The sequence below is a fragment of the Miscanthus floridulus genome, unplaced genomic scaffold, assembly GCF_019320115.1.
Source record: "Miscanthus floridulus cultivar M001 unplaced genomic scaffold, ASM1932011v1 fs_256_1_2, whole genome shotgun sequence".
NCBI lineage: Eukaryota > Viridiplantae > Streptophyta > Magnoliopsida > Poales > Poaceae > Miscanthus > Miscanthus floridulus.
Window position 1 is genome coordinate 71,856 of NW_027096464.1, and position 72,089 is coordinate 143,944.

The 72,089-nt window shown below is 42.3% G+C and overlaps 3 protein-coding genes across 9 annotated transcripts; all 3 read left to right on the forward strand.

The window, feature by feature from the left end:
• The first annotated feature begins 27,611 nt into the window (after positions 1 to 27,611).
• Positions 27,612 to 31,699, forward strand: LOC136531005 (probable trehalose-phosphate phosphatase 2). Its single transcript, XM_066523707.1, has 11 exons — positions 27,612 to 27,759; positions 29,183 to 29,650; positions 29,728 to 29,868; positions 29,955 to 30,026; positions 30,101 to 30,226; positions 30,312 to 30,368; positions 30,447 to 30,548; positions 30,658 to 30,735; positions 30,832 to 30,972; positions 31,048 to 31,140; positions 31,288 to 31,699. Exons 2-11 carry the CDS (start codon positions 29,438 to 29,440, stop codon positions 31,336 to 31,338), a joined length of 1,074 nt encoding a protein of 357 aa, XP_066379804.1. The 5' UTR covers positions 27,612 to 27,759; positions 29,183 to 29,437; the 3' UTR covers positions 31,339 to 31,699.
• A 1,086-nt stretch (positions 31,700 to 32,785) lies between these two features.
• Positions 32,786 to 39,595, forward strand: LOC136531006 (small ribosomal subunit protein mS47-like). Of its 7 annotated transcripts, XR_010777942.1 has the most exons (15): positions 32,786 to 32,980; positions 33,077 to 33,157; positions 33,670 to 33,738; positions 33,812 to 33,875; positions 34,917 to 34,996; positions 35,087 to 35,170; positions 35,556 to 35,640; positions 35,763 to 35,848; positions 35,951 to 36,072; positions 37,753 to 37,813; positions 38,157 to 38,255; positions 38,330 to 38,431; positions 38,606 to 38,708; positions 38,963 to 39,004; positions 39,117 to 39,209. XR_010777942.1 is itself a non-coding variant. In XM_066523708.1 (14 exons), the coding sequence occupies exons 1-14, from the start codon at positions 32,855 to 32,857 to the stop codon at positions 39,234 to 39,236; spliced, it is 1,221 nt and encodes a 406-aa protein (XP_066379805.1). In that variant the 5' UTR covers positions 32,786 to 32,854; the 3' UTR covers positions 39,237 to 39,595. The 7 variants fall into 7 exon arrangements, 2 of the variants coding, with proteins under 2 accessions (XP_066379805.1, XP_066379807.1); XR_010777939.1 differs by having other exon boundaries at positions 38,527 to 39,004; positions 39,117 to 39,223; XR_010777941.1 differs by having other exon boundaries at positions 38,606 to 39,004; positions 39,117 to 39,223.
• Positions 39,596 to 54,817: 15,222 nt separating this feature from the next.
• On the forward strand, positions 54,818 to 55,609 carry LOC136531010 (14 kDa proline-rich protein DC2.15-like). Its single transcript, XM_066523713.1, has one exon. The coding sequence runs from the start codon at positions 54,902 to 54,904 to the stop codon at positions 55,283 to 55,285; it is 384 nt and encodes a 127-aa protein (XP_066379810.1). The 5' UTR covers positions 54,818 to 54,901; the 3' UTR covers positions 55,286 to 55,609.
• Positions 55,610 to 72,089: the final 16,480 nt, after the last annotated feature.

The window sequence follows — 72,089 nt, forward strand, 5'->3', positions numbered from 1 at the left end:
GCGGCAACGAGCCTCGCACGCTCATCAAGCAGCCGCGTCAATTCTCTCTTCCCCTTCTGTCAACGGTAATGCTCGGGTCAAGATTTTCTTCCACGTCAGACCCTCCTTGACGGGCCTGTATGCTACAACTACTGGCCCAACAGGCCTGTTTCTCCCCACTCCGCTCACCCATCATGTGCTTCGCCGCGTGAGGCCGCGACTGTGTTTCGCTACGCCTCCTGCCGGCTTTCATCTCCACCGTCGCGACGTGCTCCCTCACGACTGCACAACCGATGCCGCCTCGCCACGTGAGGCCGCACCCACCTGATTGTTGCTGTCGCCTCCACCGCAGGCACAGATCGTCTGGGGCACCGCACACGCCCTATTGCCAGGGGCAGCGTAGCCCTCATCGGGGGCTGCGCAGCCACCCGCCTGCTACCATCCCCCTTCTCCACCATGACCGCACAGCCAGATCCCGCTGTGCAGTGCTCCGCCCGCCCGCCTGCCAGGTTTTGGTGAAAGCGCATGTTGAAAGCGCATGTTTCAAGTGTTTCAGATGGATGTTGCAAAAATAGATTGAGATATTGCATATGTTGCAATGGTTGTATACCTATGTTGCAAATGTCTGTTACCAATGTTTCATCTGTGTTTTAGGGACATATGTTGCAAGTGTGGTTATCTGGATATTACATATGTTTCACACATATATTGCAAGTGTTTTATCTGGATATCGCGTATGTTTGCAATGATTTTCAAGTGTTTTTTCAAGTGTTTCAGAAGCATGTTTTAAGTGTTTCATTTGTCTTCTTTTGTATGTTGCAAGTGTTGCATCGGGATGTTTTAAAAGTACATCGAGTGAGTATAGTGGATCTTCATCTGGTTGGTGTGGATCAGATTTCCGGCGATGTTTCTTGACTCCACGTGGTTAGTGGCGGCGGGCAGACCACACCCTGCAGCAATGGTTAGGCCGGCTTGAGGTAGCTCTTGGGCAGATGCCTCCGGCGCGCGGGCCCGCATGGGGCACGTGAAATGATGTGGAAGCGGACTACAGGTGCGGGCGTCCGGACGCTTTGTCCGTCCAGACATTCGGACGCTAGCAGTGCCCTTCCGTGAAATCTCCGTGCCCCACCTGCTCCTCTTCATGTTTCTCCATTCCATCCAATCTCCATGGCCCACATGCTCCCCTTCATGTTTCTCCATTTCTTTTGTTCTTTTTTTTTGCATTTGTTTATTTTATCTCTGTATACTGCATGTTGATAAATATAACTGTTTTTATATAATATAATATGTTGTGTGAAAGTGTAATATTATGCATGTCTATGAATTGAACATGACTATATATAACATAATATCTTGTGTGAAAATGTAATATTCTAATGTGCTAGTCCTTAAAAATATAAAGTAGCTACATAGTTTACATGACACAATTGATCACAACACCTTATAAGAATTAAATGTTGCAAGTAACCTACTCCCTCCATTATAAATTATAAGTCATTTCAACTTTCTTGAAGAGTCAAAGCATTTCATGTTTGACTAAAATTATAGAGAGAACTACAGAGATTTATGACATCAAATATGTATGCTATGAAAATATAATCAAAAGAAGAATCTAATGATACTTATTTGGTATCATAAATGTTATTATTTTATTATATAAATTTGGTCAAACTTGAGATACTTTGACTCTCCAAGAAAGTTAGAATACTCGTAATTGATATCCAAACATTATGGCAAGGACTAAACTTTAGTCCCTAGATCCAAACACCGTCTTATAATTTGGGATGGAGTATGAAACATTCGAAATGAAAATGTGCACTGAGAGAGTGTTTCATTCGAAGTTACTAATGTTGTCACGTCTTGGAAACAGTGGAATGAAACCTTCCACCGAGACTGGCCTAAAGGGGACAGTTGTGAGTGCTAAGGGGACAGTTGTGAGTGCTCTTTATAAGAGCATTTCAATAGATTACTGATCCATCATCCTCTAAAAATATACTTATATAATAGTAATGTAGATTCTTCTTCCCCTCATCCAACAAATTGCCAAAACCCAATACCCTGTATCCCCTCTTAACACAAACAACTCTCCCTTCTACGAACGTGGTGTGTCGTGGTGCCCCTCTCATTTCTCTCTGTGCGACGCAACCGCTCTCTCCTCCCTTCTATGGACTCCCCCCTCCTTCTATGGATCTGATGTCTCTCCCGATTCCCATGCACTGTCTCTCTCCTCCCTTTTAGGGCCCGTTTGAAACAAAGAAATACAAATTGAATGGAAAAACACATGAATAAGGTAGAGCAAATAGTGAAAAACTATAGGATTTAAAACATAGGAATGAATACTTTGAGCTATTTGGAATAGAGGAAAAAAAGTACAAGAACATGGGTAAGCTTTAGCAAGAGATGGAGAGCAAAGATTCTTTCCCTTGGGTTAGAGTAGATGTTTTATTTCCTTTGTTTTACACTAGTATGGTTTCCTTAGGAACTCAATATTCCCTCATTCCAAACAGTATCAAGTGATTCCTTTTCATTGGAATTTATTTCTTAAAAAAATCCTTTGATCCAAACAAACCCTTATTGACTCTCCCTTCCCTTATACGGACATGGCCTCTCTCCTATTTGTCCCACATGACTCCCTTCCCTTCTTTCGTTTCTCTCACGTGACACCCTCTGTTCTTTGTACGTGGCGTCTCTCCCATTTTACTCACCTCCCTTCTACGGACATGGCGTCCCTCCCATTTCTCTCGTGCGATGCGTCGCCTCTCCCATTTTTCCCTGTGGTCGGCGTCTCTCTGTTTCTGCCCCGTGACGCATTGCCTCTCTCATTTATCTTTCCCAAGGCCACCCACCTGTTTCTCTCTCCCGCCTCTCACACTTCGATCTACTGTTCTCCCTGGCCAAATTTGTCGGCATGGAGCTCCCATGGCTGGATGTGCTGGTATCTAGCACCCCTCTACTGGTATCTAGTGCCCCTCCCTGTCATTGGATCTGACTGGAGCAGAGCTTGGGCCTGGGTGGCGGGTCAGGGTTGCAAGAGTCATTTGCTGCCACAAGCGTAGGGCAGCAGTCATAGGCAGATCTGCATCTTCAAGGTCCACTCCAGTCAATTTGTGTGAGTCTTCGACCTTTGCTCAGGCCGATTCATGCCGGTGAGGGCTTGGTGCTTGGCACATGATGTGAAATGGCGAGCGGCAGCAGGAACCGGGCTCCCTGACCCAAACACACTACTACCATCAGGATTTGTAGGGACAACTGGTAAGGTTTTGTAGGGGTGGTTTTCCCATCCGCCTCTAAGCAACCATGTCTACAAATCATTGATTTGTAGGGGTGGTTCCCAAGCTGCCCCTACAAAAGGATTTGCAAGGGCGGCTGATAACACCAACCGCCTCTATAATTTAGATTTGTAGGGGTGGCTGTGACACCAACTGCCCCTATAGTTTCCATTTGTAGGGGCGGTTCAGTATAAAACCACCCCTATAGTCAAATTTTCAGGGAAAAAATTGAAATTTGAAAATTCAAATCTGACCAGAATATGAATTAGTTCACAAGAACCATAACAATTTAGATTACTTCGTTACAAACCCATAATAATTCACAAGAACCATAATAATTTAAATTACTTCATTACAAATAGATAATAATTTAAATTTGTTCATTACAAATCAGAATAATTTAGATCAGTTCATTATTACAACCAACGGTAATTTAATTTTCTAGAACTTTCCAACGCCGTACCACATATTCGGAGAAGTGCAGATCATTCATTTCATATGCCAAAATGTCACTGATGTAGCGCAATCTATTTACTAGTGCACTCTCCCTTGCTTCACAAGATCGTTCGCAAGGTCTACTGACGACGATCAACATTGGTTGAGAACCTTCCTCCTAGTCACAAGAAATTTTTTCCTAGATTCCCTCTGAAGTGAGAACATGGCCACCATATTCCCATTTATAACAACCCAAGTGATACATGGCCTGGTTTAAAATGGCTTCAAAGCTACAACTTGCGTATGTTATGTCATTCTCCTAAATCTACAAGTATTGGGAAAAATGTGGTTATCAGAATCATGCATATATATAAACCTAACAATTAATCTAGATATAAGTTATGAGACTGACTAGATCATTCAGGTTTTTCTCAGCAAGCTGTGCACTAAATAATCCAATATCGTGGAGGCCCACATTCAAAGCAGCAATCCTCACGGAGGAGTATGTAGGAATATTATACCCAATATTTTGAAGCGCCCTTAAACATGCTTGCACATCATATTTTTGTGCACTAATGTCATGAGGTTGACCGCTGCTCGTCCTATTGATGTATAAAACCATACCTTGTTGGTTACCTGTCCTAGAGAGAATAGAAAAGCCAAGACATGTAAGTCCTAGGTTTCTTCCCATAGAAAACAACATAGCAATGGTCCATTTCCCAGTGGAAGTAAAGAAAATAGCCATCACTCAGGTTCAAACTAACTCACAAAATGAGTAGTAATAGTAGTAGTAGAGGTAGAGGCCTTAGAAACATGTCAATCATCATTTGATCAAGAACTTGGAGCATAAAGGCATCGTAAACACAGTGAGTATATATAAAAACAGTGAGCATATAGAAAAAGATAGTAGGAGCGGCTTGTAATGATGCCAAGTTCCTCACAAGTTCATGATCATCAGCTCATATTCTAGATATTTTTTGGAGTTGAACAATTTCATCATTGGCAAAAGAGAGAGGAGAGGAGAGGAGAGGAGAGTTGGCAAAAAAAAAAAAACAGCTGCTGCTTTCCAAACATAGAGGAGAGGAAAAGGTGTTGAAAAAAAATAGCTACTGCTTCCCAAACATAGAGGATAGGAAATGTTGTCAAGAAAAGCATATATATGCTCACTATGTTTATATATGCTCACTGTTTTTATATATGCAGGCAGTAGCTGCTGCCATATATAACAAAATGAGTAGTAATAGTAGTAGTGGTAGAGGCCTCAGAAACATGTCAATCATCATTTGATCATAAACTTAGAGCATCAAGGTATCATAAACACAGTGAGCATATATAAAAACAATGAGCATATAGAAAAAGACAGTCGGGGCGGCTGGTAATGATGCCAAGTTCCTCACAAATTCATGATCATCAGCTCATATTCCAGATATTTTCTGGAGTTGGACAATTTCATCATAGGCAAAAGAGAGAAGAGAGGAGTAGAAGTAGCAGAAGTAGTAGTATAGAAGAGAGAAGAGAGCAGTACAAGAGAGCATCTGCTGCTTGCCAAAATAAAAAAGAGAGTAGTTACTGCTTGCCAAAATTAAAAAGAGACTGGCTGCTGCTTGCTAAAATAAAAATAGAGCAGCCACAGTAATAGAAGAGAGAAGTAGAAGTAGTAGTATAGGAGAGAGGAGAGAACAGTACAAGTAGTAGGAGCAGTAGAAGAGAGAAGAGAGGAGCTTAAAAAAATAGCAACTATGGTCAACAACAGAGAAGAGAGGAGAGGAGAGGAGAGAAGAGAAAGCCATGGTTAGCACACTGCACTGCATATATATAAACATGATCAGAGAAAAAAACAGCAACTATGGAATAACAGTTATTGATAGTAGCATTACAGTACTTAAATAAATCATTGCTCTTTAACAATTTGTGTAGAGAAAAAATAGCAACTATGGAATAGTAGGTATAAACAACAACTATGCAATGATCTGTTCAAACTATCCTCATTACAACTTGGGCAAGTGGCAACTATTGTTCAGTAGCACAAAATGGGATTTTTTTTTCCAGCAAACTCAACTTTCAATACATGACATGTTATCAAGTAATCTGGGACAAGAGCCTAGGCTCATGTTCAAGCTCATTCATATGATATATACACATACACATACACTGCTATGTTGTTCAAACAAATATAAGGAATCTGGGTGTGGATTTCTTTTTTTAACAGCATATGTAAAGACAGTGAGCATATATAAAGACAATGAGCATATATCTCTGCAGTGAGCATATGTAAAGACAGTGAGCATATCTAAACATAGTGGGCATATCTAAAAACAGTGGGCATATCAAAACACAGTGAGCATATCTAAACATAGTGGGCATATATAAACACATTGGGCTTATATAGAAATAGTGGGCATATATAGAAACAGTTGGCATATATAAAACAGTGGGCATATATAGAAACAGTTGGCATATATAGAAGCAGCATGCAATTTTTATTTTGATCACAATTGCAGGTTTGAGTAATATTTTTAAGTAAATTTGTGATCACAATGGAAGGGTCCAAAAGCTCACATTGGCATTCAATCCAACACACTATGTAGTGGACTTAGGCATATCGTATCACGCTCCAAATAATTTCATGGTTTGGAGCACACATAGGACATAACTAAAACTTGTACAAGCTCAAGCAACAATGCACATAGCGTCGTTTTGGGATCGTTAGGTTGCAACAAACCAAGGCAATGCAATGCACATTGGGTAAACCATCAGGAACAAGTGTTGGAACAGCAAGCAGCGAGCAGCAGCAGTGGTGGATCCGAACCTGTCGGTTGTAGGGGAAGCTGTGGAGGAGCATGAATGCCGGTGGAGGCATGCGGACACCAGAGCGCACGAGCATCGGGGCCATGGGAGGGCAGTGCACGGGCCCGCAGCACAACAAGGTCGGAGATGAGGCGGTGTCGGACCGGGTCTTGGATGTGGACGGCACGGCTGCAAACCCTAACTTGCTTGGTGGCCCTTGGGATGGAGCGGGTGGGCGTAGCTCGAGGTCAGAGATGGGGAGGCGGCGGCGGACCAGGTCTTGGATGTGGACGGCGTCGCTGTAAACCCTAACTTGCTTGGTGGCTCGGGGGATGGAGCGGGTGGGCGGAGCTCGAGGTCAGAGATGGGGAGGTGACGGCGGGTCAGCTGGCCGTGGGCTCTATAACCCTAGCCGCCGTGGAGATAGGGCGCGCAGTGTCGTGGCGGCCTGGGGATGTCGATCTGTGGCCTAGGGTACGGAGAGGGGGCGCCGGCATCAGGAGAAGTCTAGGAGGCAGCGGCGGTGGCGACGGGATGTGGGGGACAAATTTGGCATCCTGACGGCGTCGTGGAGAAGTGAGGGCCCAAGACTTAGAAAAATTTCACCTCGGCGCGCTGCTGCTTATATACCCAACAGATTTGTAGGGGTGGTTTATAATACCAACCGCCCCTACAAATTTATTTGTAGGGACGGTTCCTGATCTTGCTGCCCCTACAAATTTATTTCCATTTATATAAATTATTAAATCTATATATATTATATCTGTATTTTATATATAAAATTATTTGGATTACTCTATATATGTAAATATATATATTAAAACAAATTACTGATATGTATATATATAATTCTATTTTTCTTCTTTAAAAAACATATTTAAAAATTTGAAAAATTGAATTTGAAAATTTCCAATAGAATTTGAGGACACTAAATAACCTCAAATAAAAATGTTGTAAATATCAAAGTTGTATAACTCATCAAATGTACAACTTTTATTTTGGTCATCTTTTCATGTGACTAAGTTTTGACAATTCAAAATTTGAATTTCAAAAAATTATAACTTCAAACCAGATTTTGAAATACCAAATAATTTCAGCTAAAAATGTCATGAATACCAAAGTTGTAGAACTCGTCAAGGACTACAACTTTTATTTTGGTCATCTTTTCGTGTGACAAAGTTTGAGCAATTGAAATTTTGGATTTTAAAAAAATGACAAGTTCAAATCAGATTTTGAAATACCAAATAATTTCAGGTGAAAAAGTGATGAATACCAAGTTGTATAACTCATCAAGATCTACAAATTTTATTTTGGTCATTTCTTCATCCGATATAGTGATAGTAAACATTGTTCACTAATTCATAAATCTATATGAGAGATTTATGAATTAGTGAACAATGTTTACTATCACTTTGTCGGGTGAAGAAATGACTAAAATAAAAGTTATACATCTTGATGAGTTATACAACTTTGGTATTCATCATTTTTTCAGCTAAAATCATTTGGTGTTTCAATCTGGTTTGAACTTGTCAATTTTTAAAATTTCAAATTTGAATTGCTCAAACTTTGTCACTTGGAAAGATTGGCAAAATCAACACAATAACTTGATAGAGCACGATTTTAAAAAATTTAAGTAAAAAAATCATCACATTTGGAGTTAGTATGAGGGAGAAAGACTTAACCAGAGATTAAAAAGAGATGAACAATTGTGATTTCTAGAACAATTGTGATTTCTCTTTTTAATCTCTGGCTAAAACTTGTAACACGTCTTTCTCCCTCGTACTAACTCCAAATGTGATGTTTTTTCCTAAATTTTTCTAAAATCATGCTCTATCATTTTAGTTTGGTCATCTTTTCATGTGACAAAGTTTGAGCATTTCAAAATTTGAATTTAAAAAGATTACAACTTTAAACCAGATTTTGAAACACCAAATGATTTTAGCTGAAAAAGTGATGAATACCAAAGTTGTAGAACTCATCAAGATGTGCAACTTTTATTTTGATCATCTTTTCGTGTGACAAAGTTTGAGCAATTCAAATTTTAAATTTTATAAAATGACAAGTTCAAACTAGATTTTGAAATACCAAATGATTTCAGCTGAAAAAGTGATGAATACTAAAGTTGTACAACTCATCAAGATCTACAACTTTTATTTTGATAATTTCTTAATCCGATAAAGTGATAGTAAACATTGTTCACAAATAGACATATCGCTCATGTAGTTTCACACACATACATAAATGTAGTCTCACACATATACATAAATGTAGTCTCACACACATACATAAATGTAGTCACACACACATACATAAATGTAGTCTCACAGATACACACTTACACAAACACTCCATGTTGAACAACTAGCCCGCAACAACTTTCTCCTTGACACCTTTTCGTTCCTATGGCAATATGTCTTTGAGTAGGTTCTTTTACACAACACTAATCTTCTTAGGGAAGTCTATGAATGGATGCATTTCTGTGTAGTTATTGTACTAATCAACATCGTCCACGCCATCAACTCCGATAATGTGCTGTTTCCCGGAGGCAACCACGTGCTTTGTCTTCTTTTTTGGGGAAGGTTAGTTTGCAGGTTAGGTAAATAGAAAACTTATGCGACACGTGAAGCAAGCACCTAAGGGTCTATCGAGGTCCATGACTATCAACCTGACCTTGTTCACTTGGTGTTGTTTGATCTAACAACATCAAAACATGGCCACCTATATATCCCTTCCATAGTCAAGTTCCCATATATCTTCAATGATGCCAAAGAATTAGATCTTTTGCCCCATTCCATCGAGAGCTTCTATTTGAACGCCGTTGTTTTGGTTCACACATGTACTATCCTTTGCATGGGTATAGTACATGTACCCATTGATCTCATAAGCTTTCCAAGATGTCACTTGTCTCGATGGCCCCGCCGCCAACCTACTAATGGTAATATCATTTGTGGTTTCTCTAGTCGGTATGTTTTGGTACTTCAACCATGTAGTTAATCGTTGCTTGTGCTGTTTCATAACCCACTCATCTGTACGGCCATTTCTCTCCTCATTAATGATAACCAAGTGTTTATCAATGTATGGTTGCATTAGTTCTGTACTCTACAAGACACTGTAATGCGCCTGACTCACTTCTTTGTAATCATAGTCAATGAACACTTTTCTCCCATTGGTGCCCTTCCTAGCCAGCCTACCCTTGTGACGAGAATCAGGTTTACCAATACCTCTCTATACTTTTAGGTACTCTTGATAGCACTCGATGACTTCTTCAGTACTGTAACCCTCTATCATGGAGCCCTCTAGGTATACTCAATTATGCATGTATCGGCTTAGAACCAACATGAACCGCTCGTAGGACCACATTTCATGCAAGTAGCAAGGGCCTAAGGCCTATATCTGATGAACCATGTGAATCATGAGATGTGGCATTATATCAAAAAATGCGGGAGGTAAGCACATCTCTAGTTGGTTCTAGGTCTCCACCACAAAATCATGTAGGTCACTCAGCTCTTTCTTGCCAATCGTCTTCTGTGAGATCTTCGTAAAGAAGTAGCACATGCGGGTGATGGCCATTTTCAAGAACTCTGGCTTTATAGCCCTGATAGCAATGAGTAGGAACACTGTTAGCATCACATGACAATTGTGAGCCTTGAAGTTTTTTATTGACAGGTCTTTCAATGACACTAGCCTATTCACGTTCGATGAAAACCCAGTCAGAACTTTGATCCCCTAAGGAAAGTGCATATCGCCCTCCTCTCTTCTAGGCCAGGTTGAAGCTAGCCGTGGGCAGAGTGTATTTTCTATTACCCTCAGGTACCGGGTGAAGCTCTGCCTTCACATTTAGCTACTCCATGTCTTTCATGATTTCAGACCATCCTTTGTCTTGCTTGTGTTCATCAAGGTAGCAATGAGACTCTCAAAGACATTCTTCTACATGTGTATATCATCAATGTCATGGGGGACCTCCAAGTCCGGCCAATAAGGCAGATACTGAAAGTAGATCGACTGTTTCTTGAAAGGTATGGCGTCGACAGGATATGTGCTTCTATCTTTCTTCGTCCCATCTAGATTCTTCTTTCTGAGGACCACACGCATGTGGTTTTCCTCAAATTATGTCCTATTTCAATCAAAGTGTGTAATTTTTCAAATCAATACGAACATGGTATAATTAGCTCATACCCACTTTTTTTTAAATAATCTCTCATCACACGAAACTAAATTCAAATCATGTAAAAAGAGTTGAGGGTATCTGTCAAATATCCAAGGCCATTGCAATTAACCAAAATACGGACTCTTGGTGAAACTTGAATAAGTTACACACAAATACATACATTAGCATAAAAAGGGTTCTAGATGCATATCAGTATTTTAAATACTTAATGTAACCACATACCTTGGCCTCTAGCAACCAATTCTTACTTTTAGGTGAAGAGAAACCTTTAAGCTTGTGATATACATTTAAACAAGCACAATCTCATCTCATTGATTTTGTATGGATAAGCTCTAGACAAGAGATTGCATTAGTAGTAATGTAACACCCCGGTGTTATGCCTACATTTAGGCACTGCAAATCACGCATATCATGCATCATCAAGCATCCAAATCATACATGCTTAATCATGTGAATAACAATTGAAACATTGCTTTGAAACATCTGAAACATGCGTGAAACCTGAATGTTGCATACACCTGTTTAAGAATTGTTTTGCCCTGAATTTTTCTTGCTAGGTTAGTAAAACATGTTTGGCTACTATTGTAAATCATCTAGCAATGTTTAGTTCAATTTTTGGAGCAATGTTTGTATTCAAATTAATTCAAAATTTGGCTTCAAAAATAAATTCCCAAAATTAGGGTTTTGAGCTAAACGTGGACTTTGATCTTACAATTCAAAATCTAGAAAGAATTTGGCTGTGGTCCTAAAAGCAAAGTTGTAGAGAATTAAATTCTAAGCAACTTTCATTTTTAGTACATTTTCAAAAGAGGTCATTTTCTTGCTCAAAATAATATTTGAAAGATGGCATTTAAAAATTCCTTGAAAATATATTTGGAAAAAGGATTTTTCTCCTTCGCGGGCCGCCGCCTCGCTTCTGGCCCGCCTGCCGAAGCCGGCCCAGCGCGCCAGCGAAGCCCCCGCGCCGCTCCAGCCCACCTCACCTCGGCCCAGCCCAGCGCGCTGGCTCCTTCTCCCGCGCGCCGCGCCCGTCGCCGCGCCACGCCCCGACCGCGTCAGGACGCTCTCGCCGCGTGGCGACCATGCGTCGGCGTCGCCCACCGCGCGGCAGCCACGACCTGCGCCCGCGCCCACGCGCCCGCCTTCAACTGCCACAGCCAGTGCGCTCGCTCACTCCCGCCTGCGCTGCCTTCCCTCTCCTCCAGAGCCGAGAGCCCCAAGCTCTGCCCCTCGCCGCGCCCACGCACCCGCCGGCGCAATTCGCCGCGGCTCCTCCACCTCAGCCGGAAATCGCGCGCCCGCAGCTCTGCCTCGCCCTCCTTCAAGTCGCGCTCACGCTTGCGCCGCATTCCGAGCTCAGGTTGAGCCTCCCCGAGCCTCGCCACCGACGGCCATGGCGCCGCCGTGCTCGGCCGCCATGGAAGTCGACTTCCTTCTCTTCTCCAGCCCCGCCTAGCTACCCTACCGCACTCGCCTTCTTCTAGCGCATCACGTGCGCTCGCCAGCTCGCCCTGCCGTGGCCGGAGATGGCCGCCGGCCTCGTGGCCGAGCCGCGCCGCCGCGCCAGCGCAAGCACCGGCGAGGCACTCTGCCTCAGCCAGCCAGGCCGGCCAGGCCGAGCGGCAGTGGGCTGACGCCCTGCTGGGCCGTCTTCCCCTCCCTTGCGCTCGGGCCGCGCAGGCCGAAAACGGCCGTGGGCCAGCTGATTTCCAACAGGCTGGCCCAGTATCGTTTAAATGAATTGTTTTTCATTTATTCTTTATTATTTGAAATTTGAAATGGTTTGAAAAATGTTTGGGTACTCAAAGTTGCTCCAAATCTGTTGAAATAAATTTGCCTAGGTTCCTTATCATCAGATCTACTTGGGAAAAATTGTGCATGTCATTTTTGAGATACTTTGCTGTAGAATTTTATTTAATCCTGAATATTGCTGATAACTTGAAAAATATGTAGAAAAATCTATAGGCTTCAGAAAAATATGATTCCAAGTTTGTTAATCTTCTTATGTCATGTATTTCCTAGGAAAAATATGTTTCATGCATGTGCTGTGGGAAAATTTTGAGGTGTAGTTCAAGCACCTTTAATAGCTGATTTTTGTTATTTTTGCTAGAGAGCAAACCTTGTATAAAACATGCATGTGATAATTTTTGTACAGTCATTGTATGCTATGAAGAACATAGGAAAAATACTAACTCTGTTGTTTGACACTTTTCACCGTACAAAGTATTTTCATGTACAAAATCATGCCATAGCTTGTTATTTTTGTGTAGGCTAATCCACTCATTCAAATATCATAAAAATCTGTTAGTAAACTACTTAGGGTAGTACTATACTGTAGTAATTTTCTAAGATTTTTCTAAGCAAGAAAAATAGAGGTTGCTATTCAAATCTATTATTAATTAGGTTTTAATTAAGTGTTGCTTTTTGTGGGATTTAAGAAATTAGTAAAGCTTTGGTGTATCTTTGAAGCATTTAATAAAATATGTTGACTTAACATATTAGTAGTAGAAGAGAATGCAGTAGATGACATGTGCTTGTAGTATATTTTCTTGGATGATGTTGACTACCTTGCATTTAAACATATCCATTGCATTCATCTCATTCGATGCACCGTTTGCATAAGCACTTACGTATATTGCATCATACAGGATCGCAAACCGAGAACCCAGTCGTCATACCCGAGGAGCCCGAGGAGCAGCTCGAGGTGCAGCAGCAGGAAGTGCCCGAAGCCGACGAGGAGGACGTTGAGGAACTTCCGGAGTGCCCCGATCACCGTCCGAGCTCCTTCGAGAGAGGCAAGCCCCGGAGCATTTTCTCCCGGTTTGCAATTATTAATTAAATATTTTCCTTTAATTGATGCATTACGTTCAGGAGTTGTTTGCAACCGTTGCTGCATTATACCTTGTTTACCTTTGTTATACTATATCCTTGTTACCCTGGTATCCGCAGTCGAGTCAATGCTTAGCTGGCTTAGACCGGTAGAAGTCGGGTGATTTCCTGTCACCTGCGAGCTATAGGTGGTTACCTGGATCTGCTTGGATGACTATGAAGTCATGGTATAACTAAGTGTTAAATGAAGTTGAGACCGGACGGAGACTTGCAGAGTTTTGGACTGTAGTGTTTCCGTCTGTGTCGATTAAGGACCGACCGTTGTTGGGCCTCGAGTCATGTTGAACGCATGCCTTACATTTAGCTGGCCGGATAAAGTACCTTCCGACCGCGAAGCTGGGAGATTTTTCGGGCCGAGTAGATTGCCCGCAGCGCACTGTGCCAGAGCAGGTGTGGTAGGACACGGGGGCGAGATGATAAGACCAAAGTGCAGTCGGTCGGCCCCCGGGTACATGTGGTTCCTAGCAAACTCGAGATTCCTGGAAAGTTGACTCGGTGATCAATATCTCACTTTAGCGGGTGGGTGAGGTTTGTGTAAGGAATAAATCACCAGCTGGTTAGGAATCGATTCGAATCGCCATCGCTCCTGGATAGTGAGCACTTAACTTGAGTGACTTCATCGTAGTAAATGTTTATGGAACACTTGGACAGTTATAATGAATATGATAGTATGGAAGTTGTTTAATGATCATTGGTTATCATTATCTGCTTAATCACATGTTTACTCTAGTATAGGTGCAAATCTAGTCGACAGGTTCATAATAATTAACTTGGCAATAATGCTTTTAGAAAGGTTCTTGAAATGCTAAAAATGCTCCTTTTGCAAATGAGTCAGCTACCCTACTATAAAGCCCTTCATAATCCTTGGTGTCACTTATTTTCGGTTATGTCGGGTAAGTCTAGCTGAGTACCTTCTCGTACTCAGGGTTTTATTCCCACTTGTTGCAGATGGGTAGATGTATTACGGCTACTGTATCAACTGCCTGTATCCTGCGATGGGTGATGCTTAGGACCATGGGCATGGTCATTCCTTATGCCTCGTCTGATGCTTTTGTTGGAGATGATCATTCGCTGGCACTATATTTGAACTCCGCGTGTGTGTCTGTGGTTTGAACAAATGACTTCCGCTACTTTTATTCGAACTGGTTTTTGTAATAACTATGTTGAAACTCTGATGTATCCGTGATGCAAACTTTTATGTAATATGTGATGGTGACCGCTAAACTTATTACGATCTTGGCTGGAATGGAAGTTGGTTTGAAATCCTTCGCGATTTCACGGACTACCGGGTTATACGGGCTTAAGTTTGCTAAATCGTCTGCTCTGGCGGATGATTTTCTTACTTAATTTCGTATAATTGGTCGGTTCTGTTACAGCTGGCATCAGAGCATGGTTTAGCGTGTTACTGTTCACAAGTGTATTTAAAACAAAAAGGCATTTGGAAAAAGGTGATTTTCAAAATATAAAGTGTGCCAGTGATCATATCCTTTATGCCTAGTTAAGGACTTTAGGTGGCTTAATTAAGTACTGACTGGGGTTCTTGCATCATATTTCTCTTTCGTCGCTCATACGGCGTGCTATTGTATGAGTGCCACTTGTTTGAGTGGTGATGTATGGATCAATTGCCTCTACGCATCGGTAAGTGTGAGCTGTGAGAGCATGATCGGATACACCGCCGATCTAGGGTGAGTGCTTATATGATGCTGGAGTAATTACATGTTCTACGCATGTTTTACAAAGGTATCTTATGTATGGGTCTTCCGTCTGTGGAGGCGATGCCGTCAATAGGACGATGGTTCGGGTAGTTACTACCATTGTACACGTATTTGGGGATTCGTGTAGAGCGTGTAGATAAAACTTTACTACTTTTATGCATTCATTGGGAATTGGGCTGAAATGAATCTTCTGTAGGTACATAACAACGCTATCATGTAGAACGTATTAGCTACGTATTTGAGAGATCATTTGTATGCCACCGAATTCGTCGTTAGAACTTATTTATTTCATAAGTTTGTGAGAACGTACGGCACGTACATACATCATGTTACTTGTGCATTTCATTCATGTCATGCATTCCTCCCCTTATAAATTGATTATCTCCTTTTGATAAAAGTTGTATCACCTAAAATATGTTTCCCCGAGGTAATAAAAGAACTTTTGCTACAGATGGCCCGCACAAAGCAGACCGCCCGTAAGTCCATCGGAGGAAGAGCACCTCGACGTCCGTTGGCCCTGAGGGAGCACCGCACCACGGACACCTTCTTGAGCGAGTTTGGCATGCCGACCTTGCTTTGGAGAGTTCTCCATGATGTGGGGTACCCAGAGGGTCAAGAGCCGGTGTACTCTTGGAATGAGAGCCAGTTAGCAGAGGATGGACTCGCAGTGGTAGAGATCACGGTTCCTGCTCTCGGTGATGCTCCAGATTGGGATGGTTGGCATTTGGAGTTTGAGGGTCGCACTCCAGTTGAGGGTGCAGAGGGAGCAGCCTTCCGTGTCATCAGGGACATTATGAACAGATTTCCCAGTGAGCTTGCAGTAGCTCTAGCTGGCACTTTTCCTAGGGATGATCCTCGTGATGCCATTTGGGTTCAGCCTCAAGGAAGTGCATTGGTCAGAGGTCCAGCCGAAGGACAGGCTAGCGACAACCAGGCAATGAGTGCTATGTTCGCCGCCATCAGAGCGTATGAAGGTCTCGAGAGTACCTACTGGACTTTGACTGGCTTGCGTAGTGAAGATAAGCTCAAAGGGAAGAAGCAGAAGAAGAGACAGGCACGTGCTATAGCTAGTTTGCAGGAGCAGCTGGCTGATATGAACTTACAGCGAGATCAGGCGGTTGAGAGAGGTGATAGAGCTATGCAGCGGGTGCATACATTGACTCAAGCCAACAACAATGCAGACCGCATGATAGGACAGTTGGTTCAGGAAAGGAATGAAGCCTGGAACGCAAGAAACCTTCTACTACAGAGAGTCGATGAGCTAGAGGAATACAACGGCAACCTGCACGAGGAGTTTCACGCGCTCTATAATGGGGTTGGCCCATATGCTCCACCGAACGCCGCTGGCATGGACATCGACGACAACAACGAGGACGAGCCTGTAGTTTCACCTGGAGGCGATGGTGACATCTCCGATCCCGACAATGGCCCCGAGGAGTAGGCTAGTTGCCTTGCGCTAGTATCTAAGTCCTGTCGCAATGACCTTTCTTTTGTTGGCATGTAACCTATTGTATGTTGCTTCGAACGTATGAGACTTGGCATGTGGTTAGAACTTGATTTTCGAGTGCGATATCTGAACGCATAAAAGTCCAGTGTATGTATGCTGGCAAATTGGTTGTATGGACGCGATGTTTGCCGTTGAAGTAATTTGATTAAGTGATGTTGTTTTAATGGGGATGCGATTGTTGTGTCTCTATTTTATTGTATGAATTTATTCTCTCCAGTAAATTCAGTACGGCATAATTTTTCCTTCACTCGCAATTATTATAGCTTCACTCAATCATTACTTGTTGCTGAAATATGCAGATGACAAATACTCGCTGAACCACGTATGAGGCCACTGAGACCGGTGCTAACGGTGCGGGGACTGGTGGTGGTGGTGGAAACCACGGCAACAACAATGAACCTCCCCATGAACCGCATTTGCCACCTCCTCCCCCATTTACCCCCGAGATGTTCCTCGCACAGCTGCTCAGGAGTCAGCGCAACGTGAAACAATCTCAGAAGAACATGGAAGATTTTCTGCGCACCATCGCCAACAACGTTCAACGTGGTAATAATCAAGGTGGTGGCATGGGAGTGAACCAATATAGCAGCTTCAAAGATTTCATGGACACCAGGCCGCCAGTATTCAAGGAAGCAACAGAGCCACTCGATGCTGAGGAATGGATCAACATGATGGAAGATAAATTCCGTGTGTTGAGGATGACTGATGTGTTGAAAACGGAATATGCTGCACTTCAATTGCAAGGACCGGCAGGAATGTGGTGGAAGCACCATCGCACCACCTTCCCTCCAAATGCTCAGATTTCTTGGAGAGAGTTTGCTGAGGCCTTCCGTGGAGTCTATATTCCACCCGGGCTGACCGAAATGAAGTTGGGAGAGTTTCTGGCATTGAACTAGGGCACCAAAACCGTGACGCAATACCTGCATGCCTTCAACAACTTGTGTCGCTATGCTCCCGACATGGTTGACACAGATGCTAAAAGAATAGCCAGTTTTAAGAGGGGTCTCAATCCAAAAATGATGAAGCATGTTGGTACCAACAACCGCGTCAGATTCAACAACTTCATCAGCGACTGCCTGAAGCAGGAGAAGAATAACAACGCCAGCACCGCAGCCAAGACACGTAAGAGAGCCTTTGAAGGTGGTCCGTCCTAAGCTAGAGCACCTATGGGAGGTCGTCCTCCTTATCGCCCATCGGCACCTGGCGCTAGGTTCCGGCCACCTCAGCCGAGAAGTCAGAATTTCTATGGACCTCAGAAGCCGTACAAAATGGCAGTACAGCCCAACAAAGCAGCCGCAACTGCGATACAAGGCAGTTCCAAGGGAGCTGTGGGATCTGCCGGGACAGTGAGAGGACCCTGCTATAACTGTGATCAACCCGGCCATTTCTCGAGGTTTTGTCCATACCCGCCCAAGAAGAAGCAGCAGACTTATAATGCTAGAGTGCATAGTACGACAGTGGATGAAATTCCAGAGGGAGAACCCGTCATTGCTGGTAAGTTTCCTATCAACAAAAACCCTGCAGTTGTTCTATTTGATTCTGGATCATCGCATTCTTTTATGAGTCAAGCATTTGCACAGAAACATGGACAACTATGCACAGAACTAGGTTATGGGTACCGTATAAGTTCAGCAGGGGCTGATGTTTTGACCAACCGGATGGTTCGAGGGGCAACCCTTGAATTAGGTAGCAGGAAGTTCCAAGTGAACTTAATAGTTATGCCTGGATTAGTTTTGGATGTCATTATAGGGATGAATTGGATGAAGGATTGGGGAGCAGTCATAGATACTGGAAGTCGAGTACTTACCCTTAAGGATCCCCTGGGTGAGGGTACTTTCCAAGTACCATTGCCTCGGAGAACAGACCTTATAAGTGTTACATGTGCTACGGCAGTCATTCCTATTCATCAGATTCCGGTAGTGTGTGAATTTCCAGATGTATTCCCGGATGAGCTACCTGGTCTTCCGTCAGATAGGGAGATTGAGTTTGGAATTGAGCTAGTCCCCGGAACAGCTCCGATTTCAAGGAGACCCTATCGAATGCCTCCAGATGAGTTAGCTGAGCTGAAGAAGCAATTAGAAGATTTATCAAAAAAGGGGTTTATACGGCCAAGCAAGTCTGAATGGGGATGTCCCGCCTTGTTTGTGAAAAAGAAGAAAGAGGGCACGTTGAGGATGTGCGTAGATTATAGGCCACTCAATGCTGTGACCATCAAGAATAAATATCCCTTGCCACATATTGATGTTCTGTTTGACCAATTATCCAAGGCCAATGTGTTCTCAAAAATAGATTTGAGATCCGGTTATCATCAGATCAAGATAAGACCACAGGATATACCGAAAACTGCATTTTCCACCAGATACGGGTTGTATGAGTATCTTGTCATGTCCTTTGGTTTGACAAATGCTCCTGCATACTTTATGTTTTTGATGAATACAGTTTTCATGCCAAAATTGGATAAGTTTGTGGTAGTGTTCATCGATGACATTCTGGTGTACTCCGAGAACGAGAAAGATCATGAAGAGCATCTGAGAACTGTCTTGACTAGACTTAGGGATCATCAACTGTATGCTAAGTTTAGCAAATGCGAATTCTGGTTGAAGGAAGTTCCTTTCCTTGGTCACATTCTGTCAGAGAATGGAGTTTCAGTCGATCCAAGTAAGGTGCAAGAAGTTATGAATTGGAAAGCACCGACCACAGTTCATGAGATTAGAAGTTTCTTAGGACTAGCGGGTTATTACCGTCGCTTTATACCAGATTTCTCAAAAATTGCCAAACCGATGACGAGTCTCCTACAGAAGGATCACAAGTTTGTGTGGACAGAGGAGTGTGAAGCAGCTTTCCACACTTTGTGGAAACTGTTGACCACTGCCCCTATTCTAGCACAACCAGATATCGAGAAACCATTTGATGTGTTTTGCGACGCATCGAAGACTGGATTGGGCTGTGTTCTTATGCAAGAAAGGAGAGTCATTGCTTATGCATCACGTCAATTGAGAAAGCACGAGGTCAACTATCCAACACATGATCTTGAACTTGCTGCAGTTGTGCACGCCCTAAAAATTTGGAGACATTATCTACTTGGTAATGTGTGCAACATCTTCACAGATCACAAGAGTCTTAAGTATATCTTTACCCAACCAGAGTTAAACATGAGACAGCGTAGATGGTTGGAATTGATCAAAGATTACAACTTGAATGTGCAATATCATCCTGGAAAAGCCAATGTAGTGGCAGATGCTTTGAGCAGAAAGTCACATTACTTGAATGTGCAGCCATTACTTGAAGATGGGTTTGATCTAATGCATCCTGCTGTGTTACATAGTATTCAGATTAGTTGCTCTTTGGAGAGTAAGATAATAGAAGGCCAGAAAACCAACAAGGGGATATTCCACATCAAAGAGAAAATAAAAGAAAAGCTGTCTCAACACTTTAAAGTGGATGAACAGGGCGTGTTGTGGTTTGACGACCGTCTTGTGGTTCCCAAGGATCGAGAGCTTAGGAATAAACTCATGGATGAAGCTCACCTTTCTAAGCTATCTATCCACCCCGAAAGTAGTAAGATGTATCGAGAACTAAGATCTCGCTATTGGTGGACCAAAATGAAGAAAGAAATTACAGCATATGTTGTCAGATGTGACACATGTTGTCGAGTGAAAGCAATTCACATGAAACCTGCCGGTATGTTGCAACCATTATCAGTCCCTAGTTGGAAGTGGGACGATATCAGCATGGATTTTATCACGGGTTTGCCCACTACTCAAAAAGGGCATGATTCGATTTGGGTAATTGTGGATCGTCTTACCAAGACCGCTCATTTCCTACCTGTCAAAACAACATATCGACCACCTCAATATGCCGAGAAGTATATCGCGGAAATTGTGAGGTTGCATGGTATACCAAAGACCATAGTATCTGATAGAGGCTCACAGTTCATGGCTCACTTTTGGGAACATTTACACAAAGGCTTAGGAACTAGTTTGATTCGCAGTACCGTTTATCATCCTCAGACAGATGGTCAGACTGAACGAGTGAATGCTGTTTTGAAGGATATGTTAAGAGCCTGTGTATTGTCTGCTAAGGGATCATGGGAGTCATGGTTACCGTTGGTTGAGTTTTCTTATAATAATAGTTATCAAGAAAGCATCAAGATGGCCCCATTTGAAGCTTTATATGGCAGAAAATGTAGAACCCCATTAAATTGGGTCGAGCCTGGTGATAGAAGGTATTATGGCATTGACTTTGTAGAAGAAGCCGAGAAGAAAGTTCATATTATTCAGCAGAATATGAAAGCTGCCCAATCACGTCAGAAAAGCTATGCAGACAAAAGAAGGAGACCCCTTGTGTTTGAAGTTGGTGACTATGTTTATCTGAAAGTCACGCCAATGAAGAAGAAAAGATTTGGAATCCGAAGAAAGCTTGCCGCGAGATTCGTAGGACCATACAAGATCTTGGAACAAAGAGGTCCGGTAGCCTACAAGTTAGAGCTACCTGAGACAATGAGTACCGTTTTCCCAGTTTTCCATGTATCACATCTCAAGAAATGTTTGCGTGTTCCGGAGGAAAGAATAGAACCTCGAGGTATTCAACTCAAATCAGATTTGGTGTATCGTGAACAGCCAGTCCGGGTGTTAGACACGAAGGAACGTGCTACTCGGAATAGTGTGGTGAAAACATACAAGATACAGTGGGATCATCATGATGAGGGAGATGCAACTTGGGAAACAGGAGAGTATCTACAAAAAGCTTATGAAGAATTTTATAACAAATGGTTCGTAACCCAAATCTCGGGACGAGATTTTTATAAGGGGGAGGGCTGTAACACCCCGGTGTTATGCCTACATTTAGGCACTGCAAATCACGCATATCATGCATCATCAAGCATCCAAATCATACATGCTTAATCATGTGAATAACAATTGAAACATTGCTTTGAAACATCTGAAACATGCGTGAAACCTGAATGTTGCATACACCTATTTAAGAATTGTTTTGCCCTGAATTTTTCTTGCTAGGTTAGTAAAACATGTTTGGCTACTATTGTAAATCATCTAGCAATGTTTAGTTCAATTTTTGGAGCAATGTTTGTATTCAAATTAATTCAAAATTTAGCTTCAAAAATAAATTCCCAAAATTAGGGTTTTGAGCTAAACGTGGACTTTGATCTTACAATTCAAAATCTAGAAAGAATTTGGCTGTGGTCCTAAAAGCAAAGTTGTAGAGAATTAAATTCTAAGCAACTTTCATTTTTGGTACATTTTCAAAAGAGGTCATTTTCTTGCTCAAAATAATATTTGAAAGATGGCATTTAAAAATTCCTTGAAAATATATTTGGAAAAAGGATTTTTCTCCTTCGCGGGCCGCCGCCTCGCTTCTGGCCCGCCTGCCGAAGCCGGCCCAGCGCGCCAGCGAAGCCCCCGCGCCGCTCCAGCCCACCTCGCCTCGACCCAGCCCAGCGCGCTGGCTCCTTCTCCCGCGCGCCGCGCCCGTCGCCGCGCCACGCCCCGACCGCGTCAGGACGCTCTCGCCGTGTGGCGACCATGCGTCGGCGTCGCCCACCACGCGGCAGCCACGACCTGCGCCCGCGCCCACGCGCCCGCCTTCAACTGCCGCAGCCAGTGCGCTCGCTCACTCCTGCCTACGCTGCCTTCCCTCTCCTCCAGAGCCGAGAGCCCCAAGCTCTGCCCCTCGCCGCGCCCACGCACCCGCCGGCGCAATTCGCCGCGGCTCCTCCACCTCGGCCGGAAATCGCGCGCCCGTAGCTCTGCCTCGCCCTCCTTCAAGTCGCGCTCATGCTTGCGCCGCCTTCTGAGCTCAGGTTGAGCCTCCCCGAGCCTCGCCACCGACGGCCATGGCGCCGCCGTGCTCGGCCGCCATGGAAGTCGACTTCCTTCTCTTCTCCAGCCCTGCCTAGCTACCCTACCGCACTCGCCTTCTTCTAGCGCATCACGTGCGCTCGCCAGCTCGCCCTGCCGTGGCCAGAGATGGCCGCCGGCCTCGTGGCCGAGCCGCGCCGCCGCGCCAGCGCAAGCACCGGCGAGGCACTCTGCCTCAGCCAGCCAGGCCGGCCAGGCCGAGCGGTAGTGGGCTGACGCCCTGCTGGGCCGTCTTCCCCTCCCTTGCGCTCGGGCCGCGCAGGCCGAAAACGGCCGTGGGCCAGCTGATTTCCAGCAGGCTGGCCCAGTATCGTTTAAATGAATTGTTTTTCATTTATTCTTTATTATTTGAAATTTGAAATGGTTTGAAAAATGTTTGGGTACTCAAAGTTGCTCCAAATCTGTTGAAATAAATTTGTCTAGGTTCCTTATCATCAGATCTACTTGGAAAAAATTGTGCATGTCATTTTTGAGATACTTTGCTGTAGAATTTTATTTAATCCTGAATATTGCTGATAACTTGAAAAATATGTAGAAAAATCTATAGGCTTCAGAAAAATATGATTCCAAGTTTGTTAATCTTCTTATGTCATGTATTTCCTAGGAAAAATATGTTTCATGCATGTGCTGTGGGAAAATTTTGAGGTATAGTTCAAGCACCTTTAATAGCTGATTTTTGTTATTTTTGCTAGAGAGCAAACCTTGTATAAAACATGCATGTGATAATTTTTGTACAGTCATTGTATGCTATGAAGAACATAGGAAAAATACTAACTCTGTTGTTTGACACTTTTCACCGTACAAAGTATTTTCATGTACAAAATCATGCCATAGCTTGTTATTTTTGTGTAGGCTAATCCACTCATTCAAATATCATAAAAATCTGTTAGTAAACTACTTAGGGTAGTACTATGCTGTAGTAATTTTCTAAGATTTTTCTAAGCAAGAAAAATAGAGGTTGCTATTCAAATCTATTATTAATTAGGTTTTAATTAAGTGTTGCTTTTTGTGGGATTTAAGAAATTAGTAAAGCTTTGGTGTATCTTTGAAGCATTTAATAAAATATGTTGACTTAACATATTAGTAGTAGAAGAGAATGCAGTAGATGACATGTGCTTGTAGTATATTTTCTTGGATGATGTTGACTACCTTGCATTTAAACATATCCATTGCATTCATCTCATTCGATGCACCGTTTGCATAAGCACTTACGCATATTGCATCATACAGGATCGCAAACCGAGAACCCAGTCGTCATACCCGAGGAGCCCGAGGAGCAGCTCGAGGTGCAGCAGCAGGAAGTGCCCGAAGCCGACGAGGAGGACGTTGAGGAACTTCCGGAGTGCCCCGATCACCGTCTGAGCTCATTCGAGAGAGGCAAGCCCCGGAGCATTTTCTCCCGGTTTGCAATTATTAATTAAATATTTTCCTTTAATTGATGCATTACGTTCAGGAGTTGTTTGCAACCGTTGCTGCATTATACCTTGTTTACCTTTGTTATACTATATCCTTGTTACCCTGGTATCCGCAGTCGAGTCAATGCTTAGCTGGCTTAGACCGGTAGAAGTCGGGTGATTTCCTGTCACCTGCGAGCTATAGGTGGTTACCTGGATCTGCTTGGATGACTATGAAGTCATAGTATAACTAAGTGTTAAATGAAGTTGAGACCGGACGGAGACTTGCAGAGTTTTGGACTGTAGTGTTTCCGTCTGTGTCGATTAAGGACCGACCGTTGTTGGGCCTCGAGTCATGTTGAACGCATGCCTTACATTTAGCTGGCCGGATAAAGTACCTTCCGACCGCGAAGCTGGGAGATTTTTCGGGCCGAGTAGATTGCCCGCAGCGCACTGTGCCGGAGCAGGTGTGGTAGGACACGGGGGCGAGATGATAAGACCAAAGTGCAGTCGGTCGGCCCCCGGGTACATGTGGTTCCTGGCAAACTCGAGATTCCTAGAAAGTTGACTCGGTGATCAATATCTCACTTTAGCGGGTGGGTGAGGTTTGTGTAAGGAATAAATCACCAGCTGGTTAGGAATCGATTCGAATCGCCATCGCTCCTGGATAGTGAGCACTTGACTTGAGTGACTTCATCGTAGTAAATGTTTATGGAACACTTGGACAGTTATAATGAATATGATAGTATGGAAGTTGTTTAATGATCATTGGTTATCATTATCTGCTTAATCACATGTTTACTCTAGTATAGGTGCAAATCTAGTCGACAGGTTCATAATAATTAACTTGGCAATAATGCTTTTAGAAAGGTTCTTGAAATGCTAAAAATGCTCCTTTTGCAAATGAGTCAGCTACCCTACTATAAAGCCCTTCATAATCCTTGGTGTCACTTATTTTCGGTTATGTCGGGTAAGTCTAGCTGAGTACCTTCTCGTACTCAGGGTTTTATTCCCACTTGTTGCAGATGGGTAGATGTATTACGGCTACTGTATCAACTGCCTGTATCCTGCGATGGGTGATGCTTAGGACCATGGGCATGGTCATTCCTTACGTCTCGTCTGATGCTTTTGTTGGAGATGATCATTCGCTGGCACTATATTTGAACTCCGCGTGTGTGTCTGTGGTTTGAACAAATGACTTCCGCTACTTTTATTCGAACTGGTTTTTGTAATAACTATGTTGAAACTCTGATGTATCCGTGATGCAAACTTTTATGTAATATGTGATGGTGACCGCTAAACTTATTACGATCTTGGCTGGAATGGAAGTTGGTTTGAAATCCTTCGCGATTTCACGGACTACCGGGTTATACGGGCTTAAGTTTGCTAAATCGTCTGCTCTGGCGGATGATTTTCTTACTTAATTTCGTATAATTGGTCGGTTCTGTTACAAGTAACACAAGCACTAGTTTCTCATTTTAGCAACCCTTTAAATGTTGATGACAATTAGGCGACCAAAATAGACAAATATTATAACATGGATTAAATCTCTCTTAAAACCTCATACATACTCTTTTGAGTGCAATGAAAATGTGAATGTTCATGGCTGGTCAATTAAGTCCAAAGGTTATATTTAAGCCATATAATATGGTGAGTGGCTAGATGAATATAACTTAATTAGAGAAATACTACATCACAGGGTTTTGGACTAATGACTTTCATATGTCAATTAGCACACTCTATTTGAGAAACACTTAGTGAGATTACACAAATAACTTAGACGAAATGTTAGCCCCACAACACTAGTCGTAGAGTAAGTTCCCATTATGATAAACGCTCTAAGTATCCGAATTCTTCATATAGCACTTTATTCATTTAACAGCTTGGGGCTTTTACTCTATATCTAGGTCATGACAACAATAATATAATTCAAATTGATCTTATGCCAACAGATAATTTGAGTTCTTTAGCGACCACTCAAGTGGGCCATCCATCATGAGTTGCTCAAATAATTACCAATATGCATATATATCTTGTGTGTGTATATAACAAGTTGTAACCCTAACGCTACCTCTTCAGCCTCTTGTCCTTGCTCTTGATTCTTAGCTGACCCTGACATTCGCCATTCCCACCTTTGGCCTCCCTAGCGCCCCAACCGCTACTCCACCACCCCACCTCTGGCCTCCCTAGTCACGTGACCCGGCGCCAAGCAGATCTAGCAGCCGGACAACTAGAAAGTGCGGGACCAGGCATCTGTTCCTCACGGGTGTGACCATGGGCAGGCGACCTCATCAACGCACTGCACGTGCAGTCACCTATTGAGAGATAGGGAGCAAATAGATGTGTTGCAGATTGGGAAATCCAGTAGCGCTCCCTAGCCCCTACCCCAAAGCTCCCAATTGAACTCTAGCGTGATTGGATGACCTCTGATCTATAAACTTCGATGAATGTTGTGTGGTTGGCGTGTAGTCATCGATTTTTGGTGGTATAATGATGTTTTTTTTGTCTTGCTTAGTTACTAAATATATATAATTATTCATATGTTAACATGTGTCTTGTGATGATGATGATGATGATGATGATGATGATGATGATGATGATGATGATGATGATGATGATGATGATGTAGGGACAAGAACCCATGGGGATTAATTTCTCACGTGGGGGCAGAAATGAAGAGTGAATGTTCTCTGTTGGCATTCGTGAAGACAGGGATGTGAAAACATATGCCCCGCGACAAAGGGAATGGAGAAATAAGCTTTGATAGACAATTTTTTTGTGCTAATATCTCTAGCCATGTTGGTGCAATGCTTTTTAAAACCATGTCTAGTGTGTAGTATAGTCGCGTAAGAGCATCTCCATCAAATTGAGAAAAACAATGCCCTTGCCCTAAAATCTGTCATATAGGAGAATGAGGTGAAAAAACATAGCTCTAGCAGATTCTCTTTCTCCATCCTCTTTCCCTATATTTTTCTGAATCCCTAAAATGGAGAGGATCCCGTAGTTGTTTTTCCTCAATACCCATTATGGGGGGCGAGCGCGTGGGCCACATCGTCGTCACGCGAGGCGAGAAAGGGCCACACCGCCGCCGTGGGTGAGCGTAGAGGCCGCCCCACCACCATGATGAGCGAGCATGCCGCGAACGAGAGATGGAGAGAGAGAGAGGAGACGGAGGAAGAAGATGACAGTTTTAGACATTGTGAGGTGAGTTCTATCAAATAAAAGGATGCGTTTTCTCAATCTGTGCGACTCTAATAGTCTCCTAGAGACTGGATGACCCGTTTGGCCATCCATGCTCCGACCAATCTTCGTCTTGCGCCGTGCACATGTAGGGCGGACCAGGCGACCCCTCCCGATAGCTGTTGTTTCCCGCTACGTGGCGCGCGCCACCCGCCCGCGTCAGCAAAAGCTCCCGCGCCAGCGAGCCTCGATGCCATTGCCACGGCCGCTTTGGGGTTAATCCCGTGAACAGCGAAAACGAAGCGAAACGCTCATGACCGAGACAACCGGTAAACTGCCTTTTCCGCCTCCTCTTCTAGAAAGAGAGGGAGCAAGTCGACTGTCGCCGCCTATTAATACGTGCCCTCGAACCTCTCTCCTCTCCCTTCCTCTCTCTCTCTCTCTCTCTCTCTCGGCTCCCAAATCCCCTCCCCGTCGCCGCCTCCCTCCAGGTCGTTTCCAAGCCCCGTTGGGGGGCTCGCCGGCGCCGGCATTGGGTATAACCTCGCCGCGTCCGTCCGGTAAGGTTTCTCCTCCCGAGATCGGTCCCCATGCTTTCTTGGAAACTATGTCACGTTGCTCATCTAGCGCTCGTAGATCTCGCCGCGCAGAATTGCTTGTCGGGTTCGTGTAAATTTCCTTTTGTTATTTGTGCGTATTCCTTGTCGTCTCCGCCTCCCCATGCGACGGCGACGGCCGTCGCCCGCACGGGGAATCTGTTCCGTTCCATGTGTGGAACTGTATCCGAAGAGCCCCCAAAGGCGAGTTTTTTAATCGAGCCGCCCACAACACGGCCATGAGAAAGCAGGTGGGATGCAGAGGGAAGGGAGGGAGAAGGGTGTTGGCCGTGGTTGTTGGCTGTGTGGGATTCTTCCTCGCAGGGGGTCTCTGCGGCCGAGCCGGGGTTCGTCCAACTGGACGGTACCTTTTTCTTGCCCTTTTCCCCGATTCTTTTTGGATGGGGAGGGAAATAAAAAGCATATCTTTGATGATTGCCGCACTGCACCGGTCTGGCCTTGTGTTCGAGGGCCCCCACGTATTTTGTTCTTGTTGGTTGGGGTTGATGGGAGCTGTGTCTTTCACTGCCGCCGTTGCGAGCAGCATGTTGCATCGCCGAGGCTTTCTTGCAAGCCTGGCCAGGCGCCATCTGTTGTACAAGCCTATTGATTGGCTGATTGATGCCCCGGTGGTCCCATTCGATTAGTCCTGTCACGATACGTGGTGATTACTGACGTAATCCGCAATTATGTGCTCGCCTTTTGTTTCCCAGTGCCACTGCTGAACAGTTCCATGTGCACCTGTCTTGAATTGCTCTTTGAATTTTCCTAGTATTTTAGTGTGTGTTCTCATGGACACCCTATGCAATTCACCACGCTGGAGACTTTACCGACAATGCCAACAGCCGTGCATCTACCATTAGTACGCATGGGTCTCACCAAATCATCCATGTTTATGTCATTTGTTGTAATTTGGCCTTAAATTGTTAATGATGGATGGATCAAACATCATTTTCCAACTAATATGTGGTGGTACATAAAGGAATCATGGCTCACCAGCTGATGTCTTTTTCATTTTCCCTTGTAACTCCTGAGTCGTGAAAAAAAGGCGATCCTGTCTTTTTCCTTTTTAAAACTTGCAAGACAGGAACAGGAACTATGCTGTTCAATGTGGTCAGTTATTCTTGCATTAGGTGGTGTGGTGTTTCATTAGACATTACAGGACCACCTTTTTTTGTCCTTTTTTTTATTACTGTAGTGCAGGCTGTGATTGTGCACAATTATTGTCCTTGGAACTGATTGGTATGTCGGATGAATGAGTTCTCCTTTTAAATGATCTGTGTTGACCAGGGTGATGAACCAGTATATGGCTTCAACATTTTGTAGCCCCCCCTCCCCAAAGTGATTGCTATGTTCAAGGCTTATCTTTTTTTTTCTTCCAATACAGAATGCAGGGTCTTCACATTTAATGGGCTGGATGCGGTACATGCATGTTTGCAGTGACAAGAACACATTGAAACGTTGGTTTTTCATTGACAAGAGAGTTGGTTAAGCATTTTAGTGCACTAACCTTTTGTAGTCTGTAATTGGTTTCACAACAAGTCTCTTGGGGAGTTGTGTCTTGTTGATCGATTTGAAGACAGGCCTCAATTCACCTGTTATTGCTGACCATCTCCGTACATTAGCATCGCTTGCTGCTGTCATGACTTTCACAACACCTACTAGCTTTACCTCTCCGGGGCTTTGCTTGAACACTACAAAGAAGATACCTCTGCCTGGTAAGATTGAAGAAGTTCGTGCTACTGGATGGCTTGATCTCATGAAGGCCTCATCACCCACCCGCAAAAGGCAGACCAAGGATGTCATCTGTGATACTCAATCTGATGATCTTGATTTGCAATACCGCAACTGGATGGTATGTATCTGAACCTAATACTGTATGGCAGAATCGTAACCAATATGTTAGTGATTCCCATTGTTTCACCTTTGTAGGTGAACTATCCTTCTGCTTTGACCTCATTTGAGGCAATCAGTGATCTTGCTGGGAGTAAAAGATTGGCATTGTTTCTTGACTATGATGGAACACTTTCACCGATTGTGGACAATCCTGAAAATGCATTAATGTCTGATGAGGTATGTTTTCCTTAAGTCCTACAGTTCTTGTAAAATTAGCAGTCCAGTGCAATTTCCAGTCCACTTTCTAAACATTGTATTCACAGATGCGTGCTGCAGTGAGGCATGTGGCATCACTTTTCCCAACTGCAATCATTAGCGGAAGGTCTCGTGATAAGGTATACAATGTTATTGTTCATTACACAAATTACTCCTATCAGCATTTTGCATCTTTCTCATTGATTTTTTTTAGGTTTTTGACTTTGTCAAGCTAAATGAACTATACTACGCTGGAAGCCATGGAATGGACATAATGGGCCCTGTTAGGAAGACTACTGACTCCAATGGCGTGGAATGTATTCGGTCAACTGATGCGCATGTGAAACTACTTTCTAGATCTTTACCCTCATAATTTAAATTTCTTACTTGCTTTCGTAGTGTGAATCTCCTTTTCCTCTTTGTAGGGTAAAGAAGTCAATCTGTTCCAACCTGCTAGTGAGTTTTTACCTATGATCACTGAGGTATGCTGTATCAACTTCTTGAGTTAAGTTGCCATCTTATGTAATATGGTTGGACTTACTCAGTGGTGTACATGCCAGGTGTGTGAAAAACTTGGTGAGAGTGTTAAGGACATTGACGGTGCAAGGATGGAAGACAACAAGTTCTGCGTGTCTGTGCATTACCGTAATGTAGCGGAAGATGTAATAGTTCTATATCTTGGTGTTTATATTTCATACAGAAAATGTGCATTGGGATTATTTGAACTGAACATGGACCATTTAAACTCAAATTCCTATTCTTGCTTCTCAGGACTATAAAAAGGTTTTCCACTGTGTAAGTGCTGTTTTGGAAGATTACCCTTGCCTAAGACTAACCCATGGGAGGAAGGTGAGCATTATGCACCATTAGAAGGCTTTCCTTATCAAAATATTTGTTGTAAGCAGTTTGAATTTGATTAATATTCAATCACACTCTTCAATCCAGGTTTTTGAGGTCCGTCCTGTTATTGATTGGAACAAAGGTAAAGCTGTGGAGTTTTTACTTGAATCGCTTGGGCTCAACGAGAGTGAAGATGTTCTCCCTATCTATGTTGGAGATGACAGAACAGATGAAGATGCATTCAAAGTATGCCTAGTTCACTTGAATGGACTTGTAAAGCATATATTTCCACAACACATAATTTACTCTTGGTTCAAATAGGTTCTGAAGGCAAGCAACCATGGCTTTGGAATATTGGTGTCATCTATACCCAAAGAGAGTGATGCCTTCTATTCCTTGAGGGATCCAGCTGAGGTAACTCGTAGCACTGCGGCAACCACAACAAACTTTTGCCTTTGAATATTTCTTGGTTCAAAAGGAAAATTGAAAACTTTTGAACATTTGACTATGTGTTGGGTATTGCAAGTTTAGAGAAATGAAACATTCTTTTGATGCATATAGGTGATGGAATTTCTGAGAATGTTGGCAGCATGGAAGGAGCAGTCCACCTGATACCTGTTTTGCTGGGTCTGGAGAAGAAGCAAGATTATAAATATTAGCAAGATATATAATGCTAACCAAATAAGTCGGCTATTTGGAGGAGTCAAGCCAAAATATTTTTGATTTGGCATTTTATAAGAGGCTACCATATTTTGATACCTTTTCAGTCCCACTTTGTTCTTGTGTTAAATGGGTTTCTCAATCAGTTCAATTCTTTCATTATTTAGTTTCCTTTAGTATATATGGAAATATTCTTAAAAAGGAATTTTGGTTCCTGCTAGTGTTTCACTGTGTCGCGAATTTTGTATTCTTCAAGCTGTAAAGAACCGGTTCTTCGTTTAAACAACATTTAGCTGACAATGGCTCATGGAAAGTCAAGTTATGAGCAAGGAGCCGCGGAGACCTACATTGCAGGCATGTTGTGTGCCTGGGCTTTCATTTTTTTATCTTTGCTGCAAGTGTAACTGGATGCCTGCCTGCCTGTTCCGAATGTCTGTTCCATTGTTGAGCTGGACCAATTCTATAATATGGCGATCAAAATGCTCAGCTCGCTATTCGCGAATGTGCCGTTTGGATGTGTTGAGCTATTTCGCATTAGTTTAGTCTCGTTTGAATTGTGAGACTTGCTTGACACGCATTTATGGAGACTTAAATGATGGAATATATCTAAAGACTTAGTCTTAGATATGAGTGCTTGCAAAACAGCTATTCACGTGTCTGAACTTTGATCGTATCTGTTGGGTTTCAACTCTAGCCTATTTTAGCTTGTTTGGGATTTAAAAGGTAGTAGTACAGTGAAGTTTTATGGCTATTGTCATGACCATGAGATAGCGATCATGTCAGATGGCAAACAGCTGCAAGGTGCTGCGGACAAATAAAAGGATTCCTAGGAAAAATTTAAAAAGACTTTTTTTTTCTTTGGCATCGGTTTCATTTTTTTGGGAGGATTGCATCCATTTCAATTCTTTTTAGATGAAGCATCCATTTCAATTGATATTTTGATTTGACAAAACTAGACTATCAATTGAATTGCATCCACAAGAGCAACTTAAAGAGACTCTTACCCTATTGATAGGAATAAAGATTTTGGTGGGAGGATCTTTAAATATTGAACCATCTATTTCTAGTTTCTTGCTTGCTAAAGATGAAAAGCGTGGATAGCTCTCTAAAGTGCTACAACTCTACAAGATATGAAGAAGTTGTTGGAAGATAGAAAGTTATAAAGAACAATTTTTATTCAAATTAAAATTTAGAGAGTGAGTGAGACTGAGACGCTGTAATTCATTTCATTTTTTTGAGCTAATGTAATTCGTTTCATTTGATATTTTGATTCGATGCAACTGGGTCATGCGGGCCACCGCACTTTCTAGGTCACTAGGTTGACAGTTCGGCCCATGATCCCTAGCCCATACACAATCAGACCGAGTTTCTTCCCATCACGGCACTTCGACGGGCCATACTTTTCCTTTCCTTTGAGGACCACTCCACCTTGCACTCCAGAGTCCAAAACCCTACGATCCGCGCCACCATGCCGCGCCTCGCCGCTGCCGCCGCCGTAGCACGCCGCGCCGGCGAGGCCCTGCGCCGCGGCGCGCTTGGGGGATTGCGGCCTCTCTCCTCCCTCCAACCGTCGAACGCTGCCTCCAGCGACGAGGTAACCAAGCGCCTGGTCCGCCAGGCCCACCGTCGTGGCATCCTCCTTCGGCATCGGAGGCGCGGGGTTCCGTCGCTGACACAGTATTTTGCGCAGGTGCTCGTGGAAGGAAAGGCAAGTGCGCGCGCCGCCGTGCTCAACCGCCCCGGCTACCTCAATGCCCTCACCATCACCATGGTTCGTCCCCATTTCCTCGCGTACTATTGTAGGTAGTAGTTTGTGCGCAGTTTTGTTTCGGTGGTGATTGGAAGACTCTTTGTTCGATGAGATGCTTTACATAGTTGTGCGGTGATGGGGTTCGGGCTCTCTGAACTGTAGGTGAATATTGTTTGATGAAATGAGTCGGTGATCATGCTCCATAGCAGTTTGGTGAATTATGTTTTCTCTTTTAGGCCCCTGCTATCATTTGCGGAGCATGTGCATAATGTAATGCCCACACAGTCATTTACGCGTGCTGGGTGCCTTGGTGTTGGGACTTGGGTGAACTACCCTTTTCGTCAACAAAGGTGGAGCTTCTGCAGATTGATTTAGTCCCTTTCTTGCAATGCAAATGATTAGGCTTAGTTTATTCGTGTGTTGATAATGCTGACTTCATTTGTTTTTTCTGTCCACGGGTGTATAGATTATAGCTTACAGATTTACATTGGAAACAATTGATCTGATGCTTGGTGAAATGTCCATCTTGATAGGGAGCTAGGCTTAATAAATTTTATGAATCATGGGAGGACAACCCAGACATTGGCTTTGTCATGATGAAGGTATGGTGCTTCATCATTTCAGTTCTGCTTATATTGCCGACCAAATATAAATTGAGTTGTTCATTGCATGAAGGGCAGCGGCCGAGCATTCTGTGCTGGTGGGGATGCTGTTAAATTACGTGAACTTATCAGTGAAGGTGGGTGGTTAAGCCCTGCATAGCATATAGTTTGTATCCCATTGTGAACTGTTGATAGTAATCATTCCGTTATATTTCTGTCACCTGCGTATCCTTTTTAGTAAACTGTCTGTCATGCTTGCTTTTGCTTTCACAAAACAGCAGCAAGTTATTACGACGACACAATTTGGCAAAACAACTCTCCATTTGCTTGCTTGCTGAATCTGCTTTATTTGTCTCTAGAAAAGGTTGATGGAAAGAACACAAATCAAAGGTTTTTTTACCCAATTTATTGTACAAGAAGTTCCTTAAATTTGGATGGTCCACTGTAAACTTGTGCATTGTAAAAAGCAATGTTTTTCTAGGCGCTAGGCGCTCTCTAGGCGGTGACCCACCGCCTAGAGCCTAGGCGCGCCTAGGCGGGATTAGGCGTTTCAAGGCGTTTTTCTAGGCGGTAGCTAATATATGCATAAATACGTAAAAGAAAAGAAAAAAATAGTAGATTAATGGTCATAGAATGGGGAGAAAGAGGAGAGGCCCAATAACGGCCCAAGTCTCCCACGCCCAAGTCTTATCCCCTCCCCTCCCCTCCCAGCCCCGTCTCTCACCCTCCCAGCCTCCTCTGCTCGCGCTCGCTTCCGTCGCTCGCCCCGCGCCGCCGCCATCGCCCGACGCCCGACGTCGCCTCCTTCCCCACCAGTCGTTGCCGCCCCCGCAGACGTTACCTCCTCACCCAACGCCGCCTGACGTCCGCGCCGCCCCCACGCGTCCCTGCTTTGGCGGATCTGCCCGCCGCCTCTTCACCCACCGGCCGCCGCTGCCTCACGTTAGCTCCTCCCCCATCGTCTCCCGACCTCCGCGCCGCCCCCACGCGTCCCTTCCCCACCAGTCCTCTTCGCCCACCGCCTAGATGTCCGCCTCACCCCCTAGGCCCCGCGGGAGGCCTCCGCCCAGCGCCTAGTCGCGCCTAGGCGACCGCGGAATGTCGCCTTGTTTTTCACTGGTAAAAAGGTTTTGTGCTGTCCAAGTTTACCTTAAATTTAATATTTTTTCCTTTATCAGGCAAGCTGGAGGAATGTAAGGATTTTTTCAAGACTTTGTACATGTTCATTTATTTTCTGGGCACGTACTTGAAACCACATGTAAAGTATATGGATTCAGAAATATTTTCTTGTTACGATTCATTATAATATTTTTGATTTGACATCTGAGGTTGCATTTATCTGTAATAGATTGCCATTCTTGATGGTGTTACTATGGGTGGTGGTGGGGGTGTTTCCATTCCTGGAACATTCCGCATTGCAACTGATAGAACAGTATGTCAATGTATTTTTACTCATTCGCTTTTATTTTCTATATATTTCTGTGGCGAGCTTATGCTATTTTCCTCTTGATGCTTCCTCTATTTCTTGAATACTACCTCCGTTTTCGTTTACTTGTCACCGAATTTTTACTGTAGCAATTTTGACCATATGTTTTTTCTGCAAAAGATTTTTAGATACATCAAGTTTTCACATATATGATTCTTTATTGAACATACTTCATTAGTGTTATATACATTGAAGTATCTAAGATTTTTTTAGAAGAAAAAATAGATGGTCAAATTTGTTACAGTAAAAAGTTGCTGACAAGTAAACATAAACGGAGGGAAGTAGTTTGGAGTCAGGTATTTGATATATTTTTTTAATTCGACGATTTCAGGTCTTTGCAACTCCAGAAGTTCATATTGGATTCCATCCTGATGCTGCAGCCTCATTTTATTTGTCGCATCTAACTGGTCATGTTGGTTAGTGCTCTTATGTGGAGTTACATCTTGTCCCTGCTACTTTATCGGTGGTTGTGCTGTAGTCCGTTGCAAAATAGGAATATGTAATCAGTCTGCTAGTTTTCACACTTGAAGCCTCGCAGGGGAATATGTGGCCTTGACTGGTGAAAAGCTCAATGGAACAGATATGATTGCTCTTGGCCTTGCTACACACTATTCCATGAGTGGCGTAAGATTCTTTTTACTATATGTCTCATGTTTGAAGTCGAGATATTTCTACTGTGGTATTTTAATCAACTCATGAACATTTTATGTTTGGTTTTTTGGACAGCATCTGGATCTGATCGATGAACGACTTGCAAAGTTAGTAACTGATGACCCATCAGTTATTGATTCTTCCCTTGCACAATATGGAGACATGGTTTATCCAGACAAAAAAAGCATTGTTCATAGGTAATCTATTTTACCAAACATTGCTCATCAAACACTTTTCCATGTGTCATCTCCATGGCTGCCAGCAGCTCTAACTATAACTCAGTAACCCTGCTTTGTTATTCCAAAATCCTTTTTGGGGTTTTGGATACATAATTATTAATCACGCACCCGGTAGAAAAAGGCAGAAATGTTATGTTTAGCCATTTACGAACAAGAATTGAAAGCTAGAACCATCGCTTGTTCTTTCCTGGAATCGATTCTAGCATGGTGGGCTTTGATCTATGTGTTCCTTTCTTTCGTGGCATTACTTTTGGGCATGACAGTTTATTTTCTTCATAAAAATGTTATATTGGTTGGATGTATATATGCGCTTGAGATGATGACAATCTGGATGCTGCATTGTCTGCTCTTTAAAAAACAATCGACTGTTTCTTCTTTTTAGTTAAGACTAGGTATTGGCCCATGCGTTGCTATGGGCACATAAAATTTAAACGATACTAATATTTTTTAATTTTAAATCCTAACAAACAATGATTTGCTCATCCCTTACCTTTTTATTTTTTAGCCCATTGCCTCTTTACTTTTTAGCCCATTGCCTCTTTCTTTCTATAGAATCAACCGGGAGTGGCTTTATAGGCATGGGAAATAATGTCTAAATGCCCTGTCTCTTTTCTTCTGAACCTCTCTCCCCCTTTGGTCTTCCACTTTTGCATTTCAGGAAGCAATCCGCTCCGTAATATGGCCACTGTTATCTTGCCTGAAAGTAAATGTAAGGAACAAATATTGTAAGCACAAACATCTGTACCTGATGATGAAATTCACTAAAATCACTGCATGAACCAGAGCACTAACGGGAACCTAATTACATATCAACAATATGAGACACCCGATGATATGAAGTCCATCAACTAAAGCACGGGCTAATAATCTGAGATAACAGGTGATAGTGCAGACTCTGGTTCAGACCAACTGCAAGATGAGAGCTTCAGTTCGTGGTGAAGCCACTGCCACCATCCGTGCTGGAGTCCAGGTCTTTCACCGCCGACCACATCACAGTGTACATGAACGCATGGACAGCCAAGAGCAGTGGATTCGGGTACGAGAAATAGCTGTCTGCCGGTGAGCAGGCCGGCCCGTTCCCTCTGCTCGTACTCACGCCTCTGCCACCCCCGCCTTAGCTCGAGCAGGTCCGCCACCAGGGTTGCGCACCTCGCATCCCTGGCCTGACCTGCGGCTGCCAAGCATCTTGCCGCCAGTCCAGTATCCGCGCCATCTTGGCGTGCGCTCCTCCGCAACACGTGGCGCAGCGCTCCGCCACAACACGTGGCACAGTGCTCCGCCGCAACATGTGGCGTAGCGCTCCCGGCAACCTCCACACACGGATCCATGTCCACCACCACTGGCCTCTGCGACATGGCATCCTCACATCCAACATCCATGAACCTTGCCAGAGGCGCTGGAGAGATCATCGCCGTCCACGCCTGCCACCAGCACACATAAACGGCTGAATACATTTACACAGTTCATCAGTAAGGCATGTACAAAGGAAGAGCACCTTATGAAACTTTTTTTTTTCACGAGTGTATCAAGGACCACATTTAAAGTAGGCGAGATGTGCTGTAAGGATCAAGAGTGTACCTTATATTGCGTATATCATCTTGATTGTCATCCCTCATTTTTCCATTTGTGTTACCTTAGGCTGGAGGTGATTGATAAATGCTTCAGCCATGACACAGTTGAAGAGATTGTTGATGCCTTGGTGAGTGATGATTCAGCTGCTTTTTTTTTACTATCCTAACATACATCATTGTTTGATTGATTTGATAATGAGTGAAACATGAGATATAATTCATTCATATATGCCATTTGTGGCTTGGTTTGTGACCTTTTGCTAGCATCTCACTATTTACCGTGAAACTTTCATGAATCTTATAGTTAACCTTGATGAAACTTACCATACCTCTTTGATATGTTTTCATCATTGCAATTTTACTGCCCTGAATGGTGCATGATTTAGTTTGTTGAGTTCAGTGTTTCTTTGTTCTGTGACAAAGTTATGTTCAATTTTCATATGATTTAAAACTGAGTACTGTCATAATCAGGAAAGTGAAGCAGCTAGCTCAAATGAAGAATGGTGTACCTTGGCACTGAAACGATTGAAAGGGGCCTCTCCGTTAGCTTTGAAGGTTTCACTGCGATCGGTAAGTAGAAGTTCTACAGCCTCAGTTGTTTGTCCTTGTGCTGTTGACAGAGATTGTTTCTGGCCATGATGTAGATACGCGAGGGTAGGTATCAGACACTCGATGAGTGCCTTGTCCGTGAGTACCGCATGTCCATGAATGGAATCTCAAACCAATTTTCTCATGAACTCTGTGAGGTATGTTCTTAATGCTGCATTCTTTCCATAAGTTCAGAGAATATCTGTAAACTATTATGCTTGATAAAGTGATCATTGTTGCCACAAATTTTTAGAATTTGAAAGTGAATACTATCAAACTTGTGATTTGGAAATTGAGAGGTTCCTGTCACTAAATTTGTGAAATTATGGAAGCTGTTTGTTATAGAAGTGAACTGTCAACAACAACAACAACAAAGCCTTTAAGTCCCAAACAAGTTGGGTAGGCTAGAGTTGAAACCCAGCAGAAGCAATCAAGGTACGTGAATAGATGTTTTCCAAGCACTCATATCTAAGGCTAAGTCTTTGGGTATATTCTATCCTTTCAAGTCTCCTTTTATTACCTCTACCTAAGTCAACTTCGGTCTTCCTCTGCCTCTCTTCACGTTACTATCTTGGCTTAGGATTCCACTACACAATAGAAGTGAACTATAATTGAGCATTTTTTTTGTTGCTGGTTAAAGATTGCATCTTTTGTTATATACTAGTTCTTAATTTCTCATCCCTGTGTAGGGTGTCAGAGCACGACTAGTCGAAAAAGACTTCACTCCTAAGGTAATTATTTTTGCTGTTTTGATTGATCGGTTCTTTGTGCTAGACTGCTAGGAAAAACAATTCTGTTGTTTGTGATCTATATAAGTTGATTTATATGTATTTGTTGTCTCAGTGGGATCCTCCTGCCCTTGAATATGTTACAAATGACCTGGTTGACGGTTACTTCGCACCTCTTGGTGATTTGGAGCCTGAGTTGAAGCTACCTACAGAATCGCGAGAGGCATTCGAATGATTACAAATCATTCTAAGGACGGGACTGAGACCTGATAAACGTGTTATAATTTGTGTTGCCATTATTTTTGGCAGCACAACCAGCCCTGTTGAACCATCCATGTGCCATATACACGTTTTGGCGCATTGAATTTTGAGCGCCAATGGGAACTTTCAGTATTTGTCATGAGTGAGCTAGCTCTTCACCTTAATGCCTTGTTTCCCTAAACCAAACCATAGGGGATCGAGGATGATTTTGACTAGTAGGGGATTTTGTCCCCCCACAATCCCTCCTAATCTCCTTGGTTTTAGAGCAAATCGAACAAGGGCCTTAAGGCCCGTCTCAATCGGATGTCAATATGTCATGGGAGTTTTATAGACAATAAATGAAGTGACATGTCAACAAAAAAAAAACCCCCTACAGTTTTGCATGTATTGAGGAAGAGAGAGGATTAGAGTTTCATGGCATGAAACTAGCCAGTGTTGTTTCCCATACCTTGGAAAACAGATGAAAACAGCACTGAGCCAGTTCAGTTCATGTCATCCGATCCACCGTGGCCAGCTGCGGCAACGAGCCTCGCACGCTCATCAAGCAGCCGCGTCAATTCTCTCTTCCCCTTCTGTCAACGGTAATGCTCGGGTCAAGATTTTCTTCCACGTCAGACCCTCCTTGACGGGCCTGTATGCTACAACTACTGGCCCAACAGGCCTGTTTCTCCCCACTCCGCTCACCCATCATGTGCTTCGCCGCGTGAGGCCGCGACTGTGTTTCGCTACGCCTCCTGCCGGCTTTCATCTCCACCGTCGCGACGTGCTCCCTCACGACTGCACAACCGATGCCGCCTCGCCACGTGAGGCCGCACCCACCTGATTGTTGCTGTCGCCTCCACCGCAGGCACAGATCGTCTGGGGCACCGCACACGCCCTATTGCCAGGGGCAGCGTAGCCCTCATCGGGGGCTGCGCAGCCACCCGCCTGCTACCATCCCCCTTCTCCACCATGACCGCACAGCCAGATCCCGCTGTGCAGTGCTCCGCCCGCCCGCCTGCCAGGTTTTGGTGAAAGCGCATGTTGAAAGCGCATGTTTCAAGTGTTTCAGATGGATGTTGCAAAAATAGATTGAGATATTGCATATGTTGCAATGGTTGTATACCTATGTTGCAAATGTCTGTTACCAATGTTTCATCTGTGTTTTAGGGACATATGTTGCAAGTGTGGTTATCTGGATATTACATATGTTTCACACATATATTGCAAGTGTTTTATCTGGATATCGCGTATGTTTGCAATGATTTTCAAGTGTTTTTTCAAGTGTTTCAGAAGCATGTTTTAAGTGTTTCATTTGTCTTCTTTTGTATGTTGCAAGTGTTGCATCGGGATGTTTTAAAAGTACATCGAGTGAGTATAGTGGATCTTCATCTGGTTGGTGTGGATCAGATTTCCGGCGATGTTTCTTGACTCCACGTGGTTAGTGGCGGCGGGCAGACCACACCCTGCAGCAATGGTTAGGCCGGCTTGAGGTAGCTCTTGGGCAGATGCCTCCGGCGCGCGGGCCCGCATGGGGCACGTGAAATGATGTGGAAGCGGACTACAGGTGCGGGCGTCCGGACGCTTTGTCCGTCCAGACATTCGGACGCTAGCAGTGCCCTTCCGTGAAATCTCCGTGCCCCACCTGCTCCTCTTCATGTTTCTCCATTCCATCCAATCTCCATGGCCCACATGCTCCCCTTCATGTTTCTCCATTTCTTTTGTTCTTTTTTTTTGCATTTGTTTATTTTATCTCTGTATACTGCATGTTGATAAATATAACTGTTTTTATATAATATAATATGTTGTGTGAAAGTGTAATATTATGCATGTCTATGAATTGAACATGACTATATATAACATAATATCTTGTGTGAAAATGTAATATTCTAATGTGCTAGTCCTTAAAAATATAAAGTAGCTACATAGTTTACATGACACAATTGATCACAACACCTTATAAGAATTAAATGTTGCAAGTAACCTACTCCCTCCATTATAAATTATAAGTCATTTCAACTTTCTTGAAGAGTCAAAGCATTTCATGTTTGACTAAAATTATAGAGAGAACTACAGAGATTTATGACATCAAATATGTATGCTATGAAAATATAATCAAAAGAAGAATCTAATGATACTTATTTGGTATCATAAATGTTATTATTTTATTATATAAATTTGGTCAAACTTGAGATACTTTGACTCTCCAAGAAAGTTAGAATACTCGTAATTGATATCCAAACATTATGGCAAGGACTAAACTTTAGTCCCTAGATCCAAACACCGTCTTATAATTTGGGATGGAGTATGAAACATTCGAAATGAAAATGTGCACTGAGAGAGTGTTTCATTCGAAGTTACTAATGTTGTCACGTCTTGGAAACAGTGGAATGAAACCTTCCACCGAGACTGGCCTAAAGGGGACAGTTGTGAGTGCTAAGGGGACAGTTGTGAGTGCTCTTTATAAGAGCATTTCAATAGATTACTGATCCATCATCCTCTAAAAATATACTTATATAATAGTAATGTAGATTCTTCTTCCCCTCATCCAACAAATTGCCAAAACCCAATACCCTGTATCCCCTCTTAACACAAACAACTCTCCCTTCTACGAACGTGGTGTGTCGTGGTGCCCCTCTCATTTCTCTCTGTGCGACGCAACCGCTCTCTCCTCCCTTCTATGGACTCCCCCCTCCTTCTATGGATCTGATGTCTCTCCCGATTCCCATGCACTGTCTCTCTCCTCCCTTTTAGGGCCCGTTTGAAACAAAGAAATACAAATTGAATGGAAAAACACATGAATAAGGTAGAGCAAATAGTGAAAAACTATAGGATTTAAAACATAGGAATGAATACTTTGAGCTATTTGGAATAGAGGAAAAAAAGTACAAGAACATGGGTAAGCTTTAGCAAGAGATGGAGAGCAAAGATTCTTTCCCTTGGGTTAGAGTAGATGTTTTATTTCCTTTGTTTTACACTAGTATGGTTTCCTTAGGAACTCAATATTCCCTCATTCCAAACAGTATCAAGTGATTCCTTTTCATTGGAATTTATTTCTTAAAAAAATCCTTTGATCCAAACAAACCCTTATTGACTCTCCCTTCCCTTATACGGACATGGCCTCTCTCCTATTTGTCCCACATGACTCCCTTCCCTTCTTTCGTTTCTCTCACGTGACACCCTCTGTTCTTTGTACGTGGCGTCTCTCCCATTTTACTCACCTCCCTTCTACGGACATGGCGTCCCTCCCATTTCTCTCGTGCGATGCGTCGCCTCTCCCATTTTTCCCTGTGGTCGGCGTCTCTCTGTTTCTGCCCCGTGACGCATTGCCTCTCTCATTTATCTTTCCCAAGGCCACCCACCTGTTTCTCTCTCCCGCCTCTCACACTTCGATCTACTGTTCTCCCTGGCCAAATTTGTCGGCATGGAGCTCCCATGGCTGGATGTGCTGGTATCTAGCACCCCTCTACTGGTATCTAGTGCCCCTCCCTGTCATTGGATCTGACTGGAGCAGAGCTTGGGCCTGGGTGGCGGGTCAGGGTTGCAAGAGTCATTTGCTGCCACAAGCGTAGGGCAGCAGTCATAGGCAGATCTGCATCTTCAAGGTCCACTCCAGTCAATTTGTGTGAGTCTTCGACCTTTGCTCAGGCCGATTCATGCCGGTGAGGGCTTGGTGCTTGGCACATGATGTGAAATGGCGAGCGGCAGCAGGAACCGGGCTCCCTGACCCAAACACACTACTACCATCAGGATTTGTAGGGACAACTGGTAAGGTTTTGTAGGGGTGGTTTTCCCATCCGCCTCTAAGCAACCATGTCTACAAATCATTGATTTGTAGGGGTGGTTCCCAAGCTGCCCCTACAAAAGGATTTGCAAGGGCGGCTGATAACACCAACCGCCTCTATAATTTAGATTTGTAGGGGTGGCTGTGACACCAACTGCCCCTATAGTTTCCATTTGTAGGGGCGGTTCAGTATAAAACCACCCCTATAGTCAAATTTTCAGGGAAAAAATTGAAATTTGAAAATTCAAATCTGACCAGAATATGAATTAGTTCACAAGAACCATAACAATTTAGATTACTTCGTTACAAACCCATAATAATTCACAAGAACCATAATAATTTAAATTACTTCATTACAAATAGATAATAATTTAAATTTGTTCATTACAAATCAGAATAATTTAGATCAGTTCATTATTACAACCAACGGTAATTTAATTTTCTAGAACTTTCCAACGCCGTACCACATATTCGGAGAAGTGCAGATCATTCATTTCATATGCCAAAATGTCACTGATGTAGCGCAATCTATTTACTAGTGCACTCTCCCTTGCTTCACAAGATCGTTCGCAAGGTCTACTGACGACGATCAACATTGGTTGAGAACCTTCCTCCTAGTCACAAGAAATTTTTTCCTAGATTCCCTCTGAAGTGAGAACATGGCCACCATATTCCCATTTATAACAACCCAAGTGATACATGGCCTGGTTTAAAATGGCTTCAAAGCTACAACTTGCGTATGTTATGTCATTCTCCTAAATCTACAAGTATTGGGAAAAATGTGGTTATCAGAATCATGCATATATATAAACCTAACAATTAATCTAGATATAAGTTATGAGACTGACTAGATCATTCAGGTTTTTCTCAGCAAGCTGTGCACTAAATAATCCAATATCGTGGAGGCCCACATTCAAAGCAGCAATCCTCACGGAGGAGTATGTAGGAATATTATACCCAATATTTTGAAGCGCCCTTAAACATGCTTGCACATCATATTTTTGTGCACTAATGTCATGAGGTTGACCGCTGCTCGTCCTATTGATGTATAAAACCATACCTTGTTGGTTACCTGTCCTAGAGAGAATAGAAAAGCCAAGACATGTAAGTCCTAGGTTTCTTCCCATAGAAAACAACATAGCAATGGTCCATTTCCCAGTGGAAGTAAAGAAAATAGCCATCACTCAGGTTCAAACTAACTCACAAAATGAGTAGTAATAGTAGTAGTAGAGGTAGAGGCCTTAGAAACATGTCAATCATCATTTGATCAAGAACTTGGAGCATAAAGGCATCGTAAACACAGTGAGTATATATAAAAACAGTGAGCATATAGAAAAAGATAGTAGGAGCGGCTTGTAATGATGCCAAGTTCCTCACAAGTTCATGATCATCAGCTCATATTCTAGATATTTTTTGGAGTTGAACAATTTCATCATTGGCAAAAGAGAGAGGAGAGGAGAGGAGAGGAGAGTTGGCAAAAAAAAAAAAACAGCTGCTGCTTTCCAAACATAGAGGAGAGGAAAAGGTGTTGAAAAAAAATAGCTACTGCTTCCCAAACATAGAGGATAGGAAATGTTGTCAAGAAAAGCATATATATGCTCACTATGTTTATATATGCTCACTGTTTTTATATATGCAGGCAGTAGCTGCTGCCATATATAACAAAATGAGTAGTAATAGTAGTAGTGGTAGAGGCCTCAGAAACATGTCAATCATCATTTGATCATAAACTTAGAGCATCAAGGTATCATAAACACAGTGAGCATATATAAAAACAATGAGCATATAGAAAAAGACAGTCGGGGCGGCTGGTAATGATGCCAAGTTCCTCACAAATTCATGATCATCAGCTCATATTCCAGATATTTTCTGGAGTTGGACAATTTCATCATAGGCAAAAGAGAGAAGAGAGGAGTAGAAGTAGCAGAAGTAGTAGTATAGAAGAGAGAAGAGAGCAGTACAAGAGAGCATCTGCTGCTTGCCAAAATAAAAAAGAGAGTAGTTACTGCTTGCCAAAATTAAAAAGAGACTGGCTGCTGCTTGCTAAAATAAAAATAGAGCAGCCACAGTAATAGAAGAGAGAAGTAGAAGTAGTAGTATAGGAGAGAGGAGAGAACAGTACAAGTAGTAGGAGCAGTAGAAGAGAGAAGAGAGGAGCTTAAAAAAATAGCAACTATGGTCAACAACAGAGAAGAGAGGAGAGGAGAGGAGAGAAGAGAAAGCCATGGTTAGCACACTGCACTGCATATATATAAACATGATCAGAGAAAAAAACAGCAACTATGGAATAACAGTTATTGATAGTAGCATTACAGTACTTAAATAAATCATTGCTCTTTAACAATTTGTGTAGAGAAAAAATAGCAACTATGGAATAGTAGGTATAAACAACAACTATGCAATGATCTGTTCAAACTATCCTCATTACAACTTGGGCAAGTGGCAACTATTGTTCAGTAGCACAAAATGGGATTTTTTTTTCCAGCAAACTCAACTTTCAATACATGACATGTTATCAAGTAATCTGGGACAAGAGCCTAGGCTCATGTTCAAGCTCATTCATATGATATATACACATACACATACACTGCTATGTTGTTCAAACAAATATAAGGAATCTGGGTGTGGATTTCTTTTTTTAACAGCATATGTAAAGACAGTGAGCATATATAAAGACAATGAGCATATATCTCTGCAGTGAGCATATGTAAAGACAGTGAGCATATCTAAACATAGTGGGCATATCTAAAAACAGTGGGCATATCAAAACACAGTGAGCATATCTAAACATAGTGGGCATATATAAACACATTGGGCTTATATAGAAATAGTGGGCATATATAGAAACAGTTGGCATATATAAAACAGTGGGCATATATAGAAACAGTTGGCATATATAGAAGCAGCATGCAATTTTTATTTTGATCACAATTGCAGGTTTGAGTAATATTTTTAAGTAAATTTGTGATCACAATGGAAGGGTCCAAAAGCTCACATTGGCATTCAATCCAACACACTATGTAGTGGACTTAGGCATATCGTATCACGCTCCAAATAATTTCATGGTTTGGAGCACACATAGGACATAACTAAAACTTGTACAAGCTCAAGCAACAATGCACATAGCGTCGTTTTGGGATCGTTAGGTTGCAACAAACCAAGGCAATGCAATGCACATTGGGTAAACCATCAGGAACAAGTGTTGGAACAGCAAGCAGCGAGCAGCAGCAGTGGTGGATCCGAACCTGTCGGTTGTAGGGGAAGCTGTGGAGGAGCATGAATGCCGGTGGAGGCATGCGGACACCAGAGCGCACGAGCATCGGGGCCATGGGAGGGCAGTGCACGGGCCCGCAGCACAACAAGGTCGGAGATGAGGCGGTGTCGGACCGGGTCTTGGATGTGGACGGCACGGCTGCAAACCCTAACTTGCTTGGTGGCCCTTGGGATGGAGCGGGTGGGCGTAGCTCGAGGTCAGAGATGGGGAGGCGGCGGCGGACCAGGTCTTGGATGTGGACGGCGTCGCTGTAAACCCTAACTTGCTTGGTGGCTCGGGGGATGGAGCGGGTGGGCGGAGCTCGAGGTCAGAGATGGGGAGGTGACGGCGGGTCAGCTGGCCGTGGGCTCTATAACCCTAGCCGCCGTGGAGATAGGGCGCGCAGTGTCGTGGCGGCCTGGGGATGTCGATCTGTGGCCTAGGGTACGGAGAGGGGGCGCCGGCATCAGGAGAAGTCTAGGAGGCAGCGGCGGTGGCGACGGGATGTGGGGGACAAATTTGGCATCCTGACGGCGTCGTGGAGAAGTGAGGGCCCAAGACTTAGAAAAATTTCACCTCGGCGCGCTGCTGCTTATATACCCAACAGATTTGTAGGGGTGGTTTATAATACCAACCGCCCCTACAAATTTATTTGTAGGGACGGTTCCTGATCTTGCTGCCCCTACAAATTTATTTCCATTTATATAAATTATTAAATCTATATATATTATATCTGTATTTTATATATAAAATTATTTGGATTACTCTATATATGTAAATATATATATTAAAACAAATTACTGATATGTATATATATAATTCTATTTTTCTTCTTTAAAAAACATATTTAAAAATTTGAAAAATTGAATTTGAAAATTTCCAATAGAATTTGAGGACACTAAATAACCTCAAATAAAAATGTTGTAAATATCAAAGTTGTATAACTCATCAAATGTACAACTTTTATTTTGGTCATCTTTTCATGTGACTAAGTTTTGACAATTCAAAATTTGAATTTCAAAAAATTATAACTTCAAACCAGATTTTGAAATACCAAATAATTTCAGCTAAAAATGTCATGAATACCAAAGTTGTAGAACTCGTCAAGGACTACAACTTTTATTTTGGTCATCTTTTCGTGTGACAAAGTTTGAGCAATTGAAATTTTGGATTTTAAAAAAATGACAAGTTCAAATCAGATTTTGAAATACCAAATAATTTCAGGTGAAAAAGTGATGAATACCAAGTTGTATAACTCATCAAGATCTACAAATTTTATTTTGGTCATTTCTTCATCCGATATAGTGATAGTAAACATTGTTCACTAATTCATAAATCTATATGAGAGATTTATGAATTAGTGAACAATGTTTACTATCACTTTGTCGGGTGAAGAAATGACTAAAATAAAAGTTATACATCTTGATGAGTTATACAACTTTGGTATTCATCATTTTTTCAGCTAAAATCATTTGGTGTTTCAATCTGGTTTGAACTTGTCAATTTTTAAAATTTCAAATTTGAATTGCTCAAACTTTGTCACTTGGAAAGATTGGCAAAATCAACACAATAACTTGATAGAGCACGATTTTAAAAAATTTAAGTAAAAAAATCATCACATTTGGAGTTAGTATGAGGGAGAAAGACTTAACCAGAGATTAAAAAGAGATGAACAATTGTGATTTCTAGAACAATTGTGATTTCTCTTTTTAATCTCTGGCTAAAACTTGTAACACGTCTTTCTCCCTCGTACTAACTCCAAATGTGATGTTTTTTCCTAAATTTTTCTAAAATCATGCTCTATCATTTTAGTTTGGTCATCTTTTCATGTGACAAAGTTTGAGCATTTCAAAATTTGAATTTAAAAAGATTACAACTTTAAACCAGATTTTGAAACACCAAATGATTTTAGCTGAAAAAGTGATGAATACCAAAGTTGTAGAACTCATCAAGATGTGCAACTTTTATTTTGATCATCTTTTCGTGTGACAAAGTTTGAGCAATTCAAATTTTAAATTTTATAAAATGACAAGTTCAAACTAGATTTTGAAATACCAAATGATTTCAGCTGAAAAAGTGATGAATACTAAAGTTGTACAACTCATCAAGATCTACAACTTTTATTTTGATAATTTCTTAATCCGATAAAGTGATAGTAAACATTGTTCACAAATAGACATATCGCTCATGTAGTTTCACACACATACATAAATGTAGTCTCACACATATACATAAATGTAGTCTCACACACATACATAAATGTAGTCACACACACATACATAAATGTAGTCTCACAGATACACACTTACACAAACACTCCATGTTGAACAACTAGCCCGCAACAACTTTCTCCTTGACACCTTTTCGTTCCTATGGCAATATGTCTTTGAGTAGGTTCTTTTACACAACACTAATCTTCTTAGGGAAGTCTATGAATGGATGCATTTCTGTGTAGTTATTGTACTAATCAACATCGTCCACGCCATCAACTCCGATAATGTGCTGTTTCCCGGAGGCAACCACGTGCTTTGTCTTCTTTTTTGGGGAAGGTTAGTTTGCAGGTTAGGTAAATAGAAAACTTATGCGACACGTGAAGCAAGCACCTAAGGGTCTATCGAGGTCCATGACTATCAACCTGACCTTGTTCACTTGGTGTTGTTTGATCTAACAACATCAAAACATGGCCACCTATATATCCCTTCCATAGTCAAGTTCCCATATATCTTCAATGATGCCAAAGAATTAGATCTTTTGCCCCATTCCATCGAGAGCTTCTATTTGAACGCCGTTGTTTTGGTTCACACATGTACTATCCTTTGCATGGGTATAGTACATGTACCCATTGATCTCATAAGCTTTCCAAGATGTCACTTGTCTCGATGGCCCCGCCGCCAACCTACTAATGGTAATATCATTTGTGGTTTCTCTAGTCGGTATGTTTTGGTACTTCAACCATGTAGTTAATCGTTGCTTGTGCTGTTTCATAACCCACTCATCTGTACGGCCATTTCTCTCCTCATTAATGATAACCAAGTGTTTATCAATGTATGGTTGCATTAGTTCTGTACTCTACAAGACACTGTAATGCGCCTGACTCACTTCTTTGTAATCATAGTCAATGAACACTTTTCTCCCATTGGTGCCCTTCCTAGCCAGCCTACCCTTGTGACGAGAATCAGGTTTACCAATACCTCTCTATACTTTTAGGTACTCTTGATAGCACTCGATGACTTCTTCAGTACTGTAACCCTCTATCATGGAGCCCTCTAGGTATACTCAATTATGCATGTATCGGCTTAGAACCAACATGAACCGCTCGTAGGACCACATTTCATGCAAGTAGCAAGGGCCTAAGGCCTATATCTGATGAACCATGTGAATCATGAGATGTGGCATTATATCAAAAAATGCGGGAGGTAAGCACATCTCTAGTTGGTTCTAGGTCTCCACCACAAAATCATGTAGGTCACTCAGCTCTTTCTTGCCAATCGTCTTCTGTGAGATCTTCGTAAAGAAGTAGCACATGCGGGTGATGGCCATTTTCAAGAACTCTGGCTTTATAGCCCTGATAGCAATGAGTAGGAACACTGTTAGCATCACATGACAATTGTGAGCCTTGAAGTTTTTTATTGACAGGTCTTTCAATGACACTAGCCTATTCACGTTCGATGAAAACCCAGTCAGAACTTTGATCCCCTAAGGAAAGTGCATATCGCCCTCCTCTCTTCTAGGCCAGGTTGAAGCTAGCCGTGGGCAGAGTGTATTTTCTATTACCCTCAGGTACCGGGTGAAGCTCTGCCTTCACATTTAGCTACTCCATGTCTTTCATGATTTCAGACCATCCTTTGTCTTGCTTGTGTTCATCAAGGTAGCAATGAGACTCTCAAAGACATTCTTCTACATGTGTATATCATCAATGTCATGGGGGACCTCCAAGTCCGGCCAATAAGGCAGATACTGAAAGTAGATCGACTGTTTCTTGAAAGGTATGGCGTCGACAGGATATGTGCTTCTATCTTTCTTCGTCCCATCTAGATTCTTCTTTCTGAGGACCACACGCATGTTTTTCACCATTTCAAACACGTGTTGCCCATTTTTACGTCTCTCTAGAGGGGGTTCATTCTCTGGCTTGTTATCATAATATCTGAAGTATATCTTGCTACGGTATCTGTGATTTATCTTTAAGAAGCATCGGTACCTTAGGTAAACTGTCTTCTTGGATGCATCCAGGTACACCCAAGCAGTACCATCTAAGCAGACTAAGCATCCCGTCTTCCCTTTGATCTGTCCAGGCGAAGCAAACAGCACAGGGTAACCATTGGTAGTAACAAAGATCATGGCTCTACATATGAAGTCCTCCTTTTGAAATGCATCGTACATCGGCTCCCCATACCTCCATAGTCTCTCCATTTCTTGCATCAAAGGTTTGAGGAACACATCTATATCAATGCCTGCTTGTTTTGGACCCAAAATGAGAATAGTGAGGAGAAGGTACTTTCTCTTCTGACATAGCCACGTTGGAATGTTGTACATGGTCAAGATCACTGGCCATGTGCTATGGTCGCTGCTCCTCTCATTGAAGGGATTAATTCCATCAGCGCTCAAGCCAAATCATACATTCCTTAGGTCAGGGCTGAATTCTTTATGCTTGTCATCGAAGCGTTGCCATTGAGTACCATCGGTCAGGTGTGCAATCACATCATCAACCACCTTGTGCTCGTCATCCCACCATGTCATGAGTGCGGCTTCCTTAGGGTTTAGGAAAATACGGCTTAAGCGGTCGACCACTGGCAGGTACCATATTACCAAGGCATAAATTCTTCTCTGCTTTGCATTGTTGCCTAATGGAGTGTCCACTGGGGGTTGAGAATCTTGTACCACCTTTTCCCACCGTTCTTCCTCTTATTCCTCGTGGAGGCTTCATCCCCGTTGTAAAGGTCATTGTTCTTGTACCGACTAGCCCCACACCTAGGACATTTATCTAGTGACTTGAACGTGTGGCCATGAAAAAGGATACAGTGGTTGGGGCATGCATGGATTTTTTCAAATCCATTGTCAATGGACTTATAACCTTCTTCACTTGGCATGTGTTGGCGGGAACTGAGTTTGGCTATGGCAGCAACCATGATAGGAGACGTAATAGATCATTGAAACTACAGTCTGACTAGCCATACTTAGCCTTCAGGATGAGTAGCTTAAACACAAAACGTAGCACTGTCCAGTGTGCCAGACAACCCTTGTCAACACCATACACAGTCTCCTTCGATGTTTTTTCACCCTTTCCAAATTTTTTAGACCTTTCGGGCTCTTTAGTAAAATCTCTAGTCCAAGGGCTCGAATCATGTCCTCCAAATCATTGAAATCATCTCATCCCCGACACATGCTCCGCCATCATTATTGGCACCACCTTCGTCGTTACCATCCCAACCACCAGCATCACCACCTTGTTCATTGCCAAACTTGGGATCCATTCATGCATCAAGCTCTACTGAATATTGGGACAGGGTGTCTAGGGTTTCGTTGTCGTCTTTTGGATCATCGTAATCGTTAACAACAACTGCTTTACCATGATGAATCCACACTATGTAGTCCTCAACAAATCCTCGCATAATTAAATGTGATATGATGATATCCACATCTCTCATGCTATATGGTTCTTACACTCGTGACACGAACAATATAATTGAATCCTTATTCTATGTCAACGGCTTCAATAAGTTTATCGACCTCCTCACGGAAACCTGGCTTCCACCTTAACGAACCATTCATCCAAGACTTCCTATACTCCATCTTTTACGACAACAATAAAAGAAAATACATTAAATGACTAATTATTTGGATATATATAAATGTATATATATACACATGGTTGAAGGTAATATGGGTAAGTTTGAAAGTTAGATTGATTTATTCTAATATGGAGGAGAATTCTAGTTTGAACGCATGTGTACTTTTTAGGTGTGAAAGCATTGTAGCAACTCCTGATCCATTTACTAAGTTTAGCTTTGCTAAGGGACTAGCAAAGGTTAAGCTTGGGGGAATTTGTTGACGGTAGTTAACAACCATTATAAACCATCAATATAACATGCATAAGGGCATAAATATAATCACCAACAAAGGTTTAGGGGTTTAAACTAACAAATTCCATGAGTTTTGGTGAATCTGTATTTTCTACAGGGTTTATCCAGAAAACCATCAAGGTGGACCTACATGTCAGATTTAATTGCGCTTATCTACAACAAAATGAACACCAAAAGGTTCCAGAAGACTCGAGAGGACTCCACATCGAAGCGGAGGGCGAGAGGCTGCCAAGTGGGGCCGTCCGGCCCCTGGGGCCCATTGTCAGCCTCCGCGTCGCAATGTCGGTTCTTCACTGCCTCCTAGGTTACATCTATGCCGTGCTTTAAGTCGGTTTGATCCAAGGGCTCATGTTGGACGCTCCGGCCTATATATATTAGCCTCTGCCCCCTTGAAGGCATAAGTCATTTGAGAAGATAGAAACCCTAATCATCCTCAGAGCTCCACCATATTCTAGGTCATAGCTAGTTAGGCTAGGTCTAGAGGGAGGCAAGCAAGCTTCGCTTGGATTCCCGATCGTATCAGGAGCGTGGTTCAGTATAATCTTTGTACCCCTCTCTATTTTGTACCTCCATTACTTTTATATGCTAGTTACAATTGTTATGATAATATTAGTATTTATCTTATTCATGTTCTTGGTTATAATGTTCATCGTCTACTTTGATTATATGCTTAGTATAGTTAGATTATCATCATGTTCATGCATAAGTTCATATAGCGCTCACTCTAAGGTACCATGGGTGAGTGGTTGATATTGTGTAAGCGTGGTGCTTATACGTTGTTTACCTACGGATACACCCTATATTCTGGGTCATGTTGTAGATCACGGACGTGACACTCCCGTTGAGTCCTTTGTAGTCCACTCCCCGAATATAGGCGCACATAGGGTTCGATTATGAAGGAAGGGCGAGCTATGTTCTTAATCTTCCTTAGTAATATCCCTTATGTGTAGATATGACGATGATCTTAGCAATGATTACTAGGTATAATTACACTAATCAATGTATGCTTTGACTTGTAATAGGAATGACTTAGGAATTATTCCTCTAATATTCTACCTGACCATGCTAATGCCCTAGAAAGGAGTACTCTAAGTGATTTATCATTTATCAATACTTATATATATATATATATATATATATATATATATATATATATATATATATATATATATATATATATATATATATTATCCCATGACTTACCCCTATTATGAGTAGAATATTTGTTATGGTTTACTTCTCCTTCAATAGTATAAGTTATCAATACATGTCCATGCTAGACCTTTTCTGTGGTAAAAATATAAATAACGATACCTGAAATACTCTCGGGTAAACTGCTACAATGGTATATTATCTGTGCGTTTGCGGATCTTTTTTATTCATATATTTATTCTTCCTAGTCACATAATTAATAAAAAATTGCTTAGTATTAGTCTAGTAGTAATGCTATGTAGTATCAACAAGCATTCCTAGTGCTGTTATTAGGGGCTAGATTTAAAACTATGTTCTTCGTAGCGACACTAAGAAATATCAACAAGCATCTCTGGCATCATCACTAGGGATGACAACCTATTAAAATAATGTTAGGAGATATATGTTTATAATAGGTGACTACTAAACAAGTGACAAGTTAATAAATATCAACAAGGGGCAGCTGATAATTGAGCTGCCCCTACAAATTAACCCATTTGTATGGGCGATTCGTATCACCAGCCGCCCCTACTGTTCTATTTATAGGGGCGGCTCCTCTCGTTGGACCCTAGCGTGGCCACCGTGAGCTGCCCCTAAAAAAAGTCCCTGTTGCTATAAAGCTTTTGTGTAGTAGTGACACACTTACACACCCACTGAGGCTCCTCGTGAGCTGCCTTAGGGGTCGTTCGGTTATCTTGGAACGGGACTAGAAACTATTCCAGATCAATTGTTATATAAATTAGTCAATTATTCCAGCTGGAAATGGTTCCAGAGAATGATTCTTATACAACCGAACGAGCCCTTAGCAGGCTACGTGACACCGGGTCACAATCGCTGCTGGACTGACGGAGAGGTGAATCATGCAATTGAATTTTCGCTAGAGGAAAGTTATCTCCAAGCTCCTTCCTACTACGGCTGGATCTGAAAATTTACGACCTGAACCCCTGAACAGTGCCGGTGACAATTGCAGGTCTCACTCACATGCTAAATCCAGCAACCAAACACGAAGGAATATATGTGATCTGGCCAGAACATGCAGAGAATAATACAGCAGGATTAGAGTCGTACGAACCCTACACGGTTCAACGAATATAATCAATCACTGGGTTCACGGGCATGCTCACGTCCAAAATCCAACGACATTTTATAAGCGCTAAGCGGAATGATCCAGACGCGCCAGCTCGAGCACCACATGGCGTGGCTCCATCTCGCATCCGCCATCACCGCTATAAATACCACTGGCCATGCACACACGCACTCCCACACAGCAGTACTCCAGCACTAGCAGCAGCAGCTCGAGCTAGCTTAGCTACTAGCCTACTATACGTGTGCAAGCAGCTCGATCGATCGCCATGGCTGCGAGAGCGGCGCTCCTCCTGGCTGCAGTCAGCCTGGTCCTGGCTGCCGTGGCGAGCGCGACCTACTGCCCGCCGCCGCCGGCCCCCAAGCCGCCGACGCCGACGCCCAGCGGCCACCACGGGTCGTGCCCCAGGGACGCGCTGAAGCTGGGAGTGTGCGCCAACGTGCTGGGCCTGGTGAAGGCCAAGATCGGCTCGCCGCCGTACCAGCCGTGCTGCTCGCTGCTGGACGGGCTCGTCGACCTGGAGGCTGCCGTCTGCCTCTGCACCGCCATCAAGGCCAACATCCTCGGCATCAACCTTAACCTCCCCATCGACCTCAGCCTCATCCTCAACAACTGTGGCAAGAACTGCCCCAACGATTTCCACTGCGCATAAATGATCAATTGATCGTCGTCGTCCATAGCCGACCGTGGTTCATCGATCTTCCTGTCAGCTCATTGCTTATTTGTTGATTGATCTTCCTGTCAGTTCCCGCCTATTTATTTTGATTTGTCTCTTTATGCATATATATATATGAGTGGTGTGGTTACACTTCTACATAGCCCAGGCATGCAGCGGCTACCACACGTGCATGTATATGTCTGGCCTGGGGTGATCAGTTAATTACTGATCAGTGTTACAGTGTATTCTTGATTTGTTCTCATGAGTCATGATCTGTGTGTATGGTTCGTTCAATAAATGAAGCTGTAGTTTCTTTTTGATAAAACTGAGTATGCAATTTCGTTTGATATACTAATGCTAATAACGCTAAGAGCAATGGTCATAGTTTTGACGAAATAAACCTACAAAAAGTTGTAACACGTGAGACAGCGATATATAAATGGTGGCCCGGTAACCATTCATATATATCGTGGTCTATTTTCTTGAGAGAGATCAATAATCATGCCACAGTATTAACCTATAGATCATAATGTTAGAAATCAGTGAGACAGTGATGAATAATACTTCTGCATATGAAAGAAAAAACCCCTCTGTGCATCTTGCGAGATGTAGTACTGTCCATTGTAACTCAGTCTTAATGAATGGCACGTGTCCCTTGTGAATCATTCCCACCACTACCCCAGGCAATTTTCTTTCCTGACGGACAGAACCGTCACGGAAAGTGGCCAAAACCGTCAGGAAAGGCTACTCTTGACGGTAACCGTCGGGGATCAGCCGTCAGTAATAAAACTGTCAGGAAAAGTCTGTCTTCCTTGACAGTTTACCATTTCCTGATGGTAACTACCGTCAAGAGAGACTTACCCTGTCGGTTTTCCTCCTCCGTCAGCAAACATGTTTCCTGTCAGTTCCTCGCAGTCAGGAAAGGTTCGAACTTTCCCCATCGGTTACAATACCGTCAGGGAAGATCCAAATTTTCCCTGTCCATTACACTACCATCAGAGAAGGTTAAATCTTTCTCTATCGGTGAGCAGCCGTCAGGGATGCTTCATATTAATATGAATAAAAGCTCACTGGCATATTTTAATGTGGATAAACGCTAACTGAACTATTCAAATCATAGCCGATCCTTTTATCCACACACAAGCCAGCATTAAATGTTGCACTCAAGTGTCATACATATAATCATCATTCAAGGTGTTCATACATTAGATAGTTGAATAGCCAATAAATTTTAAGCTACATTCTAAAGGCCTCGCAAAATAACGCAGACCCAAGTTACAATGCTATAGTTCATGCAACTAACATACAGGAAATAGATAGAAGTTTAGTAATTACTACTTCCTACAAGCCCTTAGACAGCAACACATAGTAGCTGCTACACATCCATTCATCTCCATATCCTACAGGCAAAACAAGAAAAATGTAATGAATCATGAGAAATTTTGTTAAATATGCAGTAAAACAATATAGCTGATTGCTTGTCCAACGTCTCCGAATTAAAAGAGTGATCATAGAGAGCACTACAAGCAGGGATGGCTGAGAAAGAAAGAGCTAACATGCTATATCTAAAACCAGGAATATAGTAACTAGAGCAAATCTGATTATTTACTTCAGTTCACAAAGCTACCTGATACTATATTAGGGTTCATTTATGCTGTACAGAATAAATGAACACTACAATAATCTCCAAATTCATTGTTTTGGCAATCTGATCACACTCTTAAAAATAATTCTTACACTTCCTTCAGCCCTAAGTGACAACTATATTCAGATCCAAAGAAATGATTTTCAAAGAAGCCAAATAAGACATGGAAATCATTCGGTCAATATTAAAAGGCAGGGAAGAAGGGAACCTGTAGAGATAGGTGATGGTAGCGAAGTCGTTGTTTATGGCATTCAGATCCAAATTTTGCAGCAAAGTCACTCTATATGGCATTCAGTACAAATATGAGATTAATTGACAGCTGGAGCTCAAGCAAATATAAGTAAAGACAATGCTTCCCCTTTCCCACTTTCTGTACAAGTAGCAAAATTTGCTTTGGTAAAGCAATAAAACAGTCCATATATGGTCGATGACCTGAAACATGTGAAAAACTGTAGGCATACGCATGCTTCTAGTGAGGAAAGGTAAAGTAGGAATACGATAGTTGATGAATATTTTTTACCTAATCTAGCTGAAAAGTGTCTTGTTCTACGGAAGCAGTTTGCTCCTTTTCACCTGCAAGAAAAGGATTCCCTTAATATCATATGGTGAAAGGAAACATTAAAGTAGCATATGCTACTTCATCAGTTCATCTAAGCAAAACTGTCCTTAGAAACATACGTGAAAACTTCATCCAAGCAAAACTATCTTTAGAAACAAAAGTGAAAAGGAACATATTTTTAGAACCAAAAGTGTTCAGATATCTATGCAGGAGTAGTTGCCAAATGTAAATTGACAAAAGTGCATACAAATGTTAAAACAATTTATTAACCTATATCTAGGTAATAAGGCACAACTCAGCGAGGACAAATGGACTGCATGTTTGTTCAGCAAATCAGTGAAAAATGCAGCCGCCCAATACAAATTCAGTGCCTTTTGTTCAAATTCAGTGTTCTACCATCACTATAGATGGGTAAATAAATTGCCTAAAACAATATAAAAGCATTTGCTTCTTGTACATTGTGCACTGTTGGATTATATCTCATATTGTGCACCTAAACCAGAGGCAATGTAATTTTTTAATGTCCACACAGTACAGGTAGTGCTTCACAGTGTGTAGTAATAGATGAGGCCAGCAGGTGTGTTGCTAAATTGTAATGCATTATCTATTCATATTTGCAGACAAGTTATAAATCTGATAGTCTACACATAAAAAACATGTTTCCCACAAAGCAAGAATAGGAAGAACATAAGGCAGACTACATCTTACCCTCAATGCTGCAATCCTTTATTTGAAAACAAACATTTTGATAAGTCAAAGCATAATATTCAAGGTCTATTGTTCAGTGCTTTAGCAGTCTGTATAAGGGCATTCTAAAAAATTCAGTGCCGAAGCCGGATCTATGCATAACTAGTATTTATCTCAATAAGATAGCTACTAGTTACAAGCAATGAATAAGATAGCTTCTTAAAAGCAGTTAGCTCAACAATTCAGTGCTGTATTACCTTTTATTAGATTTATCTCCAAAAGGCTCCTAGCACAGTAGCTCTTTCAGTTTGCAATGATGCACCCAACCTGCAAAGAAAAGGTCAAAACAGCATTGGGTAGAGACATTGAGGTGAGCAATGCAAAATCATGGAGCTAGCTGAACAAAATTACATGGGGGAAATAAACACCACAAACTGTAAGGATAAATACTAACATAAATTTATTAAATAAATCTGCAAAATATGTAATACCAAGAATGCAAACAAGATTGGAAGGGAACAAAACTCACTAGTTTTATGTATGCTTTATAAATCAAATATCTGGACTGCCCTTGTATACTTTATGAAACACAGAACATTCAGATCCTGGTGTCCTGGTGACATGCGAGCGACCTAGAGTAGGGAGGGGAGAAGGGGAAGAAGATTGCGCAACTGGAAGGATGGCCGCCGGCCTGGTGACCTAGCCCTGGTGCATACGCTTGTGATTAGATCAGATCGAAATACAAATTGGCAAATAGATTTAGGGTCCGTCTGGTGCTCGGCTTGGTATGGTAGGAAGGGCGGAGAAAGGGTGCTTACTTTAACCATACCGCTAGGGGAGCTCACGCTACTAGGGGATTTCGTGCTGCCGCTTGAGGGAGCTCGCGCTGCTGCCGAGGATCTGGCGCCACCGCTTGGGAGATCTCGCGCCACCGCTTGGGGGAGCTCATGCCACAGGCGTTGGGGGTGCTCGTTGGTGCTCGGAGTTGGGGAAGCTTGGATGGCCTTACCAGCGCTTTGCCGTGCTCCGCCGCTGGCTACCGAGATCCAAGAGGGAGAGAGAGAAAGGGAAGGGGAATGGGGAGATGAATCTGGGAGGTGGGCAGGTGACAGGACAAGGAGGGGGGAGATTTTTCCCCCACGTGCTATGTGCGCCTTCCAGCTACGCGACCGCGCCCTTATTTTCGCTCCCTCTCTCTTACCCGTGGGCCATGCTCTAGGATTGGAGCGCGCCAATCTTGCTTTTCGGGGGGCATCAGCTTGGTTTTGGGTCCATAGAGCGTCCTTGATGGTATGACCTTCTTCCCTCTCAGTTTTCCATGCACGTGAGGGAAGGGACTAGCGCCCGTGATGGAGGTTTCAACCCGACGGGAGTGGTCCTAACCGTGGGGGAAAAACTGGTCTGGGGTAGTGCACTAAAGGCTTGTTTGGATGCACTCGTATGCACTCATCTAATTCATGTGTACTGAAGTGGATTTGAGTGAAAGTTTAATTTCCTCCAATGCACATTGATTGAGGCGGATTGGATACGTACAAGTGCATCCAAAATAGGCCTAATGGTTTGTTCGGTTAGCCTCAATTTCGAGAGGATTAGAGGGGATTGAGGAAGATTTTGAATTCTGCTAGGGGATTGAATCCTCCTTAATCCCTTGCAATGCCCTTAGATTGAAAGCTAAAAGAGCTGAGTGACGTTCTTGAGGGCTACTTTCATCTAGGTAGGATCACATATGGGTTGTTTTAAACTCCAAGCACGTACACATATTTTTTAGCCCGTCTAGCCAACAACTAAGTGATCTAAGGATAATCATCATTGAATTTTTTTGCCCTTAGATATAAAGTGGGGAGTCTAGATCAAATCTTCCTCTACACGTCCGCACCTGCCCCCGACAACCGCTTGCCCCACTGCCTCCACCTCTCCGCTCAGTCCCAATGGCTCCCCCACCACCAGATCCGTTGCCATCCACCATAACCCAGTCCTAAAATCTATTAGATGTGCCTCTTCATTGCCATCTTCTTCATTCATATCTCCACCAGATGGTCTGCACTTACCAGAAACACATACACACATGCCCACATGCATGCCCACCGAACAATGGGGTGTGTCTGGTGTTTGCAAAAATGATCTCGAGTAGGGAAATTTTAGAAGGAGCGCAAAATGGAAAATTGGTCCAAACCTTGACCAGATCAAGTCCAATTGAGATGAGATTCTAGCAGTAGCCTTGCCACAACATGTGCAACTCATCTCAGATAGCAAAACCTCAGAAAGATAAAAAAATCAAGAACTAATTTCAGAAAGACGAAGAAACCCTAGGGAGTGGGGAGATTTGGTAAAAGCCATCGATTAGAGGTGCTCGTGAGGGAATGCAACAAGTTGATGATAGGGCTACGTCCTACATGTCCTACCACTGATTTTCCCCAAAAATCTTCACAAAAAATACAACCAAAAGTGCGGAACAATTTTCCAAGAAAAAGCCCAAAAACTTAGAAAGGAAAAACGAAGGAGGGACAAGATGAACTCAAGAATTTCATAAATTATTCTATTAACCAACCATGAATTCACCTATACAAATTAGGTCAATCCACCTCCACTCATCCTCCCACTTGATTAAAAAAATAGAGCATGAGGAGATAAAATCTCTCTACTCTAGCCACTCTCAGCACTTGGCTAACCTAGAGCAAATAATATTAGGGTTTAAAAAGCTAACACCAGCCATCTCCAATATATAATGTAATAGCCTGTACTAGTTGTGAAGTTGGCCCATGTGGCTCCACTGGTTCATGTGTACAGTGGTTGTGGTCAGTGGCGAAGCTAGAGCTGAAACGAGGAGGGTGCATCGCTTTAGTAGTATATAACCATATGCAAATATTTACATGGTAAAGTTCATTTTTTAAGAGTCAAATACATCAGCAATCTCTGAACTTGTGGGCTGCCACATAGGTTAAAATGGTGCACCACACACTCTAAACTTGTAAAATGATGCATTGCAGGTTCATTTCTGGACTATACGGATCACTTTGGTGCATTAATTGACAAATTTAGGGACCTAGAGATGTTTTTTAAGTTCGTGGACCTAAGTGACACCTCTTAACAAGTTCAGAGATGCTCAAGCATTTAACACATTTTTCAAAGTTTGACCTACTTGACATCCCTTGAAATGTGTGTAGAGTTTGTGTATACAAAATTAGATGTCGCCACATAATCAGATGACATTAGTAATTCAAATGGCATATTACCATGGTCAAACCATTTAAATCCTAAACTTTTATTGAACTATATAGTTTGACAAATCAAGGCTATATAACTAGAGCTCCTAATAATTATGAAATAATGAAAAATGAGTCTCTACTTAGGGTCTATTTGGATCATATAGGCTATCGACGAAATCTGGTCGGTAGTCTACCGAGGGGTATACCCACGGTAGTAGATGGTAATAATACCTACATCCTGTGTTCTGATGTATTGCATTGAGATGTATATAGATGTCGACTAGGGGACCCCTGTCTCTCCTTATATACTCTGGAGGGGTAGGGTTACAAGGAAAGTATCCTATTTGGTACTATACAATATCTTGTGGTATACGTCTACCAGTGCCATGCACGCCTTGATCTTGTGGGCTGGGCCACCTCTGATGGTGCAACCCATATCTTGTCTTGTGGATACCGAGGGTCGTATCCCCTATAGCTAGTCCTCGAGTGCCTTGTATCCTTTGAGCAACGTTGTCTTGAACAAGTCCGAGCACTTTGACATGAAGCCGATCAGTTTAACTGGTGATCCAAGCAGTGGAAGTCGAAACCGACCAGTTTAACTAGTGACCTGGGCGGTGAAGGTCGAAGCCGACCAGTTTAACTGGTGACCTGGGCGGTGAAGGTCAAAGCCGACCAATTTAACTAGTGACCTGGGCGGTGAAAGTCAATGTCGACCAGTTTAACTGGTTAGGAGACCTTGAACTTAGCCAAGTAAGGCTTGCTAGAAGGATGTAAGGGGCTCAAGATAAAATTTGAAAATTCTTCCACTTAGGAGAAGTGTAGCCACTTAGACTCCATCAATAAGGAGGGTAAATCAAGAAATAAGCACTACATTCACCACCAGGTGAAGTGTAGCCACTTAGTCCCTGAGCCTGCTGGAAGATGAAGAATGAATCTTGTAGTAGGGTCAAATAAAAGAAGCCTAAAGCTTGCCGACGTCATCTAACATGCATGTATCAAGACCCCAGATGTGCTGCCCAAGATCAGCACCCTGATCCAAACAGCATGGAGCAGCTTGATAGCACACCGATGAGATGTAGCAAGATCCAACCACCAAGGGAGTCCTCAGCATAGCTGGCGATATCCGAGCGCCGAGGAGTCCCCGACGTAGCTGGTGATGTCCGAGCACCGAGGAGTCTATGGCATAGCTAGCGATTGTAACACCCTAGGTGTTTGTCACCAGTTAAGCAATGGGTTTGAGCTCAAACATGACATGTTAAGTGGTGATGAAGGTGTCAAGATCAAATCTACAAGAGTGAGCTCCAACTTAAACTTGGACAACACACCTTTACTTACATGTGTACCCTTGTTAAGATTATGCAAGAGTAATGTTAAACATGCTTATTTCATGTACATTACATCAACATGCATCCATGTTGACCAGTGGAAAAGTTTCATGAAGTTTGGAATCAAGAAGTCACATGAAGTGATAAGTTATAATCTTTCTTGGATTGCTTTATTATGTGAATGGAATTATAGGTCATCAAACAAACCTAGATACCTTGCCCAAATGACTCTAATTGATCTCTACAACAAAAGTCATGAAGGGTTTGTGTTGAGCAAAGGTCAAGAAAATGCCTTAATCGTTCAAAAACTCTAATTTAAGCTTTACTGTGATGCTATTTTGACCTGTGTTGACCAATTACTTATAGTGCTTGCATGGAGTTTCACCTTAAATAAAAGTTTAAGTTTTAGAGGAGTAGAACAAACTTTGTTTTTGGACCAAGAGCTAGATCAGCTTATAAGAAAGTCAAACCGAGGTTCAAACTTTGAATCTGCAGTTGTTTTCAGTACTTAAAATTTTTCTAAGTCTAGAATTCATCGTCATAGACATTGGCATCTCGCGTTCTCGTGATTTTGTTGAGCAATGTGATCGGGTCCCAAAATAAAAGTTGGAGTATACATTGTGGAGAAGAGCGTGCAAAAAGAGGGCACTCGTTTGACCTTGTCTTGACCATCGATTTTTAGATTTGATTAATCAACATCAACACGTTGACGCTTGCAAATTGGATGCTAATTAAATGCTATTTCAATGACCTAATGGCTATGACCCCTTAATCAAGTTTGTAGAGCATCAGAAGAGAAGCAACTTTGCTATAGGCGCCAAGGTCCGAATGTGCATGGAATATGCCAAAAACGGCATCCCAACTTTGGCACTCCGTCGCCCGCCAGGTGTTTGTGAAAATGACGTCGTGGCAGCCATGCACCGCAGTGCGCCCCACCTCCATTGCCATGCACCGCCTTGCTCTCTGCGTCTCCAAAAACAAACGCCCAAGCTGCCCTGGCATCCCTCACTCACTCTCTGCTCCCTCTCGCGCTCTCCTACGCTCTCACTCGCTCTCTGGACGCACCAGAGCAGAGCCACCATGGCCACCGCCGCCAAGCTCCCTTGCCACCATTGCTCCCTCTCCTACAGCCCTCCTCAGCCTACAACGAGCCCTCCATCGGATGCACGCTAGACTGTACGAGCTCCCTCGCCTTTTCGCTGTCTCTTCAGGCCACCGGAGCGCCGTCGTCGCCAGTTTGAGCGGGCTCGAGCTGTCGGCTCCTATGGCTGGCCACCCATAGGCTCTCTCCATCTAGGCCATGCCCCTCTATGGGTTTGCGTGTCCCCCTTTGGCCATGACGCCACCGCTCGCCACCGGGGAGGAGCTCCATCGGTCGGGGTCGATGTTCCCGGCCGCCTCCTCTGCTCTAAATGACGCCAGGGACCTCACGCTGAAATTTGAAGAAGTGGGAGGGTCTAAGTGCGAATCCATGACTCAGTGGAATAGTGCCAAAAGGATCTATTTGTTCGAGTTTAATTTGTGGAAACGACAGGGTCCCCGATGCAAGATTTACATTCCTTTTCTTTGGTTTATGCAGATTTGGATGATCAACTTTGCAAATTCATAGTAATTAGTAGAAAAATCATAAAATAGTAAGTGAGGACTTTTTGAAATCCTTGTGAAATTATATATGCAATAGATCTATAATATGGTGTGCTTTAGTTTAAAGTTTTTGCTGTAAAAATCAATTTATGCAGTTAGGTTTTTAATACTTGTTGTGTCTTGTCTTTTTCATAACTGCAGTTGTTGTCCTCAAATTAATTTAAAACTTTTATGGAGTGCTACTCAGGTGATGGTTGATGTCTGGTAAAAATTTAAGTATTTTAGGCTTGATAGTTTAAGAGCTATAAAGATTAAAAATGCCCTGTGTTGCTTTGCTCCTATTCTAAATAGGCTTGCATATTTGTATTAATTGGCTCAGCTAAGATATGAATCATGTCATGATGACAATAAATGAGTTATAGTAATTTTCTTAAGCTTTTCAAAAGCTAAATAGTATAATTTTTGGTTAAGTAGATTTTTAGTTATAATTCCTTAAATTTCTGTGTCTATTTCTGCCCAAACCTAGACAGGATTGCATTTTTGGTACTGTGGGGCCTTTTTAGTAGTAGAATTCGCTCTAGGTGTTTATAACAAAGTTGTTTAGAATTTTTTAAGATTTCTAAAAAGTCTAGAACCACATTTATTGGACATGTAGAACTCTAGTTATAGCTGTTTAAAGTGGCATGTCAGATTCTGTCCATGTTTTGGACAGATATGTATTTATTGGATTAATTGACCTTGTTAACTGTAGAATCATCTTAAGATGAGAATAATAAAGTTGTAGGTAACTTCATAATATTTTCAAAAAGTTATAATTCATGTTTGTTGGAGGTCTAGAACTCCAGTTATGCTTCTCTGAAGTTCCTATCAGTTTTCTATCTATAATTGTACCACGGCTGTTTGGGCTGCATGTGTAGTTTTTCTTGTGCAATTATTTGCATGGTGTAAATGATGTTTGCTATGGTTGTAGTGAATACCAAAGTTGTATATAATTTCATAATCTTGCTCGTGTTCAAATTTCATGACCTTAGGCCTGATAGTTTAGGAGTTACGAATTTGACAAATGATTTGTCATGTTTGATCTATGTTCTGTGCAGATTTGAAAGATTTCATTGCTTGACCTAGTTAAGTATGAAATCATGTCTTATTGATATTATAAGAGTTATAGTGCTTTTCTTAAGATTTCCAAATTATCCTAGATCACCCCTTTTGGGGTTGCAGAGCTCCACTTATAAGCTTGTGAAATTGCATGGCAGAATCTGTCCAAGTCTAGACAGAGGTGCTCAATTGTGCTTGATTGACCTTGTTAATTGTGGAATAAACTTGTGATGATAATAAACATGTTTTATATAATTTAATAAGATTTCTAGAAAGTTAAGGTTCGTGCTTGTTTGATGTCTGTAACTCCTATTTTGCATTTTTGAAATTACTACTACTTTTCTGTCCTAGTTCTGTGCAGATCTAAAACATTGGCATGTTTGACCTAGTTAGCTTTGTAATAAGATTTTGGTGATAATAACAATGTTGTAGGAAATTTCATTCACTTTCCAAAAAGTCTAGGATCACCTTCTTTGGATGTCTAGATCTCCGGTTATGGATAAAACAAGTGACTACTATGCTGCTGTCCAGATTTCTATACATGTGCTAGGTGATTGTTTTAGCTTGCTCTTGTTTTGGCTCAACATGTTGGTTAGTTCTTGATTGATGCATGTGTGCAATATCTGAACTTAAGTTCACTTGTGTGCCATGCCTAATATGCTTGCTATCCCTCTATAATATGTTGTGTGATGTTTAGTTAAATAACTCTAGGTGCCTATGTCTTGCATGATCTTATGTTTGCGTTGAAAACTATTATGTGATGCATCTCATATTACCATTCTTTATATTCATGCACTTGCATCTTGCATCTCATCTAGGTATGCTAGGTGAACCATGCGAAGGACATGATGTTGGAGCCAAACCCAAAGACGGTGTATGGTGGACCTATCCCGAAGATGGAAGGACTGGACAAGTGCTAGGATGGGAGATACTCACCAAGCGAGTGTCGTCTAACAAACACTAACCTAGTGTTGGATCCCAGGCAAGCCCCAGAGCATTCTAAGCCTCCTATGTTTTTACAAATATCACTTAAGTTCTTTATGTTTATGCATTTAGGTTATAAGAGTTGATTGGAACCACTTGATGCATAGAACTACCTTGTCCAGAAATATACCTTGAACCCTATGTAAGTCTAGGATCGAATGTATGCTTAGCAATGCTTAGACCGATAGAAGTCGGGTGATTTCCTGTCATCTGCAAGATATAGGTTGGTACCAAAGCATGGTTGGCTATATTTGCTATCGTAGAAATAACCATGTGTTAATAATGAATGGAGACTGGGCGGGATGTCGATAGAGAAGCAACAGGATATAGAGGTCTTGGGTGTGGATCTATCCCCGTCTGTGTCGGTTAAGGGACCGTACCATTGTTGGCACTTCTGACAAGATTGAACGCATGCCTATACTTAGCTGGCCAGAAAACTCATTCCGACCATGAAGCCGAGTAGCTCAACTTAGGCCGAGCCTCGCTCTATAAAAGTGTGCACTCTGGATGGTAGTAAGGATGTGTGGGGAGCCAGACATGAGCCCAAGGGCAGGGTAGTCCTGATTGTCCTGGCAGCTAGTCATCCCTGTTTGTGTGGCACTGGGCGAACCCACAAAATGTGGACCTGAGTTGTACCAAAGGTGACCTAAGGCTACCGTGGCTTGTAAACCTAGGTTTGGGTTAGGAATAAATTCCCAGCTAGTTGAAATTGATTCAAATCGCCGTCTCTCCCGGACAGTGAGAAACTTGGCTAGCTCCAACATCGTAGTAATTGTGTTATGGAATGTGATGGTTCGGATAAACATGGAATTACTACACAGGCTATGGTTACTATTGTATGCCCTTAAATGATATACCACATGTTTGGCATAGGTTAGTTGCTAATCTAGAGATGAATAACTATAATTAACTTGATGACCAAAGTATAATTGTATAACTGAGTTAATCGATTTTATGCAAAATATTAGTCAAACTACCTCCACCTACAAAGCCTTGCATACTCCTTGGTGTCACTTTATTTCTGGTTTATGATGGGTAAGTCTAGCTGAGTATATTCGAGTACTCAGGGTTTATCCCACCATGTTGCAGGTGAAGTTCTCGGCCTGCTGAAGATGGTGGCTAACCACCGGTGGGCTTGGTGACTCTATATTTATTTCTCATCTATATGCTTTTATATGAGGATGTCACTTATGTTAGCAATGTATTTAGAACTTATATTAATGTAATCATTTGAAAGATATGTTGTTTTCACTAATCGGTTTTTGAACCCCAAACTTGTACTAATATTTGTGAACTCCTTTGTAATAGGCATATTTTGCTACAGGACACTATTCTTTCATGAAATTGCTATGGGACACTGTATTTTTTTCTTTGCTCTAGGCACACTGGGCGGTGTCCTACAACAAAGAAATTAGTGTCCCATAGCAAAGAAAAAATATTCCAGTGTCCCACAGCAAATTTCACATAAGTGGAGTGTCCCACAGCAAAATTTTCCTTTGTAATATTATTTCCGCTGCAACTCTGTGTATGTGATGTGTATTTGCTTAATCACGCGATCTTGGTTGTGATGTTGATTTACCAAGGTCCTTCGTGACACTCGGTGGACTACCGGGTTTATATAAGTGAAAGTATGTGCGTGTCAACGTGTTAGCGGGGATAGCCGTACTTGATCTTGTATAAATTGGGCGGTTCTATCATAGCTGGTATCAGAACAAGATTAAGCATAATACCATCATGTACATAGTTTTAAAAATAAAGTTTTGGTTTTAAAAAGCCTATTTTAACTAAAACTTTAGCTACAAGCAAATTTGTAAAAACTAATTTGCAACACTATGCTAGCGACATCCTCCTTTATGCCCAATTAAGGACTACTAGGTGGCAATAAGTAAACTAACACTAACTATGGGGGGGGTTTGCTTCTTGCAATTTTTATTTCATTGTCCATACGGCGTGTTATTGTATGGATGCCATTCGCTTGAATGGTAATGTATGGATCACTATACCTCTATGTCCAAGTAAGAAGGTAAGTTGATGAGTGGCATGACCGTAAGATGTGAGTGTGCGGTTGGGGAGAGCTAGCTTTGATATGGCTGTATATGCATGCTTGCATGTGTGTATGGTGCGTATTTAATTGTGGGTAGCAAATTTAATGATCAGGTAGCTTTGATACGGAAGTATATATATGGGTATACATATATGGAAGTATTTAGCTTGCAACCTAAAGCCCAGACTTTCATTTCTGCATATATAATTTTGGGATTGGGCTGAAATGAAATCCTTCTGTAGGTACGCTAACCACTGAATGCGTAGATTGAATGTAGCTAACGACTAGCTATATATCGAGAGAGTACGTGTTATGCCACCGACATAGAACGTGATTCCTATCTTAGGCTGGCAATTTTGTGAGGACGAATAGGACGGTCATGCATCATGATTGTGCTTGTGCATAAATATGCTTCCCTCACTTTGTTCTAATACTAAGTAACTTATAATCCATGAGAGGTTACTATCTTCCCTGTGTGAAGCTAGACAAAATACCTTGTTCCATGCCGCTTGAATAGCTGTGCTTGAAGATAGTGTGTGATTAGCTTCAGCCTTGTATGTTTGCTTCCAAAGGAAATAGATCGCAAGTAAGTAGTTAGCAAAAACTTCATCCCTTCAAAAACTAATTTGCTAAGTATAAGTAAAACTTGTTCTTAAGATATGTTCACCTACTCAGTAAAAAGGAAACAAAAGATAACAGTACCTTTCCACCATGTTTTGCATGATATGTGTAGTGTTGTTACTGTAGATGATTGCTTGTTATATATGAGCTTTGTGCTTAGTAATAGTCGCTTAAGCTAATTGGATTGAGTATATTCGAAATGCTTGCTTAAGACCATGATGTAGGTGTGGATGCTCGTTATCTAGGTAATGCGTAGCTATCATCCCTTTTGCCTTTGGTGAGCATATGAATGTTGAAGAGCGCTATCCTAGAACAGTGTCCTAAGTTTTGATAATCTCTTGGTGGTCATCTCCAATTAAGTTCTCTCTTAGGAGCCTGAGCCTGTACACATGGTTGTTAGCCCTTGAACGTTGCACTTTGAAGACCTATATCCATGCCTTTGCTTGACCTTTAGCCCAAGCTTAGTTCCCTTGAATGCTTGCATGTGTCGTGGTTGTCTCGCTCCTGTGTGGGAGGACCCTGCTCAAAAATCCTTGTCGAACCTCATTGCTCCTTCTCCTATAGATGATTTGGTGCAACGCTAATGGCTATCTATCCTAGCTTTGGAACCTTTTCCTCGCAGATCATGTCAGTTGCTTTATCAACTAAATCCCTAGTCAGTGCATTGGCTCTGTCCCTCAAATCTCATTTGTTTTGTCTCCAACCCTTCCAAGTCTCTAGATGTTTATCAATCTTGATCCCATGTTGCTGCTCGGTAAGACCAAATCTCATATTAATCTTTATCTGGTAATCCTCTTGGTGGACACAAGGTGTATATGGAAATTAGGCAGGAGTCCCCTACTCTAGTTGTCTTTGGCTGATTAAGCTATGTTCTCTTGCTGCTATGTTTTGATCTTCGGATCACCTCCTTGTTCACTCCTAACCTTGTGACTACCTTTGCTTGCTATTCCTTCTTTGCATAGTGCTTGTTCATACAACCCAATCTGATGCAACTACAAATTTCACTTTGGGTTTGAGATCAGTAATGGATGTTATGAGTAGCAACTATGGTGCCACGACAGAACCTAGGGCCTCCTTGTGGCCAGTCGACACATGGTTGTGCTGCTAGGGTGCGCTGCTGGTATCGAGGTTTCTAGTCATGATCCATTACAGAACTACACTGATGTGTTATTTTCATCATGAGCTCTTCCTTGGTTATCTCTCCTTATCTTGTCAGAAGATTCTGTATGTCAAACCAGATACAATAGGATTTCCTTCTAGAGTTCATCCAAAGGATAACCTTTGAAGAATAGGTCACTGACATGAACATAAACAGACTACAAGAGATGGTAGACAAGTGACTCTACTTGACTGTCCCTGTAATGACATTGGTCATCTAGTGAGCAACTTATGTCATCCCCGTTGGATCAGAAAGGTGCACCACACTTAAGATTGAACAAGTTATCAGTCGGATAGTAAATGGACCAGGGATATTATGTGCTATAATAGGTCATATGGTACTCATGAGCTTCCTGTCCAAGTTCTCAATCTTTAGGTGCATAAGGATCATGTAGACAAAAACCAACCTTCTTCGATGTCGCCCCTTTTCTGCTGACTTCTAGGGTGACTGTCTGTTTGCACATCCACTATGATTGTTGCTGTCAAGCAGAAAGTTTTGGAGATTTTAAATGTTGAGAGACAACTGATTAGTTACCAATAGGAATGTTAATCTCTAGCTAGGTAACGACTCCTTGGTAACTATGAAGGCCATATCTCATAGAACAATGTTAAGCAAAGAAACTACAAAGCCGGTCAACGATACTAGTACTGCTTTCTTCTCCAAGCCCTGTGTCGTCAAGTCAATTCCATCTTGGACAATCACACGGGCAATGCAAGATGTTGTATCAGCTAAGTAAAGAGCTAAAGAAAGCACATCCCTAGTCTCGGTTAGCATCATTATGTTATGGTGCTATCAAAGGATTTGTTCAAGATCCTATTGGAGGAAGTATAGAAGGGTAGTTGGAAACAATCCCTTATCCTATAGGACTACCCCTCCACATGAAGTATGCAATGTGCCCTGCAAAAATAGCCCACCAGTCCAATGCTTGTGCATCGTGAGCTGGTGCCTATATCAACGATTGAAGTTGTTCCCTAGGAAGCATATGAGGAAAACCCTAGCCTCCATCCTCAACGAGAAAGCTACCGCTATCATAAAGAGAATTAGAGTGTAGAACACACTTCCTAATGTGTAAATCCTAGGAAAAGAAGAGCTGGGAAATCTATCAAGATTTCATGGCACTAAACCGGTTATCTTTAAGCCAGTGATTAGTGGCTCAAACATGGTTGAATTCACACCAAACTTAGCAATCTCATTCCTCGCTTAAGGTACTTTGATGTCTTAAGTTGGTTTGAGAATTGGTTGAGTAAAGCATCAGATTTGAGAGATGTTTTGACAGTTCGGTCACAAAATTTTAGAACAAAGCAGTTTTGTTAGATGATTTATTTGGATAGTCAAATGGTGTCCGTTTGAGCTAAATTTTGGTCAGTAGTTAAAGGACTCTTGGATCTAAATGCCTACCAAAATTGGTGCACCATGGAGCAGTAGTTGCAAGATATGAACTGATTACCCGAGAGGTACAAAATCTATTATTTCTCTACTTGACTACTATCATCCCTCTCATTAGAAATGTTGTGTTGTAATTGATGCCAAGATTAGCAACATGGTCAATGTTTTGCCATTAGATAATACTTTAGATGCCCTAGAGAAGACTCCTTGCACCCCTTTTGTGCCTCGCTTTTTGCCCTCTCATATCAACAATGCTGGAGCAATCAATGTGTTCTACAAGTTAATTTGTGCCATTACGAGTTGAAAACAATTTGAAAAGTGTCAAACAAGAAATTTTAGACTTTGATGTTGAGTTGTTGATTGACATTAGAAAGGAAGCCTCAATGTCAAAAGTAGTCCAACCAGGCTAATTTTGTGACTAGTGCAAGTCAACCCAACTTACTGCGCCACTGCACCATGAAGGCAAATTGTGCTCAACCTGCTTAGTAGTGTTCTATTTT

What these genes read in the sequence shown, in the direction of transcription:
- LOC136531010 (XM_066523713.1), top strand. Translation starts at nt 54,902, where the DNA reads ATGGCTGCGAGAGCGGCGCTCCTCCTGGCTGCAGTCAGCCTGGTCCTG.
- LOC136531005 (XM_066523707.1), top strand. Translation starts at nt 29,438, where the DNA reads ATGACTTTCACAACACCTACTAGCTTTACCTCTCCGGGGCTTTGCTTG. An exon ending in GCGGAAGGTCTCGTGATAAG is followed by an intron (nt 30,027 to 30,100) that starts GTATACAATGTT and finishes GATTTTTTTTAG; the next exon opens with GTTTTTGACTTTGTCAAGCT. An exon ending in TTCGGTCAACTGATGCGCAT is followed by an intron (nt 30,227 to 30,311) that starts GTGAAACTACTT and finishes TCCTCTTTGTAG; the next exon opens with GGTAAAGAAGTCAATCTGTT.
- LOC136531006 (XM_066523708.1), top strand. Translation starts at nt 32,855, where the DNA reads ATGCCGCGCCTCGCCGCTGCCGCCGCCGTAGCACGCCGCGCCGGCGAG. An exon ending in AAGAGATTGTTGATGCCTTG is followed by an intron (nt 37,814 to 38,156) that starts GTGAGTGATGAT and finishes TGTCATAATCAG; the next exon opens with GAAAGTGAAGCAGCTAGCTC. An exon ending in AAAAAGACTTCACTCCTAAG is followed by an intron (nt 39,005 to 39,116) that starts GTAATTATTTTT and finishes TTGTTGTCTCAG; the next exon opens with TGGGATCCTCCTGCCCTTGA.